We start from the raw sequence: 72089 nt of genomic DNA on the forward strand, positions 1-72089 counted from the left end.
CAATGATAAGGACGCGGACACGCTATTTGGTAATGTCAGTCTGATCTTATCAAAGATCAGGGAGTGGTCAGCCAAACCACTACGTAATACCCTGCTACTCTGTTTCTTTCTGGTTTTGTGCTGTGTAGTTTTTTCAGAAATTATTTGCTTGGCGCATGCGTGTCTTCTTCAGATGCTTGATTTTGCGCCATTAGCCTCATAATTTACTTCATCGATGTTGTTAACTGTTTGCAGTGTATATGTAGCTTCGAGCCAAGACCTTTAACAATGTACATAGTTTTTTTTTGGCAAAAAAGGCAGTACGTTTTCTATATACTAAAAGAACAACCATTAGAATCAATTCTCCAGAAAGGCAAAAAAGGAGAGGATAAAAAAATGAACTTGTACAAATAAATCTTATAATGGTAGCCGAAATGCATATGGAATAATGCATCCATAGCAACAAAACCGATTAAGGTAAATTAGCATTGGCTGAGGGCCTTGTGATTAAGTTGAGGTGGGGCATCCGGTGGAAATTTGCAATGTACTATGTTGGGTAGGAAATTGAGTGGCGGCCTGTGCCCTTGCTGGGGTGAGTGTAGGTCCGCCCCTAATCAGTTCAAAGTACACAAGAGCACAGGAAGAGTGATGTTCAATGGTTCTGAGGGTTTCTTAACTAGGGAATAATGATCACAAGCGGCAATGTTTCTACACCGGCAGTGGCGGAGCTCGAACAAAAATTTAGGTGGGGCATAATTGCCACCACTCCATTGCTCGCTACCTCATCGGAAGGCAAGAAGATGGGGTCCTAGTGATGCGACTCCAGCAGTAGGTGGGGCAGCTTCCCTAGCCTGCCGCATGAGGAGCTCCGCCACCGGCTGGCTTCGGGCCTCAAGATGCACTCGGACATGTTCAAGAAACGCATGGAGCAGGTCTGTTGACCCTTAATCTCGTGCATGTTAGTTCTGCACCGCCTGCAATATGAGAGGAATATGAGAGGGGACATGGTTCCTGATGCCTTCTACTCTGAAGGCACGGTGTCAATGGTCCCCTTCCAACTCTCGCCAAGGTGTTCGTCAGCCCTAAAGTTTAGTATTGGACGGCGACGAACATTGGGACTACACATATAGCAGTTATATGGATAACAAGGATATATGATATGGCAAGAATCAAGAGGCGATGTATCAGTATATATCCTTTATCAGAAGGGTGATGCTTTATAAGGTGGGGTCAATGGGGTACATAGTTCTCCATTAACACTACATGGTACCTTATCTTGTACTATTACAAAGGCTTTACATTACATGCATGTTTGTTAGATAAAAAATTGAAATCATTTATGTGTTTGAACCACCATCTTCATGTTTGGGCTGGACACCATTTTGGGGTTGGCCGCACACATATCTGCAGGCTACTGTAGCATGTGCTGATCATGAGAATGGCCATTACCATCGGTTTTTCAATCATCAACAAAAATTTGATGATTACCCTGGCTTTCTATTGATGATTTCCGTTTCCCTATCCATGTTTGGTCTGAACAGAACAAGCTAAGGATTTTGGACATCCTGCAAAGCTGGTAGATATGTGAAATCGATTCATGGTTACTTGATGTTTATTTGCTGCGAATGGCTAATATAATTGTATACATCATAAAGCATCTTCACAAACTAACAGCTGATGTTTTGCGATCATCACCTAAAGAAGATAATTCACTTGTCTTCTCCATGCAGTGCCTGCGACATAGAGAATGCAAATTAAACATCAACAACTCAGACAGAATGGCTGGCTGGAGGGCAGTGTCAAGAAACCCTATGAGTCTGCACCATTTGGCAATAGGCAGGGGCGGAGCATCATGGATTGCCTTAGAGCCGGTTCGGAACAAGTTAATACAAGCTATTTTTTTTTAGAACAAAGGTTTCCCCCGTTTTATTCCATCACGGAGATAAAATGCACAGGTTCAAAGCATTCAAGTATTCGAAGCGCGCCCGCTCAGTTCAGGTCAACAAGATTCACACAATATCACCAACGCTCAGACTAATGCGAGGAGCTACGCCAGAACTCCATGAACTTTCCAGTGGAGCCTGATTCCCCCAGCTTTGCTCTTGTATCGCTGAGTCCTGCCACCCAAGGCGCAGCGGTTCTTTTTTCCTTGTCCTCCAGCTTTGCACCAGAACATCCACCTGCAGCACCGCCTGCTCTTTGCACAGAACTCTCCATCTTCTCAGCATGCCCTGCATCTTGTACAACATCACTCGCATGTCCGACCACCATGCCCGGCATCTTGTACAACATCACTCGAATGTCTGATCACACCTGTCCACGGAAGCACATAGCATTTCTTAGCTTCCATAACGCCCATAACGCAGCAGAAGAACACATGCTAGTAATTAGGTGCTTCTTCTGACTAAACCAGAAACCAGCGATCGATTCAAAATTATTATTTAGCTGTGTTCCCAAGAGCTCGGAGCAGACCTGCACCTGTAGGGAGATTGACCACCAAATGATGAACACCTTCACGAGGAAATTGTAGTGACGTGGTTCCCGACACCTCCTAATCCCATGAGTCCCTTGTCCCACTCATGGTTTGATTATAGGGTTCCGGATCTTAGGTTAGTGTTGGCATCAATGAACTAGCTATACAAATTAAAATGTTGTCCGGGTGTAAGCTAGGTAAAGGGGTGCTCCCTTTTATAATGGCCATTTCTCCTAAACTGTTGGTGGTGGTGGTTGCAGTAATGCAGTGCATTCACTTGATGACAAATTGACGAGAGTAAATTTTATTGGCAGTCTTTAAACTTGTACCGAGTTCTCTTCCTAGTCCTGGTACTCTTAAAAATGCATATAATAGTCCTTAAACTCATTCCATGCTCTCATTCCGGTCCTTAAACTTATATTGAGTTCTCGTCCCGATGATCCTCGTACTCTCAAGATGGATATACTATTCGGTAAATTTTTCCACGTTTTTATCCTAGTTCTTAAACTTGCCCTAGTTAAATATGCTTCTAAAATGCACTATTTATTTAGAAATTTTTCTGCAAATTGTACCATATTTGTTTGGATTATTTCACATTAATTTGGATTCGCTCAAAGTGGATCCAAAATTTGTGGATAAGTTATCACAAATTGAGTGAAATATCAAAATCTCTAAATAACATAGATTTGAATTAATTTTTGTGACTTTCTCATGATTTTTAGAGCAAAGGATAAATATTTTTAATATTATTTTAATCTCTAAAATAAAATCAACTATTGGATAAATATATTAAAGTAACAACTCTAAAAATCATCAAATGTTGTATCCAAGATGATTGCCTCATGAAATGTTTTATCAATTTTAAGTGAGATTAGAACTCAATTTGAAATTGTAAGTTTAGAAAAGAAATTACATTTTTTTTCTAAAAATTTTGGAAGTGTATGGACTTGTTTGAGAGCGTGGGATAAGTTTACGTACCATTATGTGAATTTTTAGAGTATGAGGACAGGGATGAGAACTCGAGACAAGTTTGAGGATCGGGATGAAAGTGTGGAACATGTCTAATAAGGACAATTATGTGTATTTTAACTTTTAGGAGTATCGAGGGACTGGGACGAGAACTCGATACAAGTTTATGGACCGCCAGTGAAATTTATTCAATTGACAATTAGCATGCTAAGGTAGTCCTCTTTTTAAAATTGCATGAATCACAAAGATGTTTAATAATAATTATTAAGTCATAGTATTGATGTTTTCTTAATCATTGCTACCTACCTAGGACCATCGTGTCCAGTCCAGCCTAGCCCAACCTAAACCTTGTGTACCGAAATACACATCCAATCAAAACCAACGATGTTTCCATGGAGTATCACTTGTTCGCATCGGCCATTGTTGGCGAGGAGACGAGTAGTAATGCGGTGCCATTGTTTTCGAGCCAGCAATCAAAAATTGAGTAACAAAGAAAACCATTTCTTAATTATTCGATTAAGAAGTGCGGGAGGGAGGCTTGTTTGTGTTATGATTTATGCCGCTGGGCGGGCCGAAACTATGCATCAAGCAGGTCAAGGTCGCTCGGATGTAGAGACGATGGCCGATGGTTAGGAGCCGAAGCTATGCAGATGGATCCAGGCACCCAGCTCGGCCGTTCCTTAATCCTACGTGTATCCCAAGAGGATGTATGTAAGCTCATGTGAATTAGCTATACAGTAACAGTCTGAGTTATTTCTCTAGTTGTGTTTAATTAACCGTCAGTCACAACTGATGTGCGTATACACATGCGATTCCATGTCAACTCGACTGCACATACTGCCAATTAAATTCAACAAATTTCCTAGGTCGTTCCGCATAGAGCCGCATTTAGCCTTGTAGTCGCCAATTAAATTAGGCAGGCACGTACAGACCGCGCCTCAATTCTATTCAATCTTTGATACGCATGCTCCAAGCACCTCGGTTGTCTTAATCCATCATTTTGCGCCGGTGTTAGTTCTGGCATCGCCATGTCAAAGATCCGTGGCAGTGCAGTCCAGACATTTTTTTCCCCATCATAGTAAGATGCCCAAATTTCATTACCAAGGTAACGAACTTTATGAGTTTGTATCCCCAGAACAGACAGCCAAACAGCAGAAACAAGGAAACCTGGCACTAACAAACTCCACAGGCAAACGCTAACAGAAGCTGAAAAGGAAAAATCCAGGCCAAGAGTTGGTATAACAGAACATGGATGGGCTGGGAACGTTTCCTTCACTGCAGCAGTCCCACGCCCGCGATGTTTGGCGATTCCCCACGGTGGAAAAACAGAGCAGCGGTCTTCAGGACTTGAGCACCGGCTTCAAGAGGCGCCCGATCATCAGTCTTCTGTAAACCTGTCCAATATGAAAGAAACGAAGACGCCGATCAGACTATCTCAGTGGGGGAGTTTTTACTCTTTTTTGGTGTAGTCCAGACAAGGCCTGCCATCTAATTTGTGACAACAATGGTCGTGCCATGTTGATTCTCCAGCACTTGCCTTGCCGGATGGTGCGTGGTTCCAGATACCTCCTAGTCCCAGCACGTCATGTACCAACCCAATGCATCGTCATGTGGCTCACAACTCTAACTGGGAGTTTTTCTTGATGCCACTGCCCTCTTTTCTCACGGCTCTGCTAGTTCTAAAATTGTATTCCCTTCTGGAGACTACTAGACTAATGATGACCATGCAAAGTCATTGAACAAATACTACAGCCTATATATATGTGTAAAGCATAGAGGACTACGATGTTTCTCTTATGCGAAAGATTGTATTTTGAGAACTGGAGGTTGGTGGGTGCACATATAGATACTTGCGCTTGCTCTACATTAACCTTCTAGAGGATTATATCTTGTCGTTATCATATCCACGGCTTGAATTTTAGAGATATCATTGGCCGGTACGTATCATAAGAGGAGTTACTACAACGAATGAGGCATTACACCTTCGCATCCTAATTATAATAATGTCGTCCTATTGTGACATAAACTAGAACAGAGATATTTAATCAGTTGTAAGAGCCAGAGGCAGAACTAATGATCGAGAGGCTACAACTACTGAGCATCTTCCTGTGTTGTGCACACGGAACAATCAAGTTTTTCAAGGCAAACATTCCATTAGTTCTGAGTGCTAAGCTTGGGTCGCTGACTCGCAATTAGGACAACCTAGCATATGAGAACGAGCATGCCAGAAACGTCATAAGGATCGTTACTGATAATTTTTGCTTCAAGATGACATATACCAATTTGAAGATAAAACATACAAACTGTGTGCACCACATTAGTGGGTTCATTGGGCCATACGGCCTGCCAGCCGGTCAACATGACATAAGTACTTTATTTACTCCATGAAAACCATGTCTAGGCTGGTCCCCAAGCGGACACCGCCAGTACGATACGCTCTTCCAGATGCCAACCGTTCCCAATGTCAAACTCTCTTCACAGCATGCTCTCCTCCTCCTATCCGGCCTCCATTTTTGAGTGATATGCTCCCTTTCTGGGAGGATGGCCTCCATGAACCGAGTACTTGAAATATTTGGTAAAACTAAGAACATACCTATTAGAGTAAAATGTACTGTGGGTACATGAATTTGCAGTGCTGTGTCAAATAGGTCCATAAACTTAGAAACCGGACATCTAGCCCCTCGAACTTGCGAACCCGTTCACACCAGGTCCAGTCCGGTTTTGCATGACTTTGCATGGCACTATGCGCCCGCGATTTGCTACAGTAAACCCGGATTTGCTACAGTTGCCGCGGTTTTGTTTTTTCTTTTCTAATTTATTTCGGCTGAATCTTTGATAAATCATAACTCTTCGATACGACATCGGATAAAGATGATTTTTATATGAAAATTGTAGCCCTCGATGAGATCTACAACTTTCTAGTTTTGAGTTTTATCATTTGATGAAGTTAAGTTGCCCAAAAAAATTATATAAAAGTACAGCACCATAATAATCACGTACTTCTGCTTGTCGCACTAGAAAATTAATATATTTTTCTATTTGTTGTCAAATGAAGACACTTGTATACTAAAATTTTAGTACTTTAAAAGATCTAGATTCTTAGAGTTTTAAGTTTTTATATTTGAAGTTGTTAAAATGTCGATAAAATAGTTAAAAGTACCATAATAATCTAGATTATGCTTTATACTATTTTATCAACATCTTAACAACTTTAAATGTAAAAACTCAAAACTACAAGAATCTAGATCGTTAAAAGTGTTAAAATTTTGGTATACAAAGTGTCTTCATTTGACAACAAACAAAAAATATATTAATTTTCTAATGCGACAAGCAAAAGTACGCGATTATTATGGTGCTGTAATTTTATATAATTTTTTTGAGCATCATCACGATATTTGAAATTAACGTCGGTGCAGTTGTCCAGAATGTTGGTTTTCCAGGGTGTTTCAAGGTTATACTCACCGGTTAAACCGACGATATTTGAAATTAACGTCGGTGCAATTGTCTAGAGATTTGGTTTTTTCAGGGATTTCTAAGGTTATACTCACCGGTTAAACCGACGATGGATTTGAGATAGCGTCGGTGCAGTTGTCCAGAGAGTTGGTTTTTCAGTTGATCAGTGGACAACTACACTCACCGGTTAAACCGATGATACGTAGGTTAAATTGCCCGAGTTGTAACGGCTAGTTTTCCAAATGGGCAGTTTACATTCATCGGTTAAACCGACGATGACTTTTGGATGACCGTCGGATTAACCGGCATTGCGTACTTTTCTTACAGCTTTTCTCCAACGGCTCTATCCGCGTGAGCTGCCTATATATACCCCTCCAATGGGTCATTTTGAAGTCTCTTGACACTAGGCAACATTCATACACTCATACTATTGTTGAGAGCCACCTTGAGCTTCATATTCCACACATTTGTTCATTCAATCATTCAAGAAGCAAGACTAAGGACTTGAGTAGAGAGAAGCTTGTGTGCATCCGTTCTTAGTGATCGGTTCTTGCTCAAGTGAAGGCCCTAACTTGTTACTCTTGGTGATTGGCAGCACCTAGCCGATCTTGGTGATTGAGGTGTTTCTTCCGGAGCTTGTCAAGTTGATTGTGGGAGCCCGAAGAAGTTTGTACGTGGCTTGAGCTCCAACACGCCGGGATGGTGAACGGAGACTCTTAGTGAGCGCCCTCGTCTCGGTGACATGGGAGGTGACAAGACTCTTAGTGAGTGTCACAACATGGATTAGGGATGTGTGCCACAGAAAAAAAAATCCGGTCGTCTCTTGCCCACTCTTTATTTTCAAGCACTTATTTTCATGCAATTATTCATGTGCTTGACCTTAGAAATCATAACTTAGCTCTACCTTGCTTAGTTTCATATCTTGTTGTATCTTTGATAGCTTGTGTAGTTTGCTTAGTTAGCCGGTTGGTAAATTGAGACTTACTAGTATTGTATAGGTTAAGGTTGCTTTATTTTGTCCTAGAAATTTGAAAAATGCCCAATTCACCCCTCTCTTGGTCCATCGATCCTTACAGCCTCCTTGGCAATCGACATTCTCGAGCAAAATGACCATACTTACCGCAATTGTAGCATCCATCATTTTTTCTTCTTGGCTGTTGTTGCTGCTGGTCTTCTCGTCCATGGGCTCCCCCTGAAGAACCACTTCTTTCCTTTGGGTGATACTTGCCATCATCTGACCACCTTGGTTTCGGCTTCCATTGATTCCGAGGTGGACCCTTCATCTTACTTGTGAAGAGCGCCTCCTCCTGCTCCTTTATAGTAATGGTGCCCATCTTCTTGGCTAACTCCTCCTGATTAGCCAACAAATTTTCTAGCTCCACCAATGAAGGTTGAGTAGCCCACCCTCTTATTGCGGCTATAAACCCATGATATTCGGGTCTAAGGCCATTGATGATAATTCTCCTCATACGAGCCTCACCAACCTTCTCATATGGTGCAAACTCGGATATCTCTTGACAGATAGATTTTACTTTTGTGAAATACTGACTAATAGTCAGAGTGTCTTGAGAGATACCTGATAACTCCTTCTCTAAGAGTTGGAGGCGTGCTTCATTCTTCTTGGAGAATAATTTTTCCAGAGTCTCCCAAGCTTCCTTCGGGGTCTCCGCATCCCGTATGTGCTCTAGTAGATCCTCTTTAATGGTCGTTTTTAGCACAAACATAGCCTTTTCAGCCTTGATGCGCCATTTCCGCAAAGCTTCGGCTCCATCCTTCTTTTCAGAACTATCACCACTCCTTTGGTGGAGGCATAGTTTCGGTTCCTGCAACAACCTCCCATAGGTCCTGACCTTGTAGGTAGGACTCCATGTAGGTCTTCCAATAGCCATAGTTATGACTATTGAGCTTCTTGATCCCACTGCTTGCGCCAGCAAGATCTGCCATGGTGAATGACGCCCAGCTATGATACCATTTGTTGGATATTGAGGTGGCCCTAAACCCACTAAGTTGAGGATCTACCCCTATGACACACCAACCCACTCCAAATCGGTCAGCTTCTAGTTACTTAGTGTACCGGATCCTTTTGACGGCAGAGCCGCCTTTTGCTTCCGGGAGGCAGAGCCTACCAACAGATGAAGCTGGCTTCCGGGTGACAGAGCCAACCTTCGATGAAGCCCAGACCCTTTTGTGATCCCGGGTGACAGAGCCAACATTCGATGGATCACAACTTATACACTAAGTACTTAGGCTTAACCGGGAGACCAACACTTATAAAGACACTTACTTTATTGGAGCAACAAAGTTACAAAGGAACACACACCTTTAAGTGGCTAGCCTAGCACTCACCCTTCTAGCCCTACCACAACTCATCTACCTTGCTCATGGATGGATATCATGGCAAGGAGGAGCTCTCTATTTATAGGGTTACAAGGCCATTGGATTATTGACATGTGGCAAAATCATAGCCCTTGATCTAAATTCTACACTCTTCCATGAAAATACCTAGTTCTAGAAATATCTTTGATTTACTTTATTTAGATATTCTAGAGAACTCTATGGAAAATATCTTATCCTTAAATTGTGGAGAAGAGTGTAGAAGTTTGACTTACTTCCTTCAACAGAACATATGACTATGGTACATCCAAATGGGAAAGCAAAAGACAGCAGGATCCGCCCGCCACGGCTGACTCGCGTTTCACCGATTGGAAAGAGATACTCCATCTCGGCCTGAGCCCCCTCCCCTCCACTTGTTTCGCTGTCTCTGCTTTATTTTTTTTAGGAGAAATCAGTAGAGAGAGGGCTCGTACTGGACGCTCCACGCCTCCACCTGGTTTTCTCCGAGGCCGGCAGGTCGACCCACGACGCACGGCCACCCTGAGGTTGAACCTCCGCTAGGTACGCACTGGGCACTTCCTTCCTTTGATTTCGGAGCTGCAAGCATAGGTGAAAGCAAACCAATTTTTCCCTTGTAGCAGTTTCGGAAAGGTTGGATGGACGGCAGGAATGTCTTGGAGCGTGTGCTCGCCGGAGACCAGAACCCAACGAATCTACCTTTAGCACTTTTACAGAATATCACGGAGAATTTCTCCGAAGAGAGAAAGATCGGTGAGGGCGGATTCGGAAAAGTTTACATGGTAAGATCATTTTTTTCTTTTTAAAAAAAATACATAAGTAGTAGGTTTAGATCGCCAAGACGCTAACAGGATACCAAAGATGCATAGCTTCACCAAAGTACCAATCTGTTTCAGCGGCAGAGCTTCGACGAGACTGCAGGGGGATGGGGCAGGCTTAGAGATAAACACAAATGTAGACTAGATTTGATGTTTTTTCTCAAGATGTGTAGGTGATGGAAATTTGTGTTTATTGATGATGAACTTTTTTTTAAGGAATTTATTTATGATAATTTTAAACTCATGGGGAGCTAGGCCACCCCTGGCCTCAAGGAAGCTCCACCCCCTGCTCTGTTTTCCTGGGATTCTCTGGATGGTGTATTACCAAAGTTGAGTTCCTTGTGTTGTGTTAGGGGTGCAAATTGGTGTTCCCTAGGTGCACCTTCAATCCACTTTAGTTCAAAAATTTTTACTATTTCTCAAAAGTGAAATCATATTTTGAAAAAGTAGTACAAAATATTGAACTAGGGAGGATTGAAGGTGCATCTAAGAGTCACTTGTGTGCACCCAATTTTCCGAGTTTCCTGTAAAGTTCCTCATCAGGACCTGAATGCTGCCAACAGGGTGTTCTCCGAAACGGGAATGTTGCCGTGAAGCGGATTGATGTGAACACAAACACATTGGATGACAAGCTATTTCGTCGTGAGTTTAATAGCCTGATGCAGGTTATTAACCACCGGAATGTAGTTCGGTTCCTCGGCTTCTGTCATAATACAGAAGGTGAAGCGATAAAAGAAACAGGGTCAGAAAACTTTGTTTGGGCCCAGAAAAGAGAGATTACTCTGCTTCGAGTATGTCAGCAACGGGAGCCTTGACAAATATATTACTGGTACGACAATGTTGCATCACTCCATTTTGGCTCTTCTTTTTTTGCTTCTTTATCTTCTTCATTCAGTAGTGTGCTTCTCAAGCAGTCAAGCCACATTCCAAAAATAACTAGGGACAGACTTCCATTAATTTAGTTTAGCATAAACTACTACTTATTTTTTGGTTTTTTTCTTCTGTAGATGAATTAAGAGGACTTGAATGGGATATTCGTTATCAAATAATCAAGGGAATTTGTGAGGGTTTGCATTATCTTCACAAGGAAAAGTCTATTATTCATATGGACCTCAAACCTGCCAACATACTACTAGATGATGGCATGGTGCCAAAAATTACTGATTTTGGTCTGTCAAGGCCTAATAAAAACACATGTACTGCAGGGGAACGTTTTGGAACACGGTAAGCGCTATGTATCAAGAGCATCCATTCAAATTTCTTTGACATTTTACAGCCTACCTTTCCTTTCCACCATGATCATGCATCAGACTGTTGATTTTCTTGCAGAGGATATTTTGCTCCAGAATACATGAACGATGGCAAAACTTCATTCAAATCTGACATCTATGGTTTGGGTGTCATAATCATAGAACTAGTAGCGGGACGTAAGGTTGTCAACGACAGCAACAGCAATGTAAGAGTTCAGTTTATTCAAGCATTTCGAGAGGTGTTTTATCATCTTGTTCTTGAGCAATAAGTCGTTTTATCATATTGTTCTTGAACAATAAGTTAGCTTATATAAGTTAGAGGACAAACAAAGCATGTCTTTAATTCCTTAATGGGCACTAAAAATTGTTAGGTCGATACAGAACACAGCCTGCACTTGGTTTTGCACTAAATAAATATTCTGAAATCACCATAAACAACTACCATTTCTGAAATGTAGGTACTTCGGAGGTGGAGGCACAGGTGGAAGAAACCACCGACGCTGCAACAGTACCAACAGTTAACAAAATGCCTCGAAATAGCGGAACGTTGCAGGAAACAAGAACCAAAAGATAGACCTTTTATATGGGATATAATCCCTTATCTCAGTGAAACTGAAAGCACGAATGGGCACACTGACCAGATAATAAGTTTTTCGTTTGCTCCCTAGCTAGCTAAGAACCAAGGGCGCTATTATCTTAGACAATGCAAGTGGTGCCTCCAATATTTGTTCATTTTTCCAGATAAGCAAACTAGCTACTACCTCCGGACCGTTTTATATTATAAGGCGCCCATCACAGATTAAGATTCAAAACTTTATAATCTTTGACCAACAATATAACTAATAATTTTTAGCTTTTATAATATAAACTTGATACGGTTAGATTTGAAACAAAATATAGTCTCCAATGATCATAAGTTTATAATCATAAACAATATAATATGAATGGGCTGAGAGAAAGCTACAAAGAATCCATATGGCCAGCAACTAACTGTATTATTAGCCTTTCTCTTAGAGACTACATTAATTTCGCTTCTGAGAAGGACACTGAGTTTTACCAGTTAGCAATGCAAGTTTGTAGGGAGCTGCCTGAGTTCGAGACTCTGCCACTTCTAATGAAATTGGAGCGTATCAAAATCAATTGGTTACACACAGTTTGTCGCTATGCACCACACATTCACTAGTGTCTATAGTCTATTTTTTCCACATATTATACTAAATTGAGTGTAAATTGCTTATTTAAGGCCCTAAACGAATTCAAATTTAAAAAGTGGTCAACTACAAAGTTTCATAACGTTTTGAGATCTACAACTTTTATTTTGGCTATTTTTCCATCCAATGCTGTGTATAAAATTTGAAATTTGCTTGCCAGATCTAGAGCGCACGGCAAAGCCTGGTCATTTGCCGTGTGCCAGATCTAGAGCACACGGCAAACATCTTTTTTTTAAAAAAAATCTACATGGTGTACCAAATTAATTAGTTAAATATAGCAAATAAATATAAAAATGTACCAAATTTTAATATAGAGTGCCACATGTTGTATGTGAAGAGCATAAAAGGTTTCGAGGTGAGAAGAGAAAAAAAATTTATTACTTTGCCGTGTGCAAAAAAAGCATACGACAAATTTATTACTTTGCCGTGTGAAAAAAAGCACATGTGCCCAATATCTGCCGTGCGTTTTTTTGGATGACACATGGCAAAAGTGTTGTTTGCCGCGTGTCTGGAAAGTTGTCCACGGCAAACTTTGAGCACACGGAAAATACGGTCTTTCCTGCAGTGACACATGAACTTTTTATTTATGTGTAGGGATTCCAATTTTGTTTTCTAGAAAGCTTCAATATCCAACGAAGTTAGGTAAATTTGAAAATAAAAATCAATTCGGCCAAGCCTATATGAAGTTTTTCAAAATTTAAAGATAATTTTATTTGAATAATTAGTTTCCATCATTCTTGGCGCATAGTCATGCAACTATAGTGGTAGGTTCATTCCACAAAATAGCAATAATAGAAGTATTAGCGCAATTAGAGAGGAAACACGATATAAAAAAATAAATTCTAAAAATTCTTATAAAAATCAGAAACATTCGACCATCTACTCAACCGACTATAATCATCATCAATAGTATAACCATCAGGATCTATAATCTTGTCTACATATTTACCCAGCTCTGCCATTATAAAATAAATATAAACTAATCTTCTAAGAACTAAGGGCCTGTGTGGAAGAATTCTACTCCATGTGTTTTTTTTAATTACAAAAGATAATTTCAAATCTTTCCTACTAATTCTTGTGTATTTCCTAGCCTCTGGGGCTACCCACGTCACCCCGAATTCCTCGACAGGTGGGGATGTAAATTTTGCAACCACCCAAACTTTGGTGAAATCAACTCGCGGTCCATGGACGGCAATTTTGCAAAAGGATTCCCAGACTTTGTGAATACTAATTTTACAAAACCTAAACTTTTGACACACACTCTATTGACGGTAATTTTATGAATAACCACCACTACTACAATAACTATTTTTTGAGGCGGTCAAAAATAATTAACTGAACTGCCTCGGACCAAGGCTCGCGGTAAATAGATGATTTATCGAGGCAGTTTTTGCTGTCCGCCTCGGTTAATCAAAAAACATTTAAAAAAAGAAAAAGCCCGCTAGTCTGCCGAGCCCATCACGGGTCCGCCAAGCCCATGACGCCGCCGGCCGGTTCCGGTGGCACCCGCGCCGCCGCAACTCGCGTCGAGCCGCCGTGCTGGCACTAGGTCCACCGGGATGTGGACTCGCAGCGCCCGCCGCCGCGACACTGCTACCCGTCCTCGGCCGCGCCACCGTCGTGCTATGCCTACGCCCTCCGCCGTACCTCCACCACCACGCGCCGGAGGGAGGGAGGGAGACAGGGAGGGCGCCGCCGGGAAGGTTGGGGAAGGGGCCACTGGGAGGGAGGTTGCCGCCGCCGCACCATCGCCGGATGCGCCACGTGTGCTGCCAGATCTGCTCCCCGCGCCACCGGATCCACCCCCTGCTCCCCGGATTGATCCCGGCGCCGCCGGATCCACCCTCCCGCCGCCGAAGCAGGGGCGTCGCGGAGGGAGGGGGCGCGGCTGGCGTCGGGGGTCGGAGGTGGGGTGGCGTCAGTGGCCGGAGCCTGGAGGGGATGAGGCGTGGGGGGGGGGAGAGAGAGGCAGGCAGGCCGCCGGGCCGTGGGAGAGAGAGGGAGGGGAGGAGAGGGGCGCGTGAGATGAAAACCTAAGTGCAGTATATATATCTGGAGCCATCTATCAAGCCGAGTTGGGTTTTTCTTGGCTTGGCCCTTTTAAACGAGGCGGACTTCTTATAAATAACCACCTCCAAAATGCCATTTTTGGAGGCAGACCTCTTATAATGCCCGCCTTCAAAAATATATTTTGCAAGGCGGTTTTTTATAACTGCCTCAGTTAATAAAAAATGACCGTCTAGATTAATCGCAGGCATTAATTGAGGCCATTTTTAAAAGTCGTAGTTAATATTTTTTTTGTAGTAGTGCCCCTTGACTTTGGCGAAACCAATAACATCAAATTCACAGAAAACCACAAGACTTTTGCTAAACCAACCCCCTTAATGTGTATCACACTGCATAGATATATTTCAATGGTCCACATCTCACACACATACATTCAACAATCCAAATCAAATTTGACCGACCCGCAACAAAACTTTATAAGCATGGATATATACGTTTGCAGTGGCGGAGCTAGCAAATATTCCAGGGGGGCAGCAAAATCCATTCCACTGCCACGCGTCGCTCCTATCCGGTGTTGTTGGCGCCGAGGCTCGTGATTCCGCTCGTCAGCAGCAAAGGCAAGCCGATTGCCATGGCCTCGACGGCGACGGCTCAGACGAGCGGCGGCGTTCCTACCTCAGTGCCTGCTTAATAGATGAAGTCATGAAGGGGTCTCAAAATTTTTTTGCAGTGTTGGAGGTGCCCTGCTAGCCCACCCTGGCTCTGTCGTTGTCCGTCCATGACGTCCCTGACGGACCTCTGGGGAGCGCCAGCGGCACAACATTTTTCTAGTAGCACTCTAAATTTTCATATAAGTTACCCACATGTGTCATTAATTATGATAAATAATATAAATGAAACCCTTAAATTTGCCCAAAATGTATGCTAATATATTTTCTAAATTGCCAGCTTCTACCACTATTAATATATAAAAAAGTAACTCATTAAAAATATGTGCTCTGCGTCACCATACCACGTAAGCCAAGTATACATGCATATATATATATATTTCTATGGTTTAGAAATCATAAAAACAATTTCCTTTATGAATGAGGTATCGACCACTAAAAAACATTTTAAATTATATCAATACTCTATGATAATAAATTATGTGAGCTGTTATTTTAGATAAATTTATACATTTTGACAAAAAAATACCTACAATAATGATAGTTTCATCTATTTTTAATAAAAAATAGAATACCACACACATAACTTTTTGATAAGAAAATTCAACATATTGAGTGTGATGGTGTAGGCAGACATGATTATTATGCCATTATAGTAATTAAGAATGCAGTCCAAAAGTTAAAATCCATATTTCTAAAAACCGGATAGAGATTAGAGAGTATCTATATTTTATCCTAGAAAATGAATAGTGAGGGAGCAAAAAGAAAAGCAATTCTAATTAGTTGTAAGTACTAAAGTTATTCGCAAAAAAAAGTACTAAAGTTATCCAAGAAATTTTAATTTTAATACTTAAAAAATTCTAGCCCATATACGGATGCACGAGTTAATAGACTAGTAATGCTACCTGTAAACCTTCACTAAAAGAAACCGCAGTCATCATCATTTGTCTACTCAAACTTTGGCAGGAAGGAGCATGTATCCTTTGTGCCAATGCCTTTATCTCTCTTTTTTCGCAGATAAGCCTTTATTCGGAGGATGACATGCTTGGAATTGAGCCCCTCGAGCTACGTTTTCATTTTGAGCTTAACAAGCAGATAACAGCCCTGGTTAGGCTAACCAACGAGACAAAGCACGACTACTTAGCCTTTAACATCCAAACGTCAAGCTTGCTGCTGTACACACAGCCAGACAAAGGCATTGTGTCACCAGGATCCATGCGCAGTGTCAAGATAACACTGCGAGCACAGGAGAATGCACCGCAACGTCCGGATGAGATCATCGTACAGAGCACAAAAGTGAAGGAAGGTCTCGCGGCCGAGGATATCACTGAACACATGTTTCAAGAAGAGGCCGGAATTGTTGATGAGGTGAATTTGGCAGTTGTATATGAGCCTGATAAACCCAACAGAAATCCCAAGAGTCGAGAAGACACCAAGGTGAGCCCCTTTTTTTGATGAACCACAATGACCAATTTGACTGTTGTACATGCGTTGTCTTCTGTTTTTTTGTTTTTTTACAAATGTGTGTATGCATGCGTTGCCAGAAAAGGAAACAGATGGTCGAATTTGCTTCCAGCGAGGAAAAACCTGGCGTCAGCGCAACTTGGCAAGCAAACGCAGTCCCCATGGTGAGCTTCTATATAGTGAGATAAGCCAACTTTTGCATCACTGCTGAAATGAGTTTATTTAATCTAATTAAGTACTTCATTATTCTGTCTGCAAGGACATTAATAATTCTATGAGCTACAAAGATGCGCGAGGACAACGTACTGAGCAAGAGCAGCAACCAGAGCGCCCTAGTTTACATGCAGCACCAAACATCATTTCGCGCGATCCAAGGACCAAGATGGGCAACAGAGCTGTGGATCTTGCAACCGGGGCCATGGGCAGCCTGCTTCATAAGCTTGACGAGCTCCAAAAGGAAGAGTACAATCTAGAGATAAGCGTGAAGGCAGACATAGAGTCTTTCTCTGAAGAGCTGATGGAGATGCAGCTAGCCCTCTGCAAGGTGTCAGAGGTGCAGCGGGACAACCTCGATGACCAGATCAAGTGCCAAGTCCTAGATCGAGGGCGCAAGCGGCGACGGAAGACGGGTTTTTTGGTTTGTGCCACAAAACCAAGGAGGCGGACGGCGGTTGAAGATGCCAAGTCGTGGAGGCATGGGCGTCGGTCTCGGGACTGACGGAGGCGACGGGCGTCGACGGCGTCTAGGGCCTCGCTGCGGGCGAGGAGGTGACGGGCGTCGGGCGGCGTCTAGGGCCGTCAGAAGGCCGAGGCGGGAACGGCGTCTAGGGCCACGGCGTGGAGGCGGGAATCTTCCCGCGCGTGAGGTTTTGGCGGTTTTCTCAAAACCGGCCACCTACCCGGGTTTCGCGGACCCTCCAAAACCACGGACTGGATCTTCATCAAGACGGCGGCATCGCGGAGAAGACTTCGTTTCGAAGAAAGAACCTCGGGCGTCGGATGAGATCGTGTACAGGGGGTGCTGCAGGCCAACCGGTCTGACCGGTCCCTGGCACCGATCTGACCGGTCTAACCAACCGGTCTGACCGGTCCCGCGGGTATAAATACCCCTTCACTTGTGTTAGGTCAAGTGCGGCTTTTGTATTGTGTCCGTGAATTCTCTGTTTCCCCAAGCCGCCGCCCCTGTGTTCCTCTTCCTCAGTTCATCTCTTTAGGGTAGATTTGAATATTGTTTGTGTGAGAACTCTTGTGGATTTGATTGGGAAAGGAGACCCTAACCTCCTTGTGCCCTCTGGGCGGTTTGAATCAATCCATCTCCTTGTTTTGTGCCTTGTTTGATGGATTTTCGATTTCGTGTTTGGCGCACTTAATTGAGTGGAGGCTACGAGTTCTTTGCTGTGATTCCCGTGCATCTAGACCTGTCCTAAACCCTCTGGAATCACGAGCTTTTTGAATTAAAGTTCTTGAGTGTTTGAGAAAACCCCAATCCCTTTTGATCTCCCTCATAATTCTCACGATTCGTTGATCTTTAGGACGAGATCTTTTGGGGATATGTTCACGGGGTAGGGAGCGAAGCAATCCCCCAAGTTTCATCGATTTTCGTGGTCGTTTGATCGAGATTCACCGTTTGAATCTATGTTTTCGGGGGTTTTCTAGGTGCCACCGGTCAGACCGGTAGGCAAGACCGGTCAGACCGGTACAGCGCACCGGTCAGACCGGTCCAGCACACCGGTCAGACCGGTCCAGGCAGATCAGCTCAGCAGTTTTTTCGATTCGCTTCCGATTTGCTTCGTGGTTCCGCTCGCTCGTTTGAGGCATTTTGTGTTGGTTTAGCTTTTCCATAGCTATTCCAAACTTTGGCCAGAACGCTTGAGGGCTTGGGTGATTTTCGGGATATAGGCCGACGGTTTGAATTTCGGAAGAAATTTTGATCGGCTCCCATTCACCCCCCTCTGGTCGACGGCTTTGGTCCTTCAATTGGTATCAGAGCTTGGTTGAGGTTTTCAGTACCTTAACCGATTCGAAAACCACTCAGCGACCATGGCGAGTCTTGGTAAGATCCCGGTGTTTTCCGACGAGGATTATGCCTACTGGAAGGTTCGCATCAGAGCCTTCCTGCAGAGCATGGAAGCCGATGTCTGGGAGATTACCACGAACCAGCTTTACGAGGTGCTGGCTGTTCCGACCACGCCTCTTCAGGTGACCCAGCACGAGGCTAACGCCAAGGCCGTCAATGCCTTGTTCGCTGGCATTTCTCGTGCGGAGTTCTCACGCGTCCAGGGTTTTCAGGAAGCCCACAAAATTTGGACGTGTCTTGAGAATTACCACGAGGGTACACCTCAGGTGAAGGCTAGACTGTTCGAGACTCACTGGCGTGAGTACGAGAACTTCACACAGGAGCCGGGTGAGAGCATTGACCTGATGTTCAGTCATTTTCAGTCGATTGTGAACAAGGTCAATGCAAACAGATCTGCTGGTGCCCTTGAGTACACAGAGCACGAGAAGGCTCTCAAGTTGCTCTACGCACTTGACCGCTCTGTGTGGGATCTCAAGGTGAACACGATCATTGAGTCTGCAGGCTATGAGACTCTGATCGTGAACGAGCTTTTCAGCAAGCTTAAGGCCACGGAGGTGGATAAACAGACACGAGCCAAGCTCAATGGTGCCCCTCGTTCCAAGAGCGTCGCTCTTGTGACTGGCCCAGGTGGATCGAGCTCTAACGCTAACTCTGCTCTTGGCTTTTCTCTTGCCTCTTTGCCTTCTGTTTCAGATGAGCAGCTGGAGACGCTGGGCAACGACGACTTGTGCCTTCTCATCAGCAAGTTCCAGCGCGTCTACCACAACAGGCAGAGGAAGAAGAACCCCGGGTGCTACAACTGCGGTGATCTGAACCACTTCATCGCCGATTGCCCCAAGAAGTCCGGCGGTGGCCAGAACAACTCCTTCGACTACTACCGCCACCACGACCGCGACGAGGGAGGCTCCAACAAGGAGCGTCGGTGCCACAAGCACCGCAGTCATGACCGGGGAGGACACTTCGATAAGGAGTCGCTCAAGAAGCGCTTCCAGTACAAGGCCAAGAAGCGGGAGAAGGCCTTCCTGGCGCAGCTCAGCGACCTCGACAAGAGCTCTGACACCGACCGCTCTTCTTCATCGACCTCCGACGACGACGACAAGAAGAAGAAGAAGCGGGACAAGGAAGCCACCGGCTTCATCGGCCTTTGCTTGGCGGCCGGTCGGCGCAAGAGCTTCTGCACCATGGCGGGCAAAGCCGATGGTGCACGTGCGTCTTCAGGTGGACATGCTACACCGACGCACTCCGGCTCTTCTCCTGGATCCGAGAGCGATTCAGAGGTAAACTCCACAATTGACCTGCTAGATACAGAGGTTAGGGAGTTGTACGCTGCTCTCGACAACCAGAAGAGACTGCTTAAGAAAGCAGCTAGAGAGCATAGAAAGCTTAGGGCTGAGCTGGCTTGTGCTAGGGAGAAATCTAGTAAGGATGAGTGCGCTGGCTGCATATCTCACATGAATGATCTTGTTGCTCTCCGTGCCAAGCATGATGAGAACATCGCGAACTTGAATGTTGCTAAGATTTCGCTCGCTGACGTGTCTCATGAGCTCGCAAAGGCCAAGCATGAACTAGAATTGGTTAAGGATGCTCCTATTATTAGCGATGTGCTTGAATGCGAGGAGTGGCCTATCTTTAAGTCTGATCTAGCTTCATTGCAGTCTAAGTTTGCTACTGTTGTGTGCGAACTAGAGGAGATGAAGTCTAGGCCAGTTTTGCTTGGTGCTTGTAAGCTTTGTCCCACGCTTAGGTCGGAACTAGAGGAGAAGAACGCCTTGATCAAGTCTTTGGAAAGACTAAGGTCGTAGAGTCTAGCCCACCTATTGACTGCTCTGTTTGCCCTGGTTTGATTTCTGATTTGGATAATCTTACGGTAGAGAAAGCCAACCTGGAGAATGAGAATACCTATCTTAGGGCGATTCTTAGTTGGGTTTCTGCTAGTGAGCCGCAGTTGGGCATGATGATCAAGCAGTTCAAGCGTGGTGATGGGTTTGGGGTCGGTTACACATACACGAAGTCAGACTTTGACAGGTTGTACGGTAAGATTGGCAAGGCTGCTGGAAACACTGCTAGCACGAGCACGCAGCCTTCGCTTGTTGACCCCGCGGATGGTGTGCTTAAAGAACCACCGAAAGCACCTCCGCAGAAGCAGGTTTGGGTTCCCAAGCCCAATGAGCTGAGGAATCCCCTCGACACGCTCCCTGCTGCCACAGCCCAGGTTACCTAGAAGAAGAGGGCTGCTCCTCCCCGTCCGCAGACTAGGCCTCCACCTCCCAAGCGTGAGGTGAGGTACTACTGCGAGTTCTGTGACAGGGAAGGTCACCTGGAGGAGTTTTGCTTCAGGAGGAAGCGGGCTGTGAGGAGAGAGCAGGAGAGACGGAACGCGGACATGTACTCTGCTTGGGTGCATTGTCCTCCTCGGCGTGGTGATAGGCGAGTTGCTAGGGCGCGCCGTGTAGGTGGAGGTCAGGGAGACGGTGGTGGTTACCGTGCTCCAGCGAGTGGTCTCTTTACTGGCCGTGCTCCTGGTCGTTTTCAGTACGGCTATGGACCACGGGACCGAGGCTTTGGAGGAGGTTTTGAGGCTCCACGCTTTCCTCGCGGTGGTGTTCGTCAGTCACGCGGTAGACGGGACGAGGGATACACTTTGTCTGGTTTTGCTTACCCTTCTGTAGAGCAAATGGCTCGACACTGGTTTGCTTCTCACTTTGCTAACCCCAGTGTCGAGATGTTTGCTCCCCCTTTGTCTCACTACTGATGTGCAGGTCGGAGGCTTGGAGAACAGGTGGATCATGGACTCCGGTTGTTCGCGCCACATGACCGGAAATGACAAATGGTTCTCCAGCCTCACCCCGATGCGCTCAAAGGAGTATATTGTGTTCGGGGATAATGGAAGAGGAAAGGTACATGGACTTAGCGCTGTTCGAGTTTCTGATCGTTTTACCCTGAGAGAAGTTGCTTTGGTTTCGAATCTTGGTTTTAATTTGCTCTCTGTCTCGCAACTTCTTGATGAGGGGTTTGAGGTTCGCTTCAAGGAGGGTTGTTCGCGTGTTTTGGATTCCAGGGGAGATTTGGTTTGCCGGATTACACCTTGCGATCGGGTTTTCTTGGTTGACTTCTCTGGAACTCCTTTTGGCCCTTCTCATTGCTTGATGGCTGGTCCTTCTTCTGATCTGTGGAAGTGGCATAGGAGACTAGGACATTAGAGTTTCGATTTGTTGTCGAGACTGAGCTCACTTGGTCTGATCCGAGGATTGCCCAAATTGAAGTTTGAGAAGAACCTTGTTTGCCATCTGTGTCGTCACGGTAAGATGATTGCCGCTTCTCATCCACCTGTTAATCAGGTGATGACCGCTCACCCTGAAGAGTTGTTACACATGGACACAGTTGGTCCTTCTAGGGTGATGTCTGTTGGTGGGAAGTGGTACGTGCTTGTGATTGTGGATGATTTTTCTCGCTATTCTTGGGTCTTTTTCATGAGAACCAAGGATGAGGCTTTCGAGTTTGTTCGAGACTTGATCTTGAGGTTGAAAAACGAGTTACCCCAGGCCATGAGAGCGATCCGCAGTGATAATGGCACAGAATTCAAAAACGCTCGTTTTGATGCCTTTTGCAGTGATCAAGGGCTTGAACACCAGTATTATTCTCCCTACCCTCCACAGCAGAATGGAGTTATGGAGCGGAAGAATCGGACGCTGGTTCAGATGGCGAGGACGATGCTCGATGAGCATAGGACTCCTCGCAAATACTGGGCTGAGGCGGTTAACACCGCTTGTTACGTATCCAACCGCATTTTCTTGCGTGCTTTCTTGCATAGGACTTCTTATGAGTTGCGGTTTGGACGCCAGCCCCGTGTTGACCATCTCAGAGTTTTCGGTTGCCGGTGCTTTGTGCTGAAAGATGGAAATCTTGATAAGTTTGAGTCTCGCTCGTCTGACGGTATTTTTCTCGGTTACGCTTCTCACTCTAGAGCGTACCGTGTGCTGATTATTGATACTAACATCGTCAGAGAGACTTGTGAAGTCACTTTCGACGAGACTGCACCGTGCAATTCTTCTGTCTTTGAAGTTGCAGGAGATGATGAGCTCGGCACCTCCATCTTTGAAGATGAGGAGGAAGAAGCTGCAGATGGCGACGCTGAGGCTACCACGCGTGCTATGGACCCAGCTATCTCTACCACGAGCTCGGACGATGACGACGGCCCCGATCCGACTACGCCTACTTCACAGGGGTTGTTCAAGGAGGTGACTCAGGCTTCACCAGTTGCACCTGAGGAGGCACCAGCTTTGGTTGAGGAGGAGGCGACTTCGACACGGGAAGCACCGCGACATATTCAGCGTCGCCATCCACCTCAACAGATGCTAGGTGATCTCAACGAGCGAGTCACTAGGTCCAAGGTAACAAGTATCGCTGGCTTTGCTCATTCAGCGTTTGTTGCCTCTTTTGAGCCCAAAGATATTGGACACGCTCTTTCTGATTCTAATTGGGTCAATGCCATGCATGAGGAACTTGAAAATTTTGAAAGAAACCAAGTTTGGGTTTCAGTCGAGCCTCCACCTGCTTGTAATCCCATCGGAACAAAGTGGGTTTTCAAAAACAAGCAGGGTGAGGATGGTTTGGTTGTTCGAAACAAGGCTCGTCTTGTTGCCCATGGGTTTTGCCAAAAAGAGGATATTGATTTTGAGGAAACCTTTGCTCCTGTTGCTCGTTTGGAGGCTATTCGAATCTTTCTTGCATTTGCTGCTTCCAAGGGTTTTAAGGTTTTCCAAATGGATGTTAAATCTGCCTTCTTGAATGGTTTTATCGAAGAAGAGGTTTATGTGAAGCAACCCCTGGTTTCGAAAATCCCAAGTTTCCAAACCGTGTTTACAAACTTCAGAAAGCTTTTTACGGTTTGAAACAGGCACCTAGAGCCTGGTATGATAGATTGAAAACCTTTTTGCTGGCTCAGGGCTTTAAAATGGGATGTGTTGATAAAACTTTGTTCCTCATGCGATCTGGCACTGATTTCCTTTTGGTTCAGATATACGTGGATGATATTATCTTTGGTGGCTCTTCTCACGCTCTTGTCTCCAAGTTTTCTGAGCAGATGTCCAGGGAGTTCGAGATGAGCATGATGGGTGAGCTGCAGTTCTTCCTCGGGCTGCAGATCAAGCAAACTTCTCAGGGCACTTTTGTCCATCAAGCCAAGTACACTAGAGACTTGCTGCGGAAGTTCGACATGAGTGACTTGTCTCCTCAGCCGACTCCGATCAGCACATCTAGGGCGCTTGATGAGGACTTGGACGGCGAGGCGGTGGACCAGAAGGAGTACAGGAGCATGATCAGCTCCCTCCTGTACCTGACGGCGACGCGACCGGACATCCAGTTCGGCGTCTGCCTTTGTGCGCGCTACCAGGCTTCTCCGCGCACCTCCCACAGGCAGGTGGTGAAACGCATCTTCAGGTATCTGAAATTCACCCCTGAATTTGGTCTTTGGTATTCTGCGGATTCTTCTCTGGTTTTGGTGGGCTTTTCTGATGCCGATTTCGGTGGGTGTCGGTTGGATCGCAAGTCGACATCTGGCACTTGTCAATTTCTTGGTACATCTTTGGTGTCTTGGTCCTCTCGCAAGCAGGCTAGTGTAGCGCTTTCTTCCACATAAGCTGAGTATGTTGCCGCTGCTAGCTGCTGCTCCCAGATATTTTGGATGAAACAAACCTTGCAGGATTATGGTTTGAGTTTCGGAAGGGTTCCCATCTTTGTAGACAACATGTCAGCCATTAGCATTGCAAAGAACCCTGTCCTACACTCCAGAACCAAGCACATAGACATCCGATTCCATTTCCTGCGAGACAACCATGAGAGAGGACACATAGACCTGATCCATGTCCCTTCAGAGAGGCAAACAGCAGATATTCTCACCAAACCACTTGAGCCGGACACTTTTGCTCGCTTGCGAGGGGAGCTTGGGGTTTGTTACCCCTTTTGATCGCTGACTTTTGTTTTGGTTAGCTTGGTAGGTCTTTGTTTTGCTTCTCTTTGTTTTTCTAGGTTTGGTAGTTGCATTGTGCATATGCATTGTACATGTTTGCATTTTGCATTGTCTCACTTGCACTAGCATTCTTGAATACATTGCTATGATCTTCTAGTGCCTGCTAGTGTGAGTTGATAAACTTGATCATGTATAGCTTGCTCCATTGTGTATATGACATTATCTGAGTTAAGCTATTTTGATTTGAAAATCTGAAAATATGATCACCCTGTCCTGGCTACTAGCATGTTAGGGTGTGTTGATATGCTTTGCTATCTTATTCATGCTAGTGTGCTTTTTCATTCAGCAATTCATACTTGAAATGATCTAAATCTGATAAAGTTGCTTGAACCGTTCTTGAAATAGATTGAAAAGATCCAGGTGGGATTGCTTGTCGCACTGATCGAGCTTTCGAGACGGCTCACTTTGCACTTGTGAGAACCCGGGCAAGGCTGTGCATGACTGAAACGAGTGCTTTAAGCTTCTAATTGTCTTTTGGCATAGGCTTGGTCTCGTTGCTAAGTGAAGCATGACAAGATTTCAACCCCTGCCATTAAGAATTGCTTGATATAAAATTGATTGAAAAATGAATGTTGGCAACTGGTTTTGGCTGGTTTGGCTCAAATGTATGAGTTTGAGTAGCACTGCTTTCATTCCCTACTTGTTAGTGCTAGATCATGGGTGATGCTTTTATTTCTCCTAAACTGAACTTGCCTAGCTCTAGACTAATTTTATATACCATATTGAACTAGATGCAGGTCTTGTTTATGGATGCACACATGCTTGAGACTAGATGTTGCTCATATCCTTGTATTCCCGAATGCTTTCACTTACACCTCCTGCATTGCATTCATTGCATAGCATCTGTTCAGGGGGAGTCTCAGCTTCAGGGGGAGCTCTAGGTCTTTGTAGCCTTGATGTGTGCATGTGCCAACAAGGGGGAGAATTTTGAGAGAAGTGATCGAACAAGGGGGAGACTTGTTTGATTTTTTGAAAACCTTGTTGTGCACAGGGCTTTGAGAGTGCATCATTTTTGGAGAGTTGCACATGTGAGAGGGAAAAACTTTGCTTGTGGAGTTTCTGCTTTGGGTTTGGCTACTGGTTTTCCTCGTTTTCCCTCTACTTTTTGCATGACTGCGTCGAGCGTTAGCTCTGTCTTTGAGGAGTCATGTTGTGGCTTTTGATCGATTGCGTCGAGCTTTTGCCCTTGTCTTAGGGGATCGATCTTTGCTTGAGTAAGTGACTGTTCTTGTCTTTCTGAGCTTTTCGTCACTTGCTTGAGTTCTTCTCTTTTGTGCTTCTTTGTTCTTCTTTGGTTTCACTTCTCTTGGTTCGTTTGTGGTGTGTTGACAATGCACTCATCAAGGGGGCGATTGAGGAACGAGAGTACTCTATCCTGCTTGTGATGAGTGAATTGTCAACCGTGCGGTATGATCGTGCGTTTGGTCTTTGGATTGCAGGTACACGGGCGTCGAGTGTCGACGGGGAGCTGCCGTGGAGGTGCTGTGGCCGATGGACCGTGCGGTGGACGGCGGTGAAGGGCAGCCGGGACCGGAGCTCGGACCGGGCGGCAGCTGTGGCGTCCACTTCTGGATCGAGGACGCAAGCGGCGACGGAAGACGGGTTTCTTGGTTTGCGCCACAAAACCAAGGAGGCGGACGGCGGTTGAAGACGCCAAGTCGTGGAGGCACGGGCGTCGGTCTCGGGACTGACGGAGGCGACGGGCGTCGACGGCGTATAGGGCCTCGCTGCGGGCAAGGAGGTGACGGGCGTCGGGCGGCGTCTAGGGCCGTCAGAAGGCCGAGGCGGGAATGGCGTCTAGGGCCACGGCGTGGAGGCGGGAATCTTCCCGCGTGTGAGGTTTTGGCGGTTTTCTCAAAACCGGCCACCTACCCGGGTTTCGCGGACCCTCCAAAACCACGGACTGGATCTTCATCAAGACGGCGGCATCGCGGAGAAGACTTCGTTTCGAAGAAAGAACCTCGGGCGTCGGATGAGATCGTGTACAGGGGGTGCTGCAGGCCAACCGGTCTGACCGGTCCCTGGCACCGATCTGACCGGTCTAACCAACCGGTCTGACCGGTCCAGCGTACCGGTCTGACCGGTCCCGCGGGTATAAATACCCCTTCACTTGTGTTAGGTCAAGTGCGGCTTTTGTATTGTGTCCGTGAATTCTCTGTTTCCCCAGGCCGCCGCCCCTGTGTTCCTCTTCCTCAGTTCATCTCTTTAGGGTAGATTTGAATGTTGTTTGTGTGAGAACTCTTGTGGATTTGATTGGGAAAGGAGGCCCTAACCTCCTTGTGCCCTCTGGGCGGTTTGAATCAATCCATCTCCTCGTTTTGTGCCTTGTTTGATGGATTTTCGATTTCGTGTTTGGCGCACTTAATTGAGTGGAGGCTACGAGTTCTTTGCTGTCATTCCCGTGCATCTAGACCTGTCCTAAACCCTCTGGAATCACGAGCTTTTTGAATTGAAGTTCTTGAGTGTTTGAGAAAACCCCAATCCCTTTTGATCTCCCTCATAATTCTCACGATTCGTTGATCTTTAGGACGAGATCTTTTGGGGATATGTTCACGGGGTAGGGGCGAAGCAATCCCCCAAGTTTCATCGATTTTCGTGGTCGTTTGATCGAGATTCACCGTTTGAATCTAAGTTTTCGGGGGTTTTCTGGGTGCCACCGGTCAGACCGGTAGGCAAGACCGGTCAGACCGGTACAGCGCACTGGTCAGACCGGTCCAGCACACCGGTCAGACCGGTCCAGGCAGATCAGCTCTACAGTTTTCCCGATTCGCTTCCGATTTGCTTCGTGGTTCCGCTCGCTCGTTCGAGGCCTTTTGTGTTGGTTTAGCTTTTCCATAGCTATTCCAAATTTTGGCCAGAACGCTTGAGGGCTTGGGTGATTTTCGGGATATAGGCCGACGGTTTGAATTTCTGAAAAAATTTTGATCGGCTCCCATTCACCCTCCTTTGGTCGCCGGCTTCGATCCTTCATTTTGTTTCTGTGGGTCGGAATCCTGACGTCAAGAGCGTTCTCAAGGAAATTCTCCGTGAACTTGGTTATGATTCCAGTGCAACAAGCTTAAATGAAAAGCACCTCATTGACGAACTCCACAAATTGCTTCGAAACAAGAGGTACGTATCACTCACCCTTTTTGCTATGCATGATCAGCCGGCCTATATGGTGATGGGACTATATATAGTAATTAAGTGTAGGATCGAAATGGTGACCGAAGTGGATGAATGGGAGTTGATAAATGATTGTGGCGCTAGTGTGCTGACTACTACCAGGATTCTCTCCGTTGCGGATGACTGTTGCAAACACTGCAGAGGATATGTGTATAAGATGAAACCACTAAGTGATCAGGACTCAAGAAAACTATTTGTTAATAGAATATTTGGATCTCAAGAAGCTGGCCTAGATGTAGCAGAAGAGATTTCAGCTGATATTTTGAAAAAATGTGGTGGATTGCCACTTGCTATTATCAGTACAGCAAGCCTTCTTGCTCATAACCCAAGGTCAAGATGGGATTCTGTGAGGAATTCTTTGGTGTCCATGTTTGAAGGAGACCAAGATGAACTGAAACAAATGGAGCGAATATTGGATCTAAGCTACATGCATCTCCCTCACCATATTAAGACATGCCTACTTGATATTGGTCGGTATAGAGAGGACTACGAGATAGAAAAGGATACTTTGTTGAGGGAATGGGTAGCTCAAGGTTTTGTGAGTAGGACTCGTATGCGCGATGCGGTGGATGTTGCAGAAGACTACTTCTACGCGCTCATCAACATGAGCATGATCCAACCCTGGACGATGGAGGACGATGAGGTAGAGACCTGTAGAGTACATGATATAATGCTTGATCTTATCAGATCCAAGGCCGCAGAAGAGAATTTCAACCTTGTGATAAATGGCCCAGAAGTCGTGGCAGGGGAACATAAAAGGGTGCGCCGAGTCTCTATTTGCTATGATGGTGAAGAAGATGGCGCAATACTGGCAGCCATCAAGGGGTCACTGTCGCATGTTCGATCAGTCTTACTTTTCAGGGGGTCACTTGTGCCTTCTTTTTTGGTATTGAAGTATGTCCGAGTTCTTCACCTCCAAGTTGCTGCATGTGAGAGGCTAGATCTCACTGGTATTCATGGGATGTTTCTGCTAAGGTTTTTAAAGGTTGTGTACAGTACAACTGGAGAATATGTGAAGCTACCTGATCAAATTGGGGAGCTACAGCAACTGGAGACAATAGAAGTTGAGATCTCAGATTGTTTCCTAGGCAAACCGACATCTCTTCCACCGGATATTGTTAGGTTGTCCCGGTTAATGCATCTCAGTTATACAGGATCAGGTTTGGTGTTGCCTGACGGGATAGGCAAGCTGAGATCTCTTCGCACCCTACAAGCCGTTGATCTTTTGGAAAGCTCAACCATAGATGCAACTGCGTGGGTAACAGCAAACAGAACCAAGGATTCACACGCCGTGGCCCGATCAGAAATATTTTGTTTGAGCAAAAATTCAGATAATACCTCCTCTCCTCTCTCTTCTGTTTTGAATTTTGGCTACTCGATCTTTTTTTAGATAAAGTAAAGTTCCGGCCATGAACACTCTCTAGAGAATGTCTACAGCCAATTGAGGGATCCCACCCTCGAGTTACAAGAGTGGCTATTCTTAAAAGATCGCATTTTGGTTTTGAACCACTGAATCTTTTTTTAGTTCCGTATATTAATGCGGCTGCTGTCACTATTTTTTCATTGGTCTTGCATTTGATTCTTTTGAGCTACCAAGCGACAGCAACTACAAAATTTGGGAATTCCCTAATTATTATGATTTGCTGGTCTCAGTATAGTACCTCTTACCTCTTGATACATGCCAAGGAGTAAGAAAACTCAAATTAGTATTCTATACCACTAATGAAGCAAGCAGTTCCATGTCCTTGTGGCATATGCATTCTCATCTTGATTTGTGGCGATTCATGGGCAATCTTGTCAGGGCGTTGTGTTCTAGAAAAAAAAAAGCTTGTCAAGGCGTTGAGACTGGACCTGCCCGAGTTCAAATCATACAACAGGAAGCATTGGAGACGAGAAAGGCAAAATTCCGGTACTTGGCAATTGGCATGGAGAAAAAACAGGCTGATCAGGGATGAACTAATAATGCACCAGAGTTGGACGGGATTGGACAAGGGGCTTCAGAGTTCAGACTTGTGGAGGATGGACTCAGTTCAGCAGATGGCTAGCTTTGTACAATTATGGGATTTGGTGCAGCAGGTGGTACTATCAGATGAGCAAGATCAGACTGCCTGAAAAAAGACAGTAAATAAATGGCAAGCATACTACGTACGAAATCAGCCTATGACATCCAATTTTCAGGCTGTGATGGACGGGCAGCGGGAGCTGTTCAGGACTTGATGTCCAACCTGGCAGTCTGGCAACGGCGAGCTCTGCAATTTTCTTCTTTGCATGGAGAATCGAATCGTGGGAACTGCCGATGCCGATGCCGAGTAGATTCAGCGCGGCACCGTTGCAGACGTCGTTTCCGTTTCAGTCAGCGCGGCACCGTTGCTCAGATTCCGTTGCTGCATGCCACGTCCATCATCGTCCTTTCCGGCGCGAGGCGAGGACGCCGGGAGGATGAGCACGCGGAGCCGAGGTCACTCTGCGCGCGCCATGCCGGCCAGCCGCGCCCAGCAGCCGGTCGCGTCGCAGGGGAGTGGCGGCGGCGGCGGCGGCTAGATGCGAGAGCGTGAGGCTCCTAGACGCTGACGAGGAAGGGGACGGAAGCGAGGGACGCCCTGAGGGCGGCGGCGCTCCGGCGAGCCGCGGAGGAGGACGCCCCGAGGGGTGGACGTGTTTGTGATGCCGACCGGGTGCAGTGGACGGTATTTCGTCCACCCCATGGATGCCTACCGTCCGTCCGATGCGACGTGTGCGGTCGAGATTGGTCGCGTCCCAGGTGGCGTCTTCCTCGTCAGGGGCGCGCGGTGGTTCGGCGGCTTGGGAGGAGCAGCGGCTTCCTCCCTTCGGCGGCGACGGCGCGGCCAGCGGGGTGGTGCGAGCGTGGCCATACATGTTCGTCGAAACGCCGCACTGGCCAGACATGTCCGGCGAGGCGAGGCCTGGTGCTTGCCCCAGTGCCGTGCGGCGCGCGCACTGGACGCGCCGCTGAACTGGAGCGTGTAATCGGCAGCAACCAAGAGCCTGTCCGCAACGCGGCGTGTTGGCGTGGCCCCTGCGTGCCGGCGCGGACGAGACCGAGGCGAACGCTTGTAGCGGCGCGCAGCGTTCGGTCATCCTCGTCCGGGTCGGAACACGGAGGGCGTGACCGGCGGCGAGCTGCTGCAGTAGAGCACGCTTCGTCGATGCCGGAGGAAGAGACTACGAAGAGAGACGCGGGAAGGATATGGCCGGAACGCAGTCAGCGGCGCCCCGGCCAGCCACGGCGTGCGGCATGAAGCAGAGGAGGCGGCGGTCTTCAAATTAATTTCCCGCGACCCCTGGGATCGTCGTCGTCGTTCGATCACCCTTGCTGCGTGCAAGATGCAGCGGCACGAAGCTGTCTTCTAATCCTCCTCGTCAACCTCTCAAGGCTCCTGACTCCGAGCCTCGAGGCCGTGCGCGTCCCCGGCGGGCGCCTCGATGGGAGCTCTGGTCGCCATGGGCCACGGGTGTTGTCGCACGGCTAGTATTGAAAATTCAAAAATTTGCATGTCGCTGTATCCTTACTTAAATGTTATACTATTTTTTTACCATACATCATCTTTTTCATTATCATAAATTATGTCTTATTGTTGATTAAAACAATTCAACTATGATCAACCTATAATAACAATTTGATTTGTTGAGCTTTAATAATATTCTGCAGATAATTATTCTTATTTTTATTTTATTTTGATTGATTGTTGTTATCTTTAGTTTTTATTAATAGTATATATTTGTAACTAATACATAGCTAAATGGTATTTTATATTTAATTTTTTATAATGGCATTGGTGGGTAATTTTTAATTAGGCACAGGGGTATTTTAGGCTAATTTAATCGTAATGGCAGTGGTGGATAATTTTTATTTTTCTATTTTTCTCCGATTAACATGGGAATTTCTAGACCTTAAGAGCGAACATGGAGGCTCCATTTGTTGGCCAAATAATAAGATAATAGATAGATAGCAAATGATATGAATTTGAACGAAATTGCTCTCGGAGCCATTGCCAGCGAACATGGCTGCATGCGACGGCCTGTTCCTGCAACCCCACGTCCCTCGAGTCCACGGTCCATGCCATACTCATGGCTCTGCTGGTCGATGGCGCATGCAAGAGGCCGGCGCGAGGCGAGGGCGCCGAGCGGATGAGCACGCGGAGAAGAGATCACGAGAGATCGTTTTGCGCGCCATGCCGGCCCGCCGGCCAGCTGCGCCCAGGAGCTGCTAGCGTGCGTCGTGCCCAGGCGCCGTAGGAGAGTGGCGGCGGCGGCTAGATGCAAGAAGGCAAGGCTCCTAGACCCTCAGGAGAAGGGGACGGAAGCGAGGGACGCCCTGAGCGTGGCGGCGCTCCGGCGAGCCGCAGAGGAGGACACCCCAACGGGCGGACGGTGTTTGAGATGCCGACCGGGTGGACGGTATTTCAACTACCGTCCACCCCCTGGGCTCGTAACGACCGTCCGATGCAACGTGTGCGGCTGCGATGGGAGTGTTGCAGGGGGGGGGGGTCTTCCTTGTCAGGGGCTCGCGGCAGCTTGCCGGTGGCCGCGGTGCGTCGGTGGCTCGGAAGACAGGAGAAATCGCTTCGGCGGTGATGGCGGCCGGTAGGGTGGTGCAAGCGAGAGCGGCCAGACAGGCTCGTCGAAACGCCGCACCGGCGTTCGGCGAGGCCTTGTGCTTGCCCCGGTGCCGCGCGGCGCGCGCCGCCTGAACTGGAGGCGATCGACCGAAAGCTGCCTGCGCGTGTGGAATCGGCAGCAGCTAGCCATCACCAACGCATCGAACTCGATCGAGGAGGAGGGTTGAGCCCAGAACACATCGATTTGCAGATTAGCGTGGTGGTGGTGCGCGTGCATGCATCTCGGCATCTGCCGCCGTGGCTGAAAGAGGCAACGGTCGACGCGTGCGGCGGCGGAACGGTCTCCAGGTGGAAGTAAGCGGCAGGCGGGGGCCGCCGGGACTCGCCGGCGCTCGTGCAATCCGCGGCGTGCGGCGGAGACGCCGCTCTCGCGCGCCCACGGGGGTGGACGGTGTTTGAGATACAGTCCGGGTGTCCACCCCCTCCGTGCCTACCATCCGTTCGATCGGATTTCTACGGCCAAGATCGGCGAGCCCCTTCCTCTTCCTCTGTTCAGTCCATGAACGCTGATCACGCGGCTCCCAGCTCCTTTGCCTGGGTGCACCTACGCGCTGCCGAGTGCCGGAATGGAGGCAAGTGCACACCGCGCGCAGGTGCTGACCATTGGCCGGAGTGGCATGGAGCAGAGCACGAGGAGTGGTTGTGCAGACGCCTTCGCTTCATGCCTTCATCACGGAGCCCCGGCGTACAGGAGGAGAGAGCCAGCGGAAAGTGTTTGCAGAAATGCCGCTCGGTTGGCCGGCGAAGGACAAGTTGAGACCCGGCGCGACCCACTCAGATGTGCTCATCGTACATGGAAGCGAGCGCACAACGCCAGCGCGGCGGCTGCAAGGTCTCTAGAGGAAGTACGTCGCAATCAGGGGCTCGCCGGCGCCCGGGCAAGCCACGGCGTGCGATGGAGATGGCATCCTGGTTCAAATACCGTCCACCCCCTAGGCTCGTACCGTCCGTCCAATGCGACGTGGGCGGTTGAGATTGCGTGCATCGCAGGGGCCTCTTCCTCGTCAGGCGCAGCAGCCGGTGGCCATGGCGAGCTTCCCCTCCCTTCACCGGCGACGGTCTCCGCGGATTGCGCCGGAGCTCCGCGGCGCCCTGCGAACTGCAGCGGCTGAGGTGGCACGGTGTGCACGAACAGAGAATCCATAGGCGGTGGCCTTCGGGAGTCGCCGGAACTCCGGCGAGACATGGCATGCGGCGGAGATGGCGTTGTTGCGACCCTGCGGTGGCCTTCGGGAGTCGCCGGCGCTCGGGTGAGCCATGGCGTGCCGCGGAGATGGCGTTCTCGCGACCCCGCGAGGTGGACGGTGTTTGGGATACCGTCCGGGTGGACGGTATTTGAATCACCGTCCACCCCCCTGGGTGCCTAGTTGCCGTCCGATCGGGCATGTGCGGCCCAGATCAAGAGAGTCTCCTCTTCATCTTCCTCGGTCAGACTTGGACTCCGACGGGTACTCCAGCCAGCGCCCAGGTCCGCGAGCGCCAGCCATGCCGCTCGAGTTCCTCGCCAGATCGGAGCTCCGCCGGCGGCCGGCCCCGCTCCTTGCTGCCGCTGGCCATGCCCACGCTCAGGCGCTGACCACCTTTGCCTGGCCTGGTCTCTGCGGGGGGAATGCCCTGCATCCTGCTATTGACATTTTATTTGCCATGTCCTGTTCACCAATGGCGTGTGTTCCGGGGGAATCGAATGAAGATGGTGGCGAGCTGGTACTATACAGCTGAGTTAACTCAATCTCGCTGTGCTGTTAAATGGAAGGTTGACAATACAGCACCCTTCCTAGCTCTCTTGTTAAGGTTCATTGGTTACACCAGACTTCAGAGCTGGCAATAGCAACAGTGCAAGGCAAGAACACTAGTGAGTCTGCAGACAGGTCAATTGGCATCATACTGAATTTCTGCAAGATTTCATTTTATCGCTGGATGATGCTTCAGTAGGAAGTGCTCCCTGCGATTGTAGCCGGATCCTCTGTTTCTGAATCCTTTCAGTTTGGTGAGCAAAATTCAGTATCTTTTCCATAGTGGGTTCAGATGTCTTGTATCCCCCCTCCCTCTTCTCTTTAGTAATTCTTGATTTACGTGTCTTGGCAGTGCACCTGTTTTCTGTTTCTTGAAAAGTAATTTTGCCACCGTGCGTACTGACATCAGTTTTTATGGACAACGTTTTGCATCCTTCGGCTCTGCTCCGCTCAGTTCATCCTTTCTGTTTGGTAACCAGAAAGTTCAGTAGTATCTAGTCTATAAAGGGATCAGATCTTGCTCGGAGCAAAATAATCTGGTAATGTTTCTTGTTATCTGCTAAGCTATTCTGGCCATGCTCCAGTTCACTTTCCTTCTCTTGGTCATTGACAAATAGTCCTATAAACAATTCTGTACATTTGTTTCTCCAAGAAGTTGCTTCTAATCTCCTTGGCCTCACTCAGTCAAGACACTGAAGTAGACTGATTAATCTGAACAAACTGTTTCAGCAAGATGGTAAATATCCATCATTGTTATCAATTGCTTTTCCTTGTTGGGTAATAGGATTTCTAAGTTAAGACTTCCAGCTGTGCTTCAGATATTCCATCCTTGTTTGCTTGGTCTCATAATGTTGCTGCAGTGAAATATGATAGCATGACACAGAACAGAATCACCAAGGATTCACACGATGCACCCTGATCAGAAATATTTTGTTTGAGAAAAAATTCAGATAGTATCACCACTTCTCCAGTACCTCTCCTCTCTCTTTTGTTTTGGATTTTGGCTACTCTTAAAAGATCGCAATTTGGTTTTGTACACCACTGAATCTTTTTTAGTTCCCTATATTAATACGGCCGTTGTCAATATTTTCTCATTGGTCTTACCTTTGATTCTTTTGAGCTACCACAAAATTTGATAACTCCCTAATTATAATTTTCTGGTCTCGGTAGTACCTCTTGATACATACCAAGGAGTAAAACAAAAAAACTCAAATCAGTATTCTATACCACTAATGAAGTAGGCAGTTCCATGTCCTTGTGGCATATGCATTAAGCATTGGAGCGGTAAAAAACTCAAATTAGTATTCATGGGCAACCTTGTCAAGACGTTGAGACTGGACCTGCTGGAGTTCAAATCATACAGCACTAAGTACTGGAGATGGTAGAAAGGAAAAATTCTGGTACTTGTCACGGAGAAAGGACAGGGTAGTCAGGGATGAACTAATAATGCACCAGAGTTGGACAAGGGGCTTCAGGCCTGTGGAGGATGGACTCAGTTCAGCAGATGGCTTGCTTTGTACAATTATGGGATTTGGTGGAGCAGGTGGTAAGATCAGACTGCCTGAAAATATACTACGAAATCAACCCATGACATTCAATTTTCAGGCTACAGTACCACTGTTGCGTTCCGGGTATGACAATATGGCAAGCTCAAGCAGAAGGGAAGCACAAATTCTCATGATCTTGTTCTTCGACTGGTTTCAGTGTCACAAAGACTGCATGCGTATTACTACTTTCTCATGGTTCTGGTCATCTTCTCTTGCAAACAAGCGCGAACTGTTCCCGACAGCAGCAGAATCTGTTGTGGTCACGTCGTTCTGTTCAAGAGTTCAGAAGTTCAGAGTTGCTGCAATGCCCAATGCACAGTAAAGTTGAAGCACCTCTAGATTTAATCGTGTATGGATTCCCTTGAGTGCTCGGTACAATGGCTGCCACTATGAACTGACACCTGAAGATTCGGCTGATTGTGTCTTCACTCATCAGGTGCAGCGACTAGCGATAAGCATCTGAAGCTTATTTTTTTTAGAAAAGGGAAACTTTATTAATTTCAAGTTTGATACACTGAGTTGATATATCGTCTTGAAATGTTCCCGGCCTCTGTCCTAATGACACACAACCCTACAAAAAAGTTTTTGATAGAAGCCAAGCACATTAATAGCTGTCAATCCTAAGACTAGAGTGCCACCTATGCACCCGGGCAAAAAGTCATTGGCCACTTTTGACCAAAAAATGCGACGCCGCCACAAGGGTGTCCTGCGAAGAGGGCCGTTGTAGGATAGCCCATGTTCGTAACCAATGTGTAGTCGCGAAGATAACCTGCAAGAAAGAATGTTTTTTGTTATCAAATACCGCTGCATTTCTATAGCGCCAAACAGACCAGCAAAGGGCTACAGCACCTACAAGGACAAAACAGACCAGCAAAGGGCTACAGCACCTACAATGACAAGTGGTTTGTAATCTTTTGGTACACCATTCAACCAGTTTCCAAACATATTAGATACACTACTTGGTTTAGGCAAACCCCAAGCCGCGTAGACCGAGCCCATACCAGTCGTGTAACGTGACAATCAAAGAAAAGATGTTGTATTGTCTCATCTTCATGACAAAAGCAGCATTGTTGGCTCCCTTACCAATTACATCTTGCCAGGTTGTCTTTTATAAGTATGACTCTCCGTTTTAGGTACCATAGAAAGATCTTGATCTTGAGTGGGATTTTAAATTTCCAAAGCTTTTTGTTTGTATATGGGATATTCTGATGCATTAGTCCGAGGTAATGTGATTTTACTGTAAAAACACCTGCCTGGTCTAGATTCCATTTGAAATCATCCCGTTCGTGGTTAAGTGTAATATTAGCTAGGTGTGCAGCAGGGTTATTCTACATTACTAATTTGCTGCCAATTAGATCTCTTCGCCAAGATAGATTGGGGGTACCTGAACTCAGTACCTCAGCCACTGTATCCTGTTTTTTGCGAACTATGTTATAAAGTTGTGGGTATTGTTCGTGAAGGGATCTATTACCTAACCATGCATCTTCCCAAAATCTTATCTGAGACACATCCTTAATGATGAAGGTGCCGAATTTTAAGAAGTTTGCTTTGACTTTCATTAGGCTTGCCCAGAAATGTGAATCCCCACTGTTCCATTGGACTTGTACTAAAGGTTTATCCCCTAGGTACTTATTACGTAGGATTTGCTGCCATGTACCGTTTGTCGTTAGAAGACGATATAGCCACTTACTATGCAGAGCAATATTTTTAAGCTCTAGGTTATGTATTCCTAGTCCACCTTGATCCTTAGGTTGGCACAGAATACTCCACTTTGCCAAACAGTATTTTCTTTGTTCTTGTCACTTTGCCAGAAGAATCTAGACCGAAAGTAATCCAGCTTTTTACGAACCCCTTTTGGGATTCCATAGAAGGACATCATATACATGGGAAGGCTGCAAAGGACTGAATTGATGAGTGTCAATCTGCCTCCAGATGAAAGGTTTTTCCCTTTCCAACTACTGAGACGTTACTCAAATCGTTCTTGGATCCTAACCCAATCATTATTAGAAAGCATCCTATAGTGGATCGGAATGCCTAAGTATCTAATTGGGAAGTTTCCTGAGTTGCAACCAAACAGTTCCATGTAATGGTTTTTATAGTTCTTAGCTTCGCCAAAGCAGAAAATTTCACTTTTGTGAAAATTGATTTTAAGACCAGATAATTGCTCAAAAGCGCAAAGGATGTTCTTCATGTGTTGAGCATGTTCCAAATTATGGTCCATGAATAGTATTGTGTCATTAGCGTACTGTAGGATAGAAAGCCCACCATCGATTAGGTGTGGCACCACTCCATGTACCTGATCATTGGCTTTGACTCTATTGATGAGGAGTGAGCATATCTGCTACTATATTGAATAGGATGGGTGAAAGCGGATCTCCCTGTCTCAGCCCTTTCTTCGTTTGAAAGTAAGGATCAATCTCATCATTGACGTTAATCGCCACGCTGCCGCCTGAGATGAATGACTTAATCCACTCAATCCATTTGGGTGAAAAGCCTTTCAACTGAAGCATTTTCAATAAGAAGTTCCACTTTACTTTATCGTAGGCATTTTCAAAATCTATTTTGAAGATAACCCCACTCAGATTCTTTCGATGTAACTCATGTATGGTCTCGTATAGAACTATGACTCCCTCTAAAATGTTCCGGCCACACATAAAAGCTGTTTGTGTAGGGCTGATAAGGTGGTCTGCCAGTGAATTAATACGGCATGTGGCCACTTTTGTGAATATCTTAAAGCTGACATTCAGCAGGCAGATGGGTCTGTATTGTTGAATTTTATTTGCTTCTCGGGTTTTAGGCAATAAGGTTATGACACCAAAATTGAGACTGAATAAAGGCAGGTCACCAAAGTGCACATCATGGAACATGTTCATCAGGTCACCTTTGATGACTTCCCAAAAATGCTAGTAGAACTCAACAGGGAAGGCATCCGGGCCTGGTGCTTTGTTGGTTCCATGTTAAAAATTGCTTTCCGGATCTCCTTTTCAGTGAACAGAGCCGTGAGAAACTCGTTTTAAGGCTGAAGTGGTTGTCCTCCGGTTGTCCAAATAGGTCTCTATAGAACTTGGTGATATACTCTTTGAGGTTTTGTTGACCCTCTATCCCCCCCTCATGTTCTAGTGAGAAAATATGCTTCTTTCGATGTTTGCCATTAGCAATCATCTAGAAGTATCTAGTATTGTTATCCCCCAAAAGGACATCAGTTGCTTTGGCTCATTGATAAAACCTAAGCTCTTCTTCCCGTAGAAGTTTTATTAGGTCATCACGAGCTATCTCCAATTGGTCTCTCTCTCCTTGAGATGATTTCTTATCTCAGCTTGAGTGTCTAGGTTAGTCACAACCTTTTGTAGGTTTTCCTTTTGGGCTTTATACACCTCTATGGTGATGGCGTGCCCATCCCCGCAGGTGTTTTCTAAGTGCTCCAATTTTTCTATTCCAACGTTGAACCGAATTTTGCCCCACAACTGATTGAATATAGATTTCTTTGACTTTTTCTTTAAAGTCCTCATGAGACAACTAACTGAGTTCCATCTTGAACTGTTTAGGATGTCTCGAAAAAGCTGGATCACCGGTCTCTAAAAGCAGTGGAGTGTGATCTGATAACCCTCTGTCTAAAGCGTGTAACATTACCAATCGATATTTGAGTTCCCATTCAGTTGTCATCAAAACTCTATCGAGTTTTTCATAGGTAGGATCTGTTAGAGAGTTTGCCCAGGTGAATTGTCGACCTATCAACTCTATCTCCCGAAGATCAAAACTATCTATGGCAGCATTGAATAGGAATGGCCATCGCGGATTAAAGTTATTTTGTTTTTTTCTTTGCTATGTCTCATGATATTAAAATCTCCCCCGATTAAGGTTGGCAATGTATTCTGTTGACAGGTGCGAACAAGCTCGGACAATGAGGGACCGAAGCCGGTGACCAGAGGGGGGGGGGGTGAATGGGAGCCGATCAAAATTTTTTCCGAAATTCAAACCGTCGGCCTATGTCCTGAAAATCACCCAAGCCCTCAAGCGTTCTGGCCAAAGTTTGGAATAGCTATGGAAAAGCTAAACCAACACAAAAGGCCTCGAACGAGCGAGCGAAACCACGAAGCAAATCGAAAGCGAATCGGGAAAACTGCAGAACTGATCTGCCTGGACCGGTCTGACCGGTGCGCTGGACCGGTCTGACCGGTGCGCTGGACCGGTCTGACCGGTCTTGCCTACCGGTCTGACCGGTGGCACCCAGAAAACCCCCGAAAACTTAGATTCAAACGGTGAATCTCGACCAAACGACCACGAAAATCGATGAAACTTGGGGGATTGCTTCGCCCCTACCCCATGAACATATCCCCAAAAGATCTCGTCCTAAAGATCAACGAATCGTGAGAATTATGGTGGAGATCAAAAGGGATTGGGGTTTTCTCAAGAACTCAAGAAATCGAATTCGAACACGCCAGTGATTCCAGAGGGTTTAGGACAGGGTTAGAAGCACGGGAATCATAGCAAAGAACTCATGGACTCCTCGCAATCAAGTGCACCAAAAACGAAATCGAAATTTCATCAAACAAGTCACAAAACGAGGAGATGGATTGATTCAAACCGCCCAGAGGGCACGAGGAGGTTAGGGCCTCCTTTCCCAATCAAATCCACAAGAGTTCTCACACAAACAACATTCAAATCTACCCTAAAGGGATGAACTGAGGAAGAGGAACACAGGGGCGGCGGCCTGGGGAAACAGAGAATTCACGGACACAATACAAAAGCCGCAATTAAACTAACACAAGTGAAGGGGTATTTATACCCGCGGGACCGGTCAGACCGGTACGCTGGATCGGTCAGACCGGTTGGTTAGACCGGTCAGACCGGTGCCAGGGACCAGTCAGACTGGTTGGCCTGCAGCACCCCCTATACACGATCTCATCCGACGGCCGAGGTTCTTTCTTCGAAACGAAGTCTTCTCCGCGATGCCGTCGTCTTGATGAAGATCCAGTTCGCGGTTTTGGAGGGTCCGCGAAACCCGGGTATGTGGCCGGTTTTGAGAAAACCGCCAAAACCTCACGCGCGGGAAGATTCCCGCCTCCGCGCCGTGGCCCTAGACGCCGTTCCCGCCTCCGCATTCTGACGGCCCTAGACGCCGCCCGACGCCCGTCACCTCCTCGCCCACAGCGAGGCCCTAGACGCCGTCGACGCCCGTCGCCTCCGTCAGTCCCGAGACCGACGCCCGTGCCTCCACGACTTGGCGTCTTCAACCGCCGTCCGCCTCCTTGGTTTTGTGGCGCAAACCAAGAAACCCGCCTTCCGTCGCCACTTGCGCCCTCGATCCAGGAGTGGACGCCACAGCTGCCGCCCGGTCCGAGCTCCGGTCCCGGCTGCCCTTCACCGTCGTCCACCGCACGGTCCATCGGCCACAGCACCTCCACGGCAGCTCCCCGTCGACACTCAACGCCCGTGTACCTGCAATCCAAAGACCAAGCGCACGATGACACCGCACGGTTGACAATTCACTCATCACAAGCAGGATAGTGTACTCTCGTTCCTCAATTTCCCCCTTGATGAGTGCATTGTCAACACACCACAAACGAATCAAGAGAAGTGAAACCAAAGAAGAACAAAGAAGCACGAAAGAGGAACTCAAGCAAGTGACGAGAAGCTCAGAAAGGTAAGAACAGTCACTTACTCAAGCAAAGATCGATCCCCTAAGACAAGGGCAAAGGCTCGACGCAATCGATCAAAAGCCACAACATGACTCCTCAAAGACAGAGGTAACGCTCGACGCAGTCATGCAAGAAGCAGAGGGAAAATGAGGAAAACCAGGAGCCAAGAGCAAATCAAAAACTCCCAAATCAAAGCTTTTCCCTCTCACAAGTGCAACTCTCCCAAAATGATGCACTCTCAAAGCCCTGTGCACAACAAGTTTTTCAAAAATCAAACAAGTCTCCCCCTTGTTCGATCACTTCTCTCAAAATTCTCTCCCTTGTTGGAACATGCACACATCAAGTCTAAAAAGACCTAAAGATCCCCCTGAAACTGAAACTCCCCCTGAACAGATGCTATGCAATGAATGCAATGCAGGAGGTGTAAGAGAAAGCATTCAGGGATACAAAGATATGAGCAACATCTAGTCTCAAGCATGTGTGCATCCATAAACAAGACCTGCATCTAGCTCAACAAGGTATATCAAATCAGTCTAGAACTAGGCAAGTTTAGTTTAGGAGAAATAAAAGCATCACCCATGATCTAGCACTAACAAGTAGGGAATGGAAAGCAGTGCTACTCAAACTCATACAGGTGAGCCAAACCAACCAAAACATGTTGCGAACATTCATTTTTCAATCAAATTTATATCAAGCAATTCTTAATGCCAGGGGTTGAAAGCTTATCATGCTTTACTTAGCAACGAGGCCAAGCCTATGCCAACAGACAATCAGAAGCTTAAAGCATTTGTTTCAGTCATGCACAGCCTTGCCCGGGTTCTCACAAGTGCAAAGTGAGCCGTCCCGAAAGCTCGATCAGTGCGACAAGCAATCCCACCTGGATCTTTTCAATCCATTTCAAGAACAGTTCAAGCAATTTTATCAGATTTAGATCATTTCAAGTGTGAATTGTTGAACAGAAAAGGCACACTAGCATGAATAAGATAGCAAAGCACATCAACACGCCCTAACATGCTAGTAGCCAAGACAGGGTGATCATGTTTTCAGATTTTCAAATCAAAATAGCTTAACTCAGATGATGTCATATACAGAATGGAGCAAGCTATACATGATCAAGTTTATCAACTCACACTAGCAGGCACTAGAAGATCATAGCAATGTATTCAAGAATGCTAGTGCAAGTGAGATAATGCAAAATGCAAACATGTACAATGCATATGCACAATGCAACTAACCAAGCTAAAACTAAGATAAGGACAAAGAAAAAACAAAAGCTAAGCAACTGAAGAACTCAGCGAATACAACGGCTCAAAGACACACAGGACTAGACCAAATGGATCCAACTGAGTACCATGGAAAAGGTAACAATCAGAAAACCACAAGTCCATCCTGAGAGGAAAACGTACAAGCCGAACGCTCACATACCTCGATGAAGATCTCGCTGGACCTAGAGCATAGCAAGCTCGAGGTCACCTCCCCTGCGTCCTCAGCGGGTCCACCTTCTGCTCGAACAGGTTCTTGTAGAGGTGAACGATCGAAGTGGAAGTAGTGGTACTGGATCATCCTCCTGAGCTGAGGTAGTCGAAGCAGAAGGGGCCGGAGCCTGCAGCCGGCGCAGTAACTCCAGATCATCATCGGCACCTGAGGTAGAGCTCCCCCTCAACAAGTGATACCTAGCACAAGAGAAGCTAGGACATAAGAAAATAGCAAACTCCAAAAATCCAGAGCAAAACTCAAGCAAATGATTAGGTGTTAATCAAGCTACATGCAAAAGTATACCAAAAGACACTCTAGAACATATCAAGACAAAAGATATTCCTAGAAAAGTCTAAAGGCACTCAACAACATGAACCAAGGCAGCAAGACTATATGAAGAAGATACTTGAGCTAACAACCAGACCTAAGGAGCACATGCTACATAAGCATGAGGGGAACTGAACAAAGCACACACCCTGAGCTAGCAAGAGTCATGACAGTATGAAAACCACAAAAAACTAGCATCCAGAGTGACTAGTCCACCATAGCACAAGTACAGACCTAGCAAACAAAACAAGTATGAGATAAAGAATCTACAACAAGTCACAAGCAGAAAGTGTACAAAGAACTCAAAAAGCAAACTCAAATGTACATATGGTACACAAACCACCACGGGCTATCCATCAGCCTTGGAGAACCATCAAGTCTTAATCAAACCTGCATAAGACCAAGATCCATGGAGCACTTGTTCTCCAGACCACCAACCTGCATCACCAACGAGACATAGGGGGAGCAAACATCTCGACACTGGGGTTAGCAAAGTGAGAAGCAAACCAGTGACGAGCCATTTGCTCTACAGAAGGATAACCAAAGTCAGGCAAAGCGTATCCCCCGTCCCGTCTACCACATGACTGACGAACACCACCGCGAGGAAAGCGTGGAGCCTCAAAACCTCCTCCAAAGCCTCGGTCTCGTGGTCCATAGCCGTACTGAAAACGACCAGGAGCACGGCCGGCAAAGCGACCACCTGCTGGAGCACGGTAACCACCACCGTCTCCCTGACCTCCACCTACACGGCGCACCCTAGCATCTCGCCTATCACCACGCCGAGAAGGACCATGCACCCGAGCAGAGTACATGTCCGCGTTCCGTCTCTCCTGCTCTCTCCTCACAGCCTGCTTCCTCCTGAAGCAAAACTCCTCCAGATGACCTTCCCTGTCACAGAACTCGCAGTGGTACCTCACCTCACGCTTGGGAGGTGGAGGCCTAGCCTGCGGACGGGGAGGAGCAGCCCTCTTCTTCTGGGCAACCTGGGCTGTGGCAGCAGGGAGTGTGTTGAGGGAGTTCCTCAGCTCATTGGGCTTTGGAACCCAAACCTGCTTCTGCGGAGGTGTTTTCGGTGGTTCTTTAAGCACACCATCCGCGGGGTCAACAAGCGAAGGCTGCGTGCTCGTGCTAGCAGTGTTTCCAGCAGCCTTGCCAATCTTACCGTACAACCTGTCAAAGTCTGAATTCGTGTACGTGTAACCGACCCCAAACCCATCACCATGCTTGAACTGCTTGATCATCATGCCCAACTGCGGCTCACTAGCAGAAACCCAACTAAGAATCGCCCTAAGATAGGTATTCTCATTCTCCAGGTTGGCTTTCTCTACCGCAAGATTATCCAAATCAGAAATCAAACCAGGGCAAACAGAGCAGTCAATAGGTGGGCTAGACTCTACGACCTTAGTCTTTCCAAAAGACTTGATCAAAGCGTTCTTCTCCTCTAGCTCTGACCTAAGTGTGGGACAAAGCTTACAAGCGCCAAGCAAAACTGGCCTAGACTTCATCTCCTCTAGCTCGCACACAACAGTAGCAAACTTAGACTGCAACAATGCTAGATCAAACTTAAAGATAGGACACTCCTCGCATTCAAGCACATCGCTAACAATAGTAGCATCCTTAACCAGTTCTAGTTCATGCTTGGCCTTCGCGAGCTCATGAGACACGTCAGCAAGCGCAATCTTAGCAACATCTAAGTTCGCGACGTTCTCATCATGCTTGGCACGAAGAGAAACAAGATCGTTCATGTGAGATATGCAGCCAGCGCACTCATCCTCACTAATCTTCTCCCTAGCACAAGCCAGCTCAGCCCTAAGCTTTTTACGCTCTCTAGCTGCTTCCTTAAGCAGCCTCTTTTGGTTGTCGAGAGCGGCGTATAACTCCCTAACCTCTGTACCAAGCAGGTCGATCGTGGAGTTTACCTCTGAATCGCTCTCAGATCCAGGAGAAGAGCCGGAGTGCGTCGGTGTAGCATGTCCACCTGAAGACGCACGAGCACCATCAGCTTCGCCCGCCATGGTGCAGAAGCTCTTGTGGCGACCAGCCGCCAAGCAAAGGCCGATAAAGCCGGTGGCTTCCTTGTCCCTCTTCTTCTTCTTCTTGTCATCGTCGTCGGAGGTCGGTGAAGAAGAGTGGTCGGTGTCGGAGCTCTTGTAGAGGTCACTGAGCTGCGCCAGGAAGGCCTTCTCCCGCTTCTTGGCCTTGTACTGGAAGCGCTTCTTGAGCGACTCCTTGTCGAAGCGTCCTCCCCGGTCACGACTGCGGTGCTTGTGGCACCGACGCTCCTTGTTGGAGCCTCCCTCGTCGCGGTCGCGGTGGCGGTAGTAGTCGAAGGAGTTGTTCTGGCCACCACCGGACTTCTTGGGACAATCGGCGATGAAGTGGTTCAGATCGCCGCAGTTGTAGCACCCGGGGTTTTTCTTCCTCTGCCTGTTGTGGTTGACACGCTGGAACTTGCTGATGAGAAGGCACAAGTCGTCGTCGCCCAGCGTCTCCAGCTGCTCATCTGAAATAGAAGGCAAAGAGGCAAGAGAAAAACTAAGAGCAGAGTTAGCGTTAGAGCTCGATCCACCTGGGCCAGTCACAAGAGCGACGCTCTTGGAAGGAGGGGCACCATTGAGCTTGGCTCGTGTCTGGTTATCCACCTCCGTGGCCTTGAGCTTGCTGAAAAGCTCGTTCGCGATCAGAGTCTCATAGCCTGCAGACTCAATGATCGTGTTCACCTTGAGATCTCACACAGAGTGGTCAAGTGCGTAGAGCAACTTGAGAGCCTTCTCGTGCTCTGTGTACTCAAGGGCACCAGCAGATCTGTTCGCATTGACCTTGTTCACAATCGACTGAAAACGACTGAACATCAGGTCAATGCTCTCACCCGGCTCCTGTGTGAAGTTCTCGTACTAACGCCGGTGAGTCTCGAACAGTCTGGCCTTTACTTGAGGTGTACCCTCGTGATAGTTCTCAAGACACGTCCAAATTTTGTGGGCTTCCTGAAAACCCTGGACACGTGAGAACTCCGCATGAGAAATGCCAGCGAACAAGGCATTGACGGCCTTGGCGTTAGCCTCGTGCTGGGTCACCTGAAGAGGTGTGGTCCGAACAGCAAGCACCTCGTAAAGCTGGTTTGTGGTAATCTCCCAGACATCGGCTCCCATGCTCTGCAGGAAGGCTCTCATGCGAACCTTCCAGTAGGCATAATCCTCGCCGGAAAACACCGGGATCTTACCAAGACTCGACATGGTCGCCAAGTGGTTTTCGAACCGGTTAAGGTACTGAAAACCTCAACCAAGCTCTGATACCAATTGAGGGACCGAAGCCGGCGACTAGAGGGGGGGTGAATGGGAGCCGATCAAAATTTCTTCCGAAATTCAAACCGTCGGCCTATATCCCGAAAATCACCCAAGCCCTCAAGCGTTCTGGCCAAAGTTCGGAATAGATATGGAAAAGCTAAACCAACACAAAAGGCCTCGAACGAGCGAGCGAAACCACGAAGTAAATCAGAAGCGAATCGGGAAAACTGCAGAACTGATCTGCCTGGACTGGTTTGACCGGTGCGCTGGACCGGTCTGACCGGTCTTGCCTACCGGTCTGACCGGTAGCACCCAGAAAACCCCCGAAAACTTAGATTCAAACGGTGAATCTCGACCAAACGACCACGAAAATCGATGAAACTTGGGGGATTGCTTCGTCCCTACCCCGTGAACATATCCCCAAAAGATCTCGTCCTAAAGATCAACGAATCGTGAGAATTATGGTGGAGATCAAAAGGGATTGGAGTTTTCTCAAGAACTCAAGAAATCGAATTCGAACACGCCAGTGATTCCAGAGGGTTTAGGACAGGGTTAGAAGCACGGGAATCACAGCAAAGAACTCATGGACTCCTCACAATCAAGTGCACCAAAAACGAAATCAAAATTTCATCAAACAAGTCACAAAACGAGGAGATGGATTGATTCAAACTACCCAGAGGGCACGAGGAGGTTAGGGCCTCCTTTCCCAATCAAATCCACAAGAGTTCTTACACAAACAACATTCAAATCTACCCTAAAGAGATGAACTGAGGAAGAGGAACACAGGGGCGGCGGCCTGGGGAAACAGAGAATTCACGGACACAATACAAAAGCCGCAATTAGCCTAACACAAGTGAAGGGGTATTTATACCCGCGGGACCGGTCAGACCGGTACGCTGGATCGGTCAGACCGGTTGGTTAGACCGGTCAGACTGGTGCCAGGGACCGGTCAGACCGGTTGGCCTGCAGCACCCCCTGTACACGATCTCATCCGATGGCCGAGGTTCTTTCTTCGAAACGAAGTCTTCTCCGCGATGCCGTCGTCTTAATGAAGATCCAGTCCGCGGTTTTGGAGGGTCCGCGAAACCCGGATAGGTGGCCGGTTTTGAGAAAACCGCCAAAACCTCACGCGCGGGAAGATTCCCGCCTCCGCGCCGTGGCCCTAGACGCCGTTCCTGCCTCGGCCTTCTGACGGCCCTAGACGCCGCCCGACGCCCGTCACCTCCTCGCCCGCAGCGAGGCCCTAGACGCCGTCGACGCCCGTCGCCTCCGTCAGTCCCGAGACCGATGCCCGTGCCTCCACGACTTGGCGTCTTCAACCGCCGTCCGCCTCCTTGGTTTTGTGGCGCAAACCAAGAAACCCGCCTTCTGTCGCCACTTGCGCCCTCGATCCAGGAGTGGACGCCACAGCTGCCGCCCGGTCCGAGCTCCGGTCCCGGCTGCCCTTCACCGTCGTCCACCGCACGGTCCATCGGCCACAGCACCTCCACGGCAGCTCCCCGTCGACACTCGACGCCCGTGTACCTGCAATCCAAAGACCAAGCGCACGATCACACCGCACGGTTGACAATTCACTCATCACAAGCAGGATAGAGTACTCTCGTTCCTCAGACAAAAAGGCTGAATTAAAATCCTCCTGTGCCGGGCCATAGACTGCCATTAGAAACCATTTGAAATCCTCTTATTTGTTGCGGAGATGGAATTTTATGAAAAATTCCCCTTCCACTATTAAAGATAAGTCAAGGATTAAGGAGTTCACCCCCAGAAGAATGCCACCGGAACGTCCACTTGGCGGTAGACAATGCCAAACGAAATCCACACCTCCCGAAAGTCGGTTAAGGTTGGCTCTAGACATGTCTTGTTTCCCGGTCTCCATGACGGCGACAAAGTCAAGGTTGTGATCTCTGATAGCTTCTGATATATACCGGTATTTAGCCAAGTCTGATAGACCTCTACTATTCCAATAGAAGCCTTTAATGGGGAAATTCCTTTTTTAGTTTTTTGGGCTCTCTTTCGAGCCTTCTCCTTTTTCGATGATGATTTAGATTTACGACCAGCTACCTAGGTCACATATTTTTGTGCCAAGGTCCAAGTCATCCAAATCAACATTCGTTATGTCTTTCACTAAGCGGGAAAGAAGACTACTGTCATCTTCAGAGTCCTCCCCATCGCTTAAAGAAAATGGATTAACTTCACCACTACCAGCCGTACCAGCTTTTGGTTGAACTTTGATTTTGTCTATTTGGATGTGTTTCAACGCATTTTAGGAAACTTTAATTGTCTTTGGAGTGCTACCCATAGAAATTCCTCTTCTTGTGCCCTTATCCATCACTAGCTCGTCCGCTGCAGAAATTCCATCTGCAGAATACGAGAAGTTAGTCCGCGTACTCCGACGTTTCCCATCAATAAAAACTGAACCAATCTCATCACTAGACTGGTCATTACCTGCCATGTTGTTGGATGGAGTCGAAACAACAGTCATGGGCGCCTCCTGTGACTGACCAAACTCCATCCGAACAGGCGACATTCCTTTGTGTAGTTGGTCCGGCTGTATTAGGCGGTGTTCCAACTGCATCCAATATGGTTTGTGATTTCAGTCTATCTTGGTTTTGAAACGACAGCATGGAGGGGGAGCACTCACCTTATATAGTAGATGCCCCGATGGTGGAGACCTGCGGCTTGCTCTTCCGAGCATCGGCCGATGTCAACTTCTCCTCCATCTCTCTTGTCGCTGCCAGCTTGTCTAGGGGGCCAGACTGAGAGCATGGCAGTAGCCATCTCCTTTTGTGCCGCAGAGCTTAATGTCTGATCGAAGTCTGTCCAACGAATCCATCCAAAAATGGCCGACTGAAATAAGCGATAGACTGCAAAATCCACGCTGCAGAGAGACCTGGTGGTGCCCGTGCGTGAGTGCAGTTGCTGGCGGGGCTAGAAGGTGAAGGACGGGCACTGGGAGAGCACGACGGAAGCCAGCGCACGGCGGACGCAAGCGGCGGCGGCGGAGGCGGCGCTGTCTGCAGGAGGAAAGATGCCTTAGGCACTGGACTGGCCTCCGGGAGTCGCCGGCGCTCGGGCGAGCCATGGCGTGCGGCGGAGACGGCGCTCTCGCGCCCCCACGGGGTGGACGGTGTTTGGGATACCGTCCGGGAGGACAGTGTTTCAAATACCGTCCACCCCCTGGGTACCCGTAGACCGTAGGATCAGATTTCTGCGGTCAAGATCGATGAGCCTCTTCCTCTATGAACGCTGATAGAACACACCTCTCGCGCATTGCTGGCCAAAGCTACGCCGGCCAGGGCCCGCTCCTCTCTCATGGGGTCCTCGCCGCTGCACACAGAGTGGCCATGGTCTTGCGTTGCTCGGTTGGCCGGCGTCGACGAAGACAAGGCCAGCGACAACTCAGAATCCAGAGAGGCGCGCCATGGCGGTCCACGTCCAGGAACGCCGAGCAGCAGCTCCTTCCTTTCCATGGACCTCCCTGGGCCAGGAGCCAGCACGAACAAGGCAGCGCAGCTGTGCAGGCGGTGGTGTGCGTCCAGGAACGATTGTTTTGATTTGATTAGCAGTTGGGCTAGTTTCCCGTGCTCTGTCCATCGAACTCGCTCAAGAGGTAGAATAATGAATCCACCGTTCCTGAGGAAACAATTTGCACTCTCCGCAGAGAGGATTCTGACGAAGCCATGGCGCTCGCTCACCGTCGTTCCCCATGAGCGGTGGTGAACTGGAGCTCAATGCGGTTGCAGAAGGGCTAAGAGGGGTCGGAGCGCACGACGCCACCAGTGACTCGTGCGGCGGCGGAGGAAAGGTCTCCGTGAGGAACGCCGTCGCAGGCGGGGGCCTCCTGGACTTGCTGGCGCCCGGGCGAGCGGCGGCGTGCGGGGGAGATGGCAGCATGGCGCGATTTGAGGGAGACGGTGTTTGCGACACAGACCGGGTGGACGGTATTTGAAATACCGTCCACCCCTGGGTGCGTCGGAGCCATCGGATCAAACATGTACGGCTCAGATCGGCGTTTTGTCAGAGAGTCCTTCCTTTCCTTCCTCCCGAGACTTGGAGGCTTGGAGTTCGATCAGGCCGCTCGCTTCCGATCGGTCGCCGTCCCCTGGCTCCTCGCTGCTGCACGGCACGGCGCAGTGTCTACCGGCCGCGTTCATCGTCCGCCCCCGTCGCCCGAGATCTGCCCTATGTTGTCGATCGCCGTCAGCGTCTGCGTGCCGCCGGCGCCGCAGGTGATGGCCACGAACAAGATCAGCTTGTCCACGCTCACCATAGACTCCTCCCCGTGCACCGCCGGCTTGAATGTGCTTGTCAACCAGGAGCCAGGGGGAGAAGACGGCGGCGGCGGCGGCGGCGTAGTCGCCGGTACTGCTCCTGCCATTGGGAAGGCGGTACTTTTATCGACGGCGGCCACCGTGGCATGGGCGCCGCGCGCGAGCATCGACTCCTCGAGCTCGTTCTCTCCATCCGGTACTCCTGCGTGACGACGACGGCGAGGGGTTGGAGGAGATTGAAGCAGGAGGAGCCTGGTGGGCGGCGTGGCTGACGCGGCGCGAGAAGCTTGTCTGCCTGTGCACGACGATCACGACGAGGACGTGCGACGATCCCAGAGGTGGACAGTATTTGAAACACCATCCACCCCTGGGTGTTTATTGGCCGTCCGATGGATCCTGTGCGGCCGAGATCGGCGCATCGCAAGAGACGACTCTTCCTCTTCCTCGCGAGACCTGGGAGTTCGATGGGTGGCCTTCACCGGCCTCGCGTACGCCGAGGCAAATCCATCAGGGCAGGGCCGCTCCTCAGCCGCCCGGCCGTCCCCCGGCGGGGGCTTCTGGTTCTCCGGCCGGTGTACTGTGTACAGGAGAGGGGGCGGAAGGTGCTTGTAGAAATTCCCTTGCCCCGTCGAAGCCTTCTTCCGCTTGCCATCCGGTTACCTTCTTCTTCCCAGCCTCTTCTGTTCTTGGCTGTAGTTGATCATGGAAGCAGTGTTGGGCACGTACGGATGGTTCCTTCAGCAGAATTCCGCTTCAGCTTTTCTCATGCACGTCCGGTCGATTGCCGTCCCTGCCGCCAGCCGGTAAGAGCTTGGCTTCAACAAGAGACTACTGTACTTGCAGGCTTTAAGTTTGGATCCAGGACGATTAAGCTCAAACGTCTGGTTCTTCAGTTGGGCAGATGAATTCATGTCAGGAATCGAGGACGTCCATTTGGTTAGATTTGTACCAGTAAGTTAGGCAGCAATAATTGCACGTGAATTCAGGTAATTGCAGCATGCTCATGCTAATCAACTAGCTCCATGGGGCTTATATACTTAACGATAGTTTTGTTTGTTAGTCTACTCTTCTGTGCTGTTCAGGCTCCTGATTCTCGATGCTCTCTGTTGGATAGTAGTATTATTAAGCTCACTATCAATATTTCCGTGTTTCTGTGAACCGCATTGTACTGCATTTTTGCTTGGTAAACTGTCACCGGGATCGAGTCAAATACTAGAAGCATGAATGTTACTCTGATATTGATTTGTGTTCCTTGTAACAATGGTGCCATGGGACCTGTTGCTCCTGGTCAGAAAAAGAGTACTCTACCAATAGTAGTTGGGTGGTTCACATATATAGAGGTGTAATTTTGGTCGTTGTTGGAGAAAAATTGAAGTATGGACCGTCATTGCAGACTAGGAACAGGATAATTTATTTCTTACACAGTCTCCACCGTCATGTAAGTCTCATGGTAGTAATAAGGTGTGCCGATGATGCCTCTAAGTCAGAAATTACCATTTATTAGTGTAACGAACATAGCACCATTTATGCCATTTCGAGTGATTCTGTTAATCGTATGACAACGCAATCAATGGGACTAATAGTTTTGTTAAGTGAACATTTCTAGATCCTAGGGATGAAATAAAAAGGCCATACAAAGCAAAACACAAAGAAAGAACTCAAAGAAACGCTGAATTGGACAAGTTCTACTGAAATCTATAGCACCGGTTTAATCGATGCCAAAGCATCGGTGCATCTGATGGTTGTCGGAAGAACCGACGCCCTGGCATCAGTGCAAGTTTGAGGGGCAAATGGAGATCAAGGAAGGTCAAATGAAGAAAGAAGTGTTGCACCGGTTGAACCGATGGTGTCAAGTTAGGCATCGGTGTAATCACCGTACTATTGTCCAGAGACGATGTCAAGTGCCTAGAAACCAAGCCTTCAGCACCAGAAGAACCGATGCCCCATCGGAGCAAGCATCGGTGCAATGACGTCAGTAAGATGAGAGTGTAACGGCTATATAATTGGTCCAGCGTGACCGGTTTAACCGACGGGTACTGTGTCAGCTGCAGACTGTGTGTCAGAAGCCCAACGGCTAGTTTCAGCCTGTAAGTGACCGGTTGAACCGACGCTACCCCATGCAGAGGCATCGGTTCAACCGATGGTTTGCTGATTTCAGCTATCCGTTGGAGCAACGGCTCCCAGACTTGGTGGCTTATATATACGCCTCGCCCCGGCCATTTTGTTGTTGCTGGAGACTAGAGAGACCCTATATGCATTGAAGAACACCTCCAAGCCAACCCAAGTGCATATTGATCAAATCCTTAGGTTTAGCACTAGCTTTGTGAGTGTAAGTGCTAGATTAGCTCTTGAGTGAGTGAGTAAGCAAGGTTGAGATCCTTTGCTACGGTTCTAGAGAGAACCACTCATGTATCTCGGTGCGCCGGCCTCCTTGGAGTCTTGGTGGCTCGCCGGCACGTCAACGACCCTCCGGCTTGGTGTGGAGCGGCGTCGACAACCCTGTGCGGGGGACGGAGACCCCTCCTTTGTGGACAAGCTCCCTTAGTGGAACTTGGGATCAAGGTGACCGCGGTGATTTGGTCTCCCCGGGAGAGACTTGATTGCTGGGAAGCAATAGTCTTTGTGAGTGCTTCAACAACGTGGATGTAGGTGTGCCTTTGTGGCTAACCAAACCACACGATAAATCCTCGTGTCAAAGAGTTTGCTTCCTCCCATCCCTGATTTAAGCTTCCGCATTTAACTATTGCAATCTTTGTGCCTTTACTTTCATAGAGTAGTTTCTTGATAGAATTGACTATAGGTTGCTAAACTCTTTTGGGATGAGGGTTTCACACTAGAAAAACCATAGTTGCACATCTAGATAGATTGTTTTAATTTAAGTTTTTGTGCAAACTAGTTGGAGCCATAGATTAAGGTTTTTTAGAGTGCCTAATTCACCCCTCCCCCTCTTAGGCTAGAGCACCCGATCGCTTTTAATTGGTATCAGAGCAGGGACTCATTTCTCTCACAAAGAAAGCCAATTCCATTGGCAAATTTGTGTTTACTGGCTCATTAGATCGGTAGGTTTCACCGCCTAGTGAGTTAGCTCTTAGGGGGAAGGGATGAATCCTTTAGAAATGGCTTCACAGTTAAACGGGGGAGGATTAAGTTTTTTACCCTCTAATTGTCCCCAAAAGGTTGAGAGAAAGCACAAGAAAAAGAAGAAGCAAAAGAAGGAGAAAAAGCCCAGGGATGAACCTCGTGTTTTTCTTGGAGAATGTGTGGGTAGTGATGAAGAGCCAAGCACAAGCTCAAGTAATGAGTTTATCAAAAGCACCACCATCCGCACTAACAAGGGAGCTTCATCATCATCCAACACATGCCACACAGTTAAAGGTATGGATAACAATGTAAGTGATAATGACTCCGACTCTCCTTCATTTCAAGATCTTCTTGACTTATTTCATGAGCAACAAAAAGTCATTAAAAAGCAATCAAAGGAAATCAAAAATCTTAATGCTCTCAATGATCTAAATGCTTCTCTTGCTACAAATTTTGAAGATTTGTTGTGCAAATTCAAATTACTTAGCAAGGAGCATGATGAGCTCAAATTAAAATCTGAGAGCATTAATGATACTAATGATTCTTTGGAAATGAAGCAAACTATCCCTTGTGCAATTCCTATCTCTAGGGTAGATGCTTCAACTTCTTGCATTGATTTAATTGATGAATCTTGCTCTAACCCTTGCAATGAGAAATGCAATGAGAATGTTGTTGTAGAATCATGTGATGATCTCATTGCCAAGGAGAATAATGAGCTCAAGTAAGAAGTGGAAAGGCTCATGAAGGACTTGTATAGATTGAAGGGCAAAGGCATGGAGAGCAATGTCCAACCTTCTCAAGATAGCCATGAAGGCATGGTGAAGAAGCTTGAGAAGGGGTCCACCGTGACTTGCTTCAAGTGCCACAAAGAAGGCCATAAGTCCAACAAGTGTTTTCAACCAAAAAAGAAGCTTCCGGATGAGAAGAACAAAAAGAAGCTCACAATCAAGAGTTCTCTCATCTACACCAAGCCCAACCGGAGGAACAAAAGCAATAGCATCTCCTATGTGATCAAAAAGAAGACTAATGGTAAGGTGATTGATCACAAGGTTGGGAAGAAGGAAAGGAGTTGGAACCGCTCCATTTGGGTGCCCAAGGAAATCATCACCAATATGAAGGGGCCTCAAATAGTGTGGGTTCCAAAGGAGGCTTGAAGCCCAAGAACGGTTTCGGGGGATTTGGAGGCTTAGCTTACAAGTTGAAGTGAAGGTTCAAGCCAAAACAAGCTAAGCTCAAAACTTTGACATTTGTTGCCCAAGTCCCCCATAAGGTAATTGTAGCTAGATTTCAATTCAAGCATCATATAGCTCCATTGCTCCTGCTAGGATGTTTGCATGTTTTGCATCTCCTAGTGTTTTATATGGTAGGTTGCTTGTGTCATGATTCTAACCCATGAGCAACCTACATGGTTTGATAAGTGTGTAGAAAGCTACACAAGATTACCCTTCGTGGTACATGGACTTCATGAGGTATGTGTTTCATTTATGTACTATGAACACAAACTATAGGGTAAACTTCCCATTGTTGTAAAAAATATTGTGCATACTTTTGCTTGGTGATTCAAACACTAAATGCACACATTTAGGGGGAGTTCACTCTATGGTTTGTGATTTTGAGACTAACGTGTTTACAAGTTTATCTTTTGTAGTCTCACAACGGAGTTAACACTCTAAGATAATGTTATTCGCGATTAGTGTGAACAAACAACTCTATAAGAGTGATTAGAAAAATTGTGCTTCCATGCATATAGAGCCATGCTCTATTGAACTTAAATGCTCATATCTAAGTTCATAGGCTATGTGCTCATACATTTGCTTAACTTTGGTGTACCAAGTACTCATCTTTTAAAGACTTCAATTGTTGCAAGTCACTTTCAATTGGTACATGCAAGGTAAACAAAGTCCCCCGGAGGTATGCAAGGTTCTAAACTCATTCAATTGGTATCAATGTCAATTCCTTATTATTTTAAGAGCGACCTCAGTGCATGATATGGCTTAAGCTTTTTTGTTGAAATATCTAGTTGTGCACTTGATTTTCATTATCATTTTGTGTACACACTTGTGGAAAGCTTAGCTCATGTCATGCTAGTTTTGTGATTTTGTGATCCATCTTAGTAATGTTTCAAATTGGTATCTTCATTGATATCATACAATTGGATCATGAGTCATGAAACTAACTCCCTAGGCTACTAATCTTCTCTCGAGCTATATTGCTTTGCAAGACCTTTTAGATGATTTGATTCCAAAGGGGGAGAATTGTGGATCAAAACAAGGTATTTTTCCAAGAAGGAAAGATATATTCCAAAGGGGGAGAAATGCCGAGTGGATCAAGTCAACTCATAAGGAGAAGTAGCAAGATAGGGGGAGGAACAAAGGGGGAATCATGGTTGTAGGGGGAGGCCAAGCCAACATTGGATGGTGGTAAGCATTCAAGCAAGTGTAAGTGGTTCAATTTGTAAATTCTTGAAAATTTTATACTTGCTTTGATTGTGTTGTCATCAATCACCAAAAAGGGGGAGATTGTAACGAACATGACACCATTTATGCCATTTCGAGTGATTTTGGTGATCGTATGACAACGCAATCAATGAGACTAATGATTTTGTTAAGTGAACATTTCTAGATCCCAGGGATGAAGTAAAAAGGCCATACAAAGCAAAACACGAAGATAGAACTCAAAGAAACGCTGAATTGGACAAGTTCTACTGAAATCTATAGCACCGGTTTAATTGATGCCAAAGCATCGGTGCATCTGATGGTTGTCGGAAGAACCGATGCCCTGGCATCAGTGCAAGTTTGAGGGGCAAATGGAGATCAAGGAAGGTCAAATGAAGAAAGAAGTGTTGCACCGGTTGAACCGACGGTGTCAAGTTAGGCATCGGTGTAATCACCGTACTATTGTCCAGAGACGATGTCAAGTGCCTAGAAACTAAGCCTTCAGCACCAGAAGAACCGATGCCCCATCGGAGCAAGCATCGGTGCAATGACGTCAGCAAGATGAGAGAGTGTAATGGCTATATAATTGGTCCAGCGTGACTGGTTTAACCGACGCCTAAGCACCAGTTTAACCGATGGGTACTGTGTCAGCTGCAGACTGTGTGTCAGAAGCCCAACGGCTAGTTTCAGCCTATGAGTGACCGGTTGAACCGACGCTACCCCATGCAGAGGCATCGGTTCAACCGATAGTTTGCTGATTTCAGCTATCCGTTGGAGCAACGGCTCCAAGACTTGGTGGCCTATATATACGCCTCGCCCCGGCCATTTTGTTGTTGCTGGAGACTAGAAAGACCCCATATGCATTGAAGAATACCTTCAAACCAACCCAAGTGCATATTGATCAAATCCTTAGGTTTAGCACTAGTTTTGTGAGTGTAAGTGCTAGATTAGCTCTTGAGTGAGTGAGTAAGCAAGGTTGAGATCCTTGTGCTACGGTTCTAGAGAGAACCACTCGTGTATCTCGGTGCGCCGGCCTCCTTGGAGTCTTGGTAGCTCGCCGGCATGTCAACGACCCTCCGGCTTGGTGTGGAGCGGCGTCGACAACCTTGTGCGGGGGATGGAGACCCCTCCTTTGTGGACAAGCTCCCTTAGTGGAAATCGGGATCATGGTGACCGCGGTGACTTGGTGTCCCCGGGAGAGACTTGATTGCCGAGAAGCAATACTGTTTGTGAGTGCTTCAACAACGTGGATGTAGGTGTGCCTTTGTGGCTAACCGAACCACGGGATAAATCCTCGTGTCAAAGAGTTTGCTTCCTCTCATCCCTCCTTTAAGCTTCCGCATTTAAGTATTGCAATCTTTGTGCCTTTACTTTCATAGAGTAGTTTCTTGATAGGATTGGCTATAGGTTGCTAAACTCTTTTGGGATGAGGGTTTCACACTAGAAGAACCATAGTTGCACATCTAGATAGATTGTTTTAGTTTAAGTTTTTGTGCAAACTAGTTGGAGCCATAGGTTAAGGTTTTTTAGAGTGTCTAATTCACCCCCTCCCCCTCTTAGGCTAGAGCACCCGATCGCTTTCAATTAGCAGTAGCATTTCAAAAATTACAACACCAGAGACACATGATCAACCTGTATATTTGTTTCATAAATCTCGGCATACATGTTTCATAATGCCTCACTTGCTTCACATATCCAAAAAAAAATATGTAAACACCTATCTAAACTCGATCGGCTTCTGTCCCTAGTAATTCTTCCTAGATCATTATTACTTTATCTAGATGTGCTTTGCATCCCACACCGGTATTTCTTATTGCTTTGTCATTTACAATAGGTCGGACAATTGGGGTTTGTTTCGATGATCTTCTTTTCAATGTATTATATTGATTTTTGTTCTGTGCAGTAGCTACCTTTCACGACATTTGACCACGCAACATTGGAAATATAGCTAGACATGGTCTCCACATTCAAGCGGCATTGGAGTTGCAGCTTGCCATTGTCTTTTGCACTCCTGGATCATAGTATGCTGGAATCATTAACCAAGAGTTTGTCTATTCTTCTCATTATGATATATTTAACCAAAAGATACAGCGCCTCCTATTAATTACCACTGATCATCATGGCCACCACACCAGAGGAATTCTTCGTCAAGGGTCTTATGGAGCAGTCACAACCATCCCTTCTCGAGAAGTCCAGTGGCATGAGTGAGGGCTGTCAACAGCATGTCGTCCCTAATGACATGATGCTCCCTTACATCTCTCACATGCTCTTGGAGGATGACATTGATGATAATGAGCTCAATGATCACCCTGCTCTACTCCAGGTGCAGCAACCCTTTGCTCAAATTCTCTCCTCCTCTTCCTATGGTGCTAACACCAGTAACACAGACAGTGCCAAAGATTTATTGCAAGATGGCTGGGATGATGATAGCACACTCAACCTCAACTCAGCCTTATCCAAGGGTACCGACGCAATTCGGGCGTTCCTAAAAGGCATGGAAGAGGCAAACATGCTCTTGCTCAAAGACACCAAGCAGTTTAGAGGGGGTGTGCAGGTGAATCAGATGGTCCAGAGAAGCAGCAATCATAGTGGGGATGAAGAGGTATAATAGGGATAACCATACGGAGGAAGAAATAAGGACCGGCAAAGCTGCAAAGATGATCAAGGATCCAGAGGAGAATTGTGCCAATGAGATGCTTGATGAAATGATTTTGCATGCCTATGATACATGCATCAAGGGCATGAGGAAGCTGCATGTCTCCATGGACACCAAGGTGGATAAGGGAAACAGGAAGAAATATAACAAGGCGGCGAAGAACAATATGGTGGACATACACACATTGCTAATATCTTGTGCGCAGGCCGTGGCAACAAACAACCACATGAGGGCACGGGAGTTGCTAATGGAAATCAAGCAACATGCATCAGCAACAGGGGATGCCACACAACGGGTAGCTCTGTGTTTCACCAAGGGGCTAGAGGCACGGCTAGTGGGTGCAGGTAGCCAGCTTTGGCAGTTGCTCATGGCAGAGCATCCCTCCATCGTGGAGTTCCTCAAGGCCTATAGACTTTACTATGCAGTCTGCTGCTTCAAAAAGGTGGCACTCAGTTTTTCGACGATGACAATCTTGCAGGCCATGGTGGGTAAGAGGAAGCTGCACATTGTGGATTACGGTATGCATTTTGGCTTCCAATGGGCAGGCTTGCTCCGCTTGCTGGCGGGTAGAGAAGGTGGCCCACCAGAGGTGAAGATCACCGCCATAGGCCCTGCCAAGCTCAAGGCCTGTCCAGCAGAGCGAATTGAGGAACTAGGGTGCAGGCTCAGCAATTGGGCCAATGAGTTCGGCTTGGCTTCTTTCAAGTTCCACACAATCATGAAGAAATGGGAGGATGTTCGCATCGAAGACTTGAACACCAACACAGATGAGGTAATTGTCGTGAATGACCTCTTCAGTTTTAGCACCTTGATGGACGAGAGTGTATTCTTTGACAGACAAAGCCCTAGGGATACCGTCCTCAGTAACATCAAGAAGATGAGGCCCGACGTGTTCATCCAGAGCATTTTGAATTGTTCATGTGGTTCCTCATTCGTGGCACGGTTTCGAGAGGTGATGTCCTACTACATGGCACTATTTGACATACTGGATGCAACCATGCCAAGGGAGAGCAAATCTCGAGTGGTGCTGGAGCAGTTCGTGCTTGGTCGTCCTGCACTTAACATCATCGCCTGTGAGGGACTAGACTTGGCGCAACGCCCTGAAAAGTATAGGCAATGGCAGGTGAGAAACCAACGGGCTGGGCTGAGGCTGCTGCCATTGAAATCAAGAATTGTAGAGGTCGTAAAAGATGCAGTCCAGAAGCACCACCACAAGAACTTTTTGATATGTGAGGATGGCCATTGGCTTCTACAAGGGTAGAAGGGGCGCATCCTATTTGCGCACTCGTGTTGGGTAGCCCAAGACACCTCCTCACAATGACGCTTTTTTGGTACTGAATATGATATATCATGGTGTTCAGCAGCTCCATGTCAAGTAGATCTATACATGGACGACGTCCATGAGTGTATAGGTTGATCGAACTGTTTACTCACTCTCAGGCATGTGTCTGTCAACGTTGATGATTGTGTGTTGTTGTAGTATCTTGTATTCTAGTATTATGGGCTTATAGCTAATAAGAGTCGGTGCCATTAACCTAGTATTTGTGACTCCATGTTTCCTCCGGTGGCCAATTGGTATCTTTGGTAATAGCTTTGATTAGTACTCCCTCCGTATAGGAAAATAATGTCGTTTTGGATAAGATTTGGATCATACATTGAAAATATAAATCACAAATAACTTTTAAATTATTGAGCCGTATGAATAGATTTGTCTTAAAAACACTTTTATAAAAACATAAATATATCACTTTACAACAAATATTTTTGTAAAAATAAGCATTCAAAGTTATGCTTTGGAGACCGTACTGCTGTCGTAAACGTCTTCTATTTTCTATATGGAGGGAGTACTTGGAGCAAGCATGGAGCGAGGAACAAAGCTCGATAAGGCCGGCGTTCAGCAGCAGGCTCGGCTCGCCAGACAGAACACCTTGGAGGCGGCTGCAGCCCGCCGGCAGGCTGAGACTAGCGGCGCGGGCTGCGTGCAGGGATGAATTAGGGCGACCTGCTGTCAGGCGAGAGGACGGCGACTAGTCCAGGCCTGGGACTAAGGGCAGGGCCAGGGGTATTCAAGAGTATTCATTGAATACCTATTATTTTTTACTAATCAATGGTAATCAAGAACATACTTGCTAAAAATTAGTGTTAAACTAGAAAAAAGATGCGCGCCAGGCACTCGTCACCATGTGCGGTCGCACGCGGCGGCACAATTGTCCGCGAGCATAGGGAGAGGAGCTTGACGTGCTCGGCCGCGGCAGCGGCACAATCATCCTCCGCCCCGCGGCGCCGCAATGCCTATATTTGTGCCCACCGGGCTCCGCCAGCCGCCGCCGGTGTGTGTCGCCGGTGGGTGCGCCACGCTTTGCCTGCAAGGATGCCCCAACTTTGAGTAGTTCGATAAGACATATAGAGCACGGTTAACACCACGTTGTGCATGTTATTACATTCTTACAAATCTTAATTTTGCCGAATAATTTTTTTTATTGCAGTTTGTTGTTACCATGGAGAACCATCGCAGATCAAATATGCCTTGCATGTGCACACAACGCCAGTACACTCGTGCCGTCGCGCAGAGGCGGCGGAGAAGGTCTCCAGGAGGAAGGATGCTGCAGTGCCCGCCGGGACTCACCGGCGCGTCCAGGCGATCCGCTGCGTGCGGCGGAGATGGCATTCATGCGATCCAAGGGTTGGACAGCGCCAAGGCTAATCAATCAGGGCCGCTCGCTTCGCCAATCAACCTGATTACCTTCTTCTCGGCGTCTTCTGTTCTTGGCTATAGTTGATCATGGAAGCAGGGCTGGGCATGTATGGATGCTTCCCTCACTTGTGTTAGGAAGCGATCGAGGACGCCCTTACCTGTATGAACGCTTCCAAGAGACTACTAGCAGGCTTTAAGATTTTTTTTCAGAAAAAGTCTAAATTACTCCCCTCAACTATAGCCAAAGTCTGGATAACCCCTTAAACTATTTTTTGGTTCATTTTACCCCTCAAACTATCTCATTTGGTTCAAATTACCCCCTACTAAAATTTGTCCTTTTCATTTCTCCATGCATAGGTGGAGTTTTAAGTTGAAACTTTACAACATGATAGTACACACCATAACACATGTTAGAAAAATAAATCATTTTTTATCATTATTTTGATAGGTTAGGATATTTAATAATAAATTAGTTGTTGGAGTTCAAAATTATATGAAAACTAATGGGGGCAAATTATAAAACTTTTTCTAAATAGGCATTGTGATGTCCACTACTACCCTGCAAAATTTGAAATTAAAATTCAACTTGTGTAAGGAGAAACAAAAAAGATAAATTGTGTTATGGGATAAAATAAACTAAATGACATAGTTTATGGGGTAAATTGAACCAAGTTATAGTTTAGGAGGTTATCCAGACTTTGGGTATAGTTGAGGGGTGTAAATTGAACTTTTTCCTTTTTTTCTGCGTCCCTGCTCAAGTGCAGGTTTATGGTCCTAGGAGTTGACCCATTTTCTTTACACAGTAGAACAGTGTAGTAATGATTAGGGATGCAAATGGTACAGGTATTTCCTGACTGGCTGATCTAAAGGTCGGATAGTGACTCTGATATTATTTTTGGATATCCAGATATTTTTTGGATGTTGGATACGAGTTCGGATATCGGATTCGATATGCGAAGGATAATATCCGTCAAATATTAGATATTCAGTTGGATAATCCGGATAGTCGAGTCGGATACTAGATTAGGATAATTAAATTATTATACCAAGTATATATATATATACCAAGTATATATATATATATATATATATATATATATATATATATATATTAATAAAAATCTGATTAAATCTCTAAAAATTTATAACTAATTCGGTTTAAACCAGAGAAATATAAAGTTGCACCAAAGTTTTTTTTTGAAAATAAAATCAATCTATTGGTGCACTATTGGATTAATGAAACATTTTGCATTGATTTTAAAATTTATAACTAATTTATCTCAAATAAAAAAATGTAAAATTAGTAAAAAAATTCTAATAATACAATAATCTATCTATTGGTACTCTGTTGGAGTTGGATCTTATTTATTCCTAGTTTAGTTTGAGAATTAAACAAACTCTGACAATAATTAGACTTGTTCTATTTTAATAAAAACTCAATATAGTATAACAATTTGGACTCTTGCAATAATTTGATTGATCCTACATGTTTATGCATGTAATAATTTAGATTGTCAATATTGTGTAATTGAAAGCTCAAAATGGTATGTCATCTGTATTTAAGTTGGTTAATCAAAGCATGATTTAGTTTGAATCTAGCCTCCTGGAACAGACAAATAGATTCAAGTGCTTGTCAAATGTCAATGATGTAATAAGTTATAATGTTGTTAATTTAGTGTCTCCAATCCAAGCTTTGTAGCAATTTTTTTTTATGAAACAACTTTGTTGAAAGTTAGAATATCATGTAGTCGAATCTCTCTTATCTATGTGATAAGTTAGAAATAACTTGTAATTGTTTGTTAATTTGCTTTGTTAAGTACAATCTATTTAAGATTTGGACTCATATGGTGTTTGAATTTACAACATATGTGATATGTATAAAAGTTGCTTTTACTCGATATCTAAAGAAACATCCGTGTTCGACATTATCCGCATCCGGCTCGCTCCGTATTTGACACATATCTATTCGTATTTGTAACAGAAGCAATCCTTATTCACATTTGTATATGAGTCTATCCATGTTCGAATCTGAATCTGATAGAAAATATGAAAACAAATACAATATTGGTGATAGATATCCGTCCGCATCCGATCTATTTACATCTAGGCCTAGCTGAAACAGTCCAATCAGACGGCCCACCTCCGCCCCTGCTTACAGGTGCCTTTTGAGGTGACTCGTTAGCTAAGTGATGTTGCTTGTGTCGTTCGGAGCGTGATAAGAGGGCATTTGGGTCTAGGACTAAGCTCAAAAGTCTGGTTCTTTATTAGTTGGGCAGATATATTCATGTAAGGAAGCAAGGACGTCCATTTGACTAGATTTGTACCAGTGGGTTAGGCAGTTGCACGTGAATTAATTGCAGCATGCTAATCACCATGTCCATGGAGTTTATATGCTAATCACCATGTATCAAGCTCACTATCAGTATTTTCGCATGTCTGTGAACCATGTAATGCATTTTGCCTTGGCAAACTCTTACCGGGAGTCAAATACTAGAAGCATCAACCTTATTCTGATATTGATTATTCCTGTTCCTTGTAACAATGGTGACATGGGATCTGTTGCCCTGGTCAGAAGAAGAGTACTATCCTAATAGTAGTGGGTGGTTCACATAGAGGTGTACCTTTGGTTGAGAAAAAGTATGGACCGTCACTGCAGATTAAGAATAGGATAATTTACGTCACTGCAGATTAAGAATAGGATAATTTACTTCTTAGAGAGTCCGCCGTCATGTAAGACTCATGGTAGTAATAATAAGGGGTGTAACAGTTACGCCTCTGAGTCAGAAATTACAACTTAGCAGTAGTATTTCAAAAATTATATCATCAGATGCATGATCAACCGGTATATTTGTTTCATAAATCTTGGCATGCATGTCTCACTATGCAAAAAAAATATTTAAACACCTATCTAAACTCAGATTCGTCCCTATTTCTTCCCTGATCACTATTATTTTATCTAGATTATGTGCTTTGCATCCCACAACAGTATTTCTTATTGCTTTGTCATTTACAATAGGTCAGAGAGTTGGAGTTTGTTTCGATGATCTGTTTTTTTTCAATATATTATATTAATTTGTTCTGTGCAGTAGCTACCTTTCACTACATTTAACCAAGCAACATTGGAAATATAGCTGGCCATGGTCTCCACATTCCAAGCAGCATTGGAGTTACAGCTTGCCATTGTCTTTTGCATTCTGGATCGTAGTTTGCTGTAATCATTAACCAAAAGTTTGTCTGTTCTTCTCATTATGATATATTTAACCAAAAGATTCGGCACCTCCCTTTACCACTTATCATCATGGCCACCACACCAGAGGAATTCTTCATCAAGGGTCTCATGGAGCAATCACAACCATCTCCACCTTTCTTCCTAGACCTTCCCCAAAAGTCCAATGGTAGGAGTGAGGGCTACCATCATGTCCCTAATGACATGATGCTCCCTTTCATCTCTCGCGTGCTCTTGGAGGATGACATTGATGATGATAAGCTCAATGATCACCCTGCTCTACTCCAGGTGCAGCAGCCCTTTGCTCAAATTCTCTCCTCCTCTTCCTATGGCACCAACACCAGTAACACAGACGGTGCCAGAGATTTGTTGGAAGATGGCAGGGATGATGAAAGCATGCTCAATCTCAACTCAGCCTTATCCAAGGGTACAGACATAGTTTCCTGGAAAGCACAGAAGAGGCAAACATGCTCTTGCCCAAGCAAAACAAGTTTAGAGGGGATGTGCAGGCAAATTAGATGCTCCGGGAAAGCAACAATCATACTGGGGACAAGAAGAGGAATGATAGGGATAACCATATGGAGGAGCAAATAAGGACCAGCAAAGCTGCAAAGAGGATCAATGATCCAGAGGAGAATTGTGCCAATGAGATGCTTGATGAATTGATGCTGCGTGCCTACGAGACATGCATCAAGGGCATGGAGGAGCTGCGTGTCTCCATGGACAACAAGATGGAGAAGGAAAACAGGAAGAAATTTAACAAAGCGGTAAAGGACAATGTGGTGGACATACGCACATTGCTGATCTCTTGTGCGCAAGCAATGGCAACAAATAACCATATGGGGGCATGTGAGCTATTGAAGAAAATCAAGAAACATGCATCGGCAACAGGGGATGTCACGCAACGGGTAGCTCAGTGTTTCACCAAGGGGCTAGAGGCACGGCTAGTGGGCACAGGTAGCCAGCTTTGGCAGTTGCTCATGGCAGAGCGTCTCTCTATCGTGGAGTTCCTCAAGGCCTACAGACTTTACTTCGCAGCCTGCTGCTTCAACAAGGTGGCGCTCAGTTTTTCAACGATGACAATCTTTCATGCCATGGTGGGTAAGAGGAAGCTACATGTTGTGGATTACGGTATGCATTTTGGCTTCCAATGGGCTGGCTTGCTCCGCTTACTGGCGAGTAGAGAAGGTGACCAGCCAGAGGTGAGGATCACCGCCATAGGCCCCCCCCCAAGCTCAAGTCCTGTCCAGCAGAGCGGATTGAGGAGCTAGGGTGCCGGCTCAGCAAATGTGCTCATGAGTTCGGCTTGGCTTCTTTCAAGTTCCACACAATCATGAAAAAGTGGGAGGATGTTCGCATTGAAGACTTGAACACCGACGCAGATGAGGTGCTTGTCGTGAATGACCTCTTCAGTTTCAACACCTTGATGGACGAGAGTGTATTCTTCGACAGACAAAGCCCTAGGGATACCGTCCTTAATAATATCAATAAGATGAGGCCGGACGTGTTCATCCAGAGCGTTTTGAATTGTTCATGTGGTTCTTCATTCCTGACAAGGTTTCGAGAGGTGATGTCCTATTACATCGCAATATTTGACATGCTAGATGCAACCACGCCAAGGGAGAGCGAATCTCGAGTGGTGCTGGAGCAGTTCGTGCTTGGTCGTCCTGCATTGAACATCATTGCCTGTGAGGGCCCGGACTTGGTGGAACGCCCAGAGAAGTATAGGCAGTGGCAGGTGAGAAACCAACGGGCAGGGCTGAGGCAGCTGCCATTGAAATCAAGAATTGTAGAGGCAGTGAAAGATACAGTCCGGAAGCACCACCACAAGGACTTTTTGATCTGTGAGGATGGCCAATGGCTTCTACAAGGGTGGATGGGGCGTGTCCTCTTTGCACACTCGACATGGGTAGCCCAAGACACCTCTTCTCAATGACACATCAGTTTTCTTGATGCTGAAAGATATACAGCATGGTGTTCATCAGCAGCTCCCTATGTTGATGACTCTGTGTTGTTGTAGTATATGTATTCAGGTATTATGGGGTTATAGCTAATAAGTGTCAGTTCAATCTGTTACTCCGTGTCTCCTCCTGTGGCCAATTGTTATCTTTGGTAATGGCTTTGATTAGTAGAGTAAAATGCACCGCCGATCATCAAACTTGACTTGTATAGTGTCATTTAGATTTTCCAAACTTTCAGATGTCGGATTCTATGTACTGGCCGGTGTGTCGCTTGTGGGTGCGCACTACGTGCTCGCCGTTTTGCCTGCAGGGAAGCAATGCTCAGAAAGCCTGCCCCAACTTTGATTAGTTCGATAATACATGTAGAGCACGGTTAACACCATGTTTTGCATGTTACATTCTTACAGATTTTAATTTTGGCATAAATTTTGTTTTGTTTGCACTTTATTCTCCATGTTGATTTTACTTGATCTTGTCTTCGCCCCGGCTCTAACACTGTTTTTTGAGGTGAGCTTTGACATTGTTGCCCTGGAGAATCGTTTCCTTTCTCACCCCCGCCGCCCACCATCCTCGTCTCAGGTGGCTCCTGCCGCCAGATCTGCGACTAACCTCTGCCCCTGCCCCAGCGAGGAACCAACCACCACGGCCACCAACCAGGTCCGCCGCCACCCTCCCCCGAGTCATTCATCTTTAAAACTCATTTGGCACAATTAACTACCGTAAACATATTCAACATTTTGATAAAACTAAGACATTATTATTTTTTTAAATCTGTTCAACATTTGACTTTCAAAATATTGAAACTGGAAACACAAGATGGTGAAACTGAAAGAACGAAATGTTGAAAATAATAAAATCGAAACGTAGAACGGGTGCTTCTTCTTCGGCGGAGAGAGAGGGGAGGTAGGATGAGGAGAGAGAATGCTAGGGTTTGAGTATGGATCCAATAGTTGTGATTATTTGCACGAATCTTAAGTAATGAAAAGGGAGGAAAAAAAACTTCGGAAAAATATATATAGGATTCCCGGCGAGCGGCTGTGGGCCGTTGACGAGCTTGTGTGACCCGTCAACTCCCGCGGCTTTTTTATTTTTATATTTTTTAAAAACATTTTTTACAGAAATATATTTTCGGTTTCACATTTTACAGTTTTGTACCCCTACCGCCCGGCAGGGGGGCGGCAGGGACCAACATGTAAAGAAATATAAATTGTTTTTGCGCGGAGGCCCCTGGTGGGAGCCTGCCGCCCCCCGGCCGGGTGGCAGGCACCTGCCGCCCGGTGGAGGGGCGGCTTGCAGCCTGCCTCTTGGCAGGGGGGTTGAACGTTAAACAAGATACCACATAAGATATTACATTGAAAGTTTCATTCATTATAACCAAATTCTATAGAAATATGCACTGCCAACTAATTAAACAAGACATTTAGGCATACTACATACACAATATACTTAGTTTCGTACAAACAAATACATTGGAAGGTGTGTCGTGCACAACTACATGCGGCGAATTCTTGTAGGTGGAGCCGACCCATCCGTTGGATTCCCGGAAGGTCCAGCCTCGGCAGCAACAGTGGGTACTGGAGCTGTGGGCACTTCTTGTAAGTGTGATCGTCCGCTCCACACAAGTTGTAACGTTTTTTCTTCATTCCAGCCTCGGACTCGTCCATTCCATTCCGGATACGACGTGTCTTCCATCGGCCTATGCCCCTCTTCGTAGCTAGATCAGGGATGAGCATTGGATGGTGATTTTTTTGAGTGAATGGGCGTAGAATACCGATGCCGTATATCTCATGACACCAAGTCTGTGCTGCGGCTTCTTTTGTGAAATATTGAGAAACATATGACGCAGCATCTAACCCATATACAGAACAAGCCGGATGACATGGGAGCATGGTAAGTGATGCACCTTTGGCTTCTGGCATCGGCAGAACACCCTCCCGTCAATGGTTATCAAGACTTCTTGAATTACCCTTTGTCTGCGGACACCCTGTCCGGTCCTGTCCCTGCATGATACCTCAAATCTTTGCTCCTTTGTACCCATCGATATGACTGAGTGAAATCAAGCCTTTTTAATTTTTCCTCCATGTACTCATTGACCCTTCTGCAAAAATGCACTCCTGGATCATGAAGTAAGGAAGCAGCTGATGCGTACCGCTCCCTAAAATACCTTATACATCCATACATGATGAACTCAACAATGCCAACAAGAGGAAATCCATGAACACGACACATTACCATATTGTAACACTCAGCATGGTTGTCGTCTCGATTCCGTAACGCCTCCCATCTGTGTCATACAGAAGTGACCACTTCTCTTTAGGCGCACCATCAATCCACTGTGAAAATGGCTTAGCAAGTCCAACTACTGAATTTGTAGAACGTCTCCTGCTGGATGATGAGGCCTGACTCTTAAGCAATTCGGCGCTCATATCATCAATTATACCCCACAAAGCATCGAACTTCCTCTGCTGATTCTGAGCGCACAATCGCTTGAACAAATTCATCAGATCCTTGTTCTTGAACCGCTCATAAAAATTAGCAGTGATATGCCTCACACACCACCTACTGACAACATCTGGCCATATAGGAGGTGAAAATGGACTACCTTCTTATAGCTGCCTTATAGCTGCAAGGAGACCTGCATGTCTATCACTGATAAGGCAATCATTAGGCCTTCCAACAACAACGTGATTCTTCAGACGTTCAAGAAACCAGTACCAGCTTTCTGTATTCTCATTCTCAACAAAGGCAAAGGCGATGGGAACTATCTGCTTGTTCTAATCAATTCCGATTGCCGTCACTATTGTTCCCTTATATTTCCCTGTCAGGAAAGTGCCGTCAATACACAGAACAGGAAGGCAGTAAATGAATGCCGTCACACATGCTCTAATGCAGAAGAAAGCTCGCAGCAGAATGCTTGGCCCCCCTGACAAGCTCGGTACACTGTATGTATCAAAAGCACTTCCAGGATTTCTGTGCACAATTGCTTCAAGCATACGAGGTAGGTTGTCATATGATGCTTCATAAGTGCCAAACCTCATCTCAAATACTTTTTGTTTAGCCCGCCAAACCTTTGCATAGCTGATCACGTACTAGAAATTCTGTTCAATGTCCCTAATTATCAATGCAGGCTCGTAATCCATTTTGTCAAGAATCACCCCATACATCTTCTTAGCCACGAAAGTTGATGTGATATTACGATGATGTCCCACAACACCTGTCAATCTACAAGTATGTGGTGTAACAATTGAACATTCCCAGTGTGTCTTGAGCTTTCCCTTGTAGGCATGCACTTGCCATGTGCAGTCTCTATCTGCACACCTCACCTCGTATTCTTTACTGCTAGACTTCAGTACTCTGAATTCCTTCCTCAGAGATATAGCCCAGAGCTTCACAGCATCCTTCACATCCTTAATGGTACGATACTTTGCCCCTTGTACAACCTCATTCACTCTGTATTCAAACTCCGAACTCCTAATATCTTGTACCACTGGATTCCCAAAACCCTCTTCACGCCATTCACCTAGCACTGGGAAGCGCTCGTCGTCCTCATCGTCCGATGACTCCCCACATTGCTCCATTATTCGCGCATCCTGGTCTTCTTTCTCCATGTCCTCCACAATTCTAGGTATCTGCTCGCCTTCATCTGCTAAACCTTGTGGTTTTGGTTCTGGAGCTTTCACGTTCTCTTCTTCTTTATCCTCTTCCATCTCTTCATTCCAGTCAGATGTTGTCGGTGTCCCGACCCGGCGGTCCGGACCCCAACTAGTAATGCTGTGTGTTTCCTCATCCCAGATGTTGATGCAAGAGGCAACACAGTAACACACGGGTTTATCCTAGTTCCGGCTGCGGGGCCGTACGTCCAGCAAGGGGGTGTGCGAGGGCACTGTATTATCTTGCACCAGAGGTGCCTGTAGTAGGGGGTACAGACGTGGCGAGAGAGGGAGGGAAGCTCCCAGGTCTCTGCTAGAGGAGAAGTTGATTGAGGCGAGTGCCAATATCGGGTGCTCAGTAGGCGAGTGCCAATATCGGGTGCTCAGTGGTACTGATCGTATGACGATGATCGCGACACCCCCCTTAAAGGAAGCCCGTCTCCTCCTTTTATAGTCACAAGGAGGAACGGTGTACATGCGCAGGGGAACGTGGAAGTCGTCGTTTCCCCCCCGAATCGTGGGGGTGCAGTGGTCGAATACTGTAGGAAGTACACTGTGGGGCATGGCGTCGGGCATAGCAGTCGTCCTGGATATCGTCCTTGGTCTTGCGGAGATCGCGCCGGCGTCCTGCCAGCCCCAGCAGGCGGCGTGGTCGTCACTGTAGGGTATACAGTCTTCCAAACGTGGCGTGGTGGCACTCCGTGGACCCTGCAGGTCAGGGTCTTGCATATATACATGCATCAGCGGTAGCAGGGCACGTGGCGGTCCCGGACCCCTCGAGGGGTGAGGTCCGGGTCTCCGGCTGCTAGTGTTGGACATCCCTCTTCGGGGGGCACTGTCACACTCTAAAATATTTAATTTTGGATTGTGAGTATCTTTTAGAATGTGTTCAGCCATCTTTAGGGGTTTCCAAGAATTTTCCTGATTTTTCTGGCAATTATTCTCATTTTCTTTTGAGCTAAATCAATTTACTTGAATGGCTCTAAAATCATTTTCACGAGCTTCAAATGTTTTATTTGGACTCTCATGTCCCGAACCATCCTCAAGAAATTTTTCGGGAATTTCCGAATACTCAGGATATATTTTGGTGGCTTAAAATATTTACTTAGACTTTTCTAGATTTATTTTAAGCTCAAGAATATATTCTCAACAAATAAATTCATTTTCTTTTCTTCTCGGGCTGGGCTCAATCCAACATAAATCCTAGAACCATGCCATGCACAAGCTTGAGCTCAACCACCATCGTCAGGATCTCATCATCCATAGCTTTTTCATCGACTAAATGGACATGAAGCTTTTTCTGTGAAGAAGCCCCAAGCCTGTTTCCGTTTTGTTTTCTCATTCTGTAGCTTCTAGTTTCTCGTCGTTGTCTGACCAAGCCATTTCTTAACCATTCGTGCTTCCCCCTATACTATCCCACACCGTAGGATGTTCCATCGATGTTTACTGTTGTCTAATCTTTCACCTCGATTGAATCACGCTCAAAACGGAGTTTTATCTCAATTTCGGCATTATGGTCACGGTCAGCTACGGCGACCAACACTAGCACTTTAG

The 72089-nt window shown here is 46.6% G+C and overlaps 2 protein-coding genes and 2 pseudogenes across 2 annotated transcripts; all 4 read left to right on the plus strand.

Annotated features, from left to right (window-relative positions):
• Positions 1–9518: 9518 nt before the first annotated feature.
• LOC120644826 lies at positions 9519–12111 on the plus strand (annotated as a pseudogene).
• A 3999-nt stretch (positions 12112–16110) lies between these two features.
• On the plus strand, positions 16111–36156 carry LOC120645798. Its single transcript, XM_039922535.1, has 4 exons — positions 16111–16617; positions 16725–16808; positions 16904–17236; positions 35992–36156. Exons 1-4 carry the CDS (start codon positions 16222–16224, stop codon positions 36154–36156), a joined length of 978 nt encoding a protein of 325 aa, XP_039778469.1. The 5' UTR covers positions 16111–16221.
• Positions 36157–59004: 22848 nt separating this feature from the next.
• On the plus strand, positions 59005–61783 carry LOC120645799 (scarecrow-like protein 33). The gene is made up of 2 exons (XM_039922537.1): positions 59005–60126; positions 61490–61783. The coding sequence occupies exons 1-2, from the start codon at positions 59005–59007 to the stop codon at positions 61781–61783; spliced, it is 1416 nt and encodes a 471-aa protein (XP_039778471.1).
• Positions 61784–65442: 3659 nt separating this feature from the next.
• On the plus strand, positions 65443–66860 carry LOC120645800 (annotated as a pseudogene).
• The last annotated feature ends 5229 nt before the right edge of the window (positions 66861–72089 follow it).

Source organism: Panicum virgatum, chromosome 8K (genome assembly GCF_016808335.1).
Source record: "Panicum virgatum strain AP13 chromosome 8K, P.virgatum_v5, whole genome shotgun sequence".
Classification (NCBI taxonomy): Eukaryota; Viridiplantae; Streptophyta; class Magnoliopsida; order Poales; family Poaceae; genus Panicum; species Panicum virgatum.

What these genes read in the sequence shown, in the direction of transcription:
- LOC120645799 (XM_039922537.1), top strand. Translation starts at nt 59,005, where the DNA reads ATGATCAAGGATCCAGAGGAGAATTGTGCCAATGAGATGCTTGATGAA. An exon ending in AAAAGTATAGGCAATGGCAG is followed by an intron (nt 60,127 to 61,489) that starts GTGAGAAACCAA and finishes TTTTTATTGCAG; the next exon opens with TTTGTTGTTACCATGGAGAA.
- LOC120645798 (XM_039922535.1), top strand. Translation starts at nt 16,222, where the DNA reads ATGCTTGGAATTGAGCCCCTCGAGCTACGTTTTCATTTTGAGCTTAAC. An exon ending in AAGCAAACGCAGTCCCCATG is followed by an intron (nt 16,809 to 16,903) that starts GTGAGCTTCTAT and finishes TCTGTCTGCAAG; the next exon opens with GACATTAATAATTCTATGAG. An exon ending in ATGACCAGATCAAGTGCCAA is followed by an intron (nt 17,237 to 35,991) that starts GTCCTAGATCGA and finishes GACTGGTTTCAG; the next exon opens with TGTCACAAAGACTGCATGCG.